The sequence below is a fragment of the Aythya marila genome (genome assembly GCF_965140915.1).
Source record: "Aythya marila genome assembly, chromosome: Z".
In the NCBI taxonomy this organism is placed as follows: Eukaryota; Metazoa; Chordata; class Aves; order Anseriformes; family Anatidae; genus Aythya; species Aythya marila.
The window spans coordinates 52,803,151-52,866,254 of record NC_139080.1 but is presented as its reverse complement, the minus strand read 5'-3'; the positions used below and the strand labels follow the sequence as shown (position 1 = coordinate 52,866,254).

General features: G+C 43.3%; 2 protein-coding genes across 2 annotated transcripts; both read left to right on the top strand.

The window, feature by feature from the left end:
- Positions 1-5,790: 5,790 nt before the first annotated feature.
- Positions 5,791-13,999, top strand: TAL2 (TAL bHLH transcription factor 2; the record flags this gene model as incomplete). Its single annotated transcript, XM_082782465.1, has 2 exons — positions 5,791-5,854; positions 13,633-13,999. The coding sequence occupies exon 2, from the start codon at positions 13,643-13,645 to the stop codon at positions 13,997-13,999; it is 357 nt and encodes a 118-aa protein (XP_082638591.1). The 5' UTR covers positions 5,791-5,854; positions 13,633-13,642.
- Positions 14,000-33,688: 19,689 nt separating this feature from the next.
- TMEM38B (transmembrane protein 38B) lies at positions 33,689-49,661 on the top strand. Its single transcript, XM_082784276.1, has 6 exons — positions 33,689-33,838; positions 39,510-39,666; positions 42,772-42,956; positions 44,024-44,111; positions 46,075-46,192; positions 47,196-49,661. Exons 1-6 carry the CDS (start codon positions 33,733-33,735, stop codon positions 47,403-47,405), a joined length of 864 nt encoding a protein of 287 aa, XP_082640402.1. The 5' UTR covers positions 33,689-33,732; the 3' UTR covers positions 47,406-49,661.
- The last annotated feature ends 13,443 nt before the right edge of the window (positions 49,662-63,104 follow it).

Below are 63,104 nucleotides of genomic sequence, written 5' to 3'. Positions count from 1 at the left end.
GAAACACGGAGGACTCAAAGAAGCTGGCCGTTTTCGTTGGTGATGGCTTGTCCTGGTAATGCCAACTGGCTCAGCTTTCCTTTTAGCTTCCTCAGGGCCAATGCAGACAGATCAATTAGGGACTGTCCAGCAAAAGCTGCAGCTCCTCAACCCTCCCCCAAACAATAATAAAAATATGCCCTCGCTTTTCTCCTTCCTTGAAGACCCCAGGAGAGAATTAGCTGGTGCTGCAGGTGCAGTCGTCCTGCAGGGTGGTGAGAGCAATGAATAGTAAGGTTTTTAGCTCAAGCACACTAAGGCTGTTCAGCAGCCATTGGATAATCCCCTGTTAATCAGATTATGTAAATTCCTACTTCAGCATCCCTATCCCATCTCTATCCCTGCTCTCCAAGCTGGAAATAAAAGGCACTCTAAAAAGGAACATTTAAACCGCAAAAAGGCCGTGCTGCTGAAAGGGGTGGGCAGAGGTTGCTGAGACAAGGAGCAGCGCAGCAGGGCTTTGTTTCTGAGCAGGCGGGCGTTCCTGCTCGGCAAAGCACTGGAGACACCAACAAAACGGAGGTCAGGAGTGGGTGCTGCCCGTGTGTCAGCCCTGCCTCAGGTCCTGGAGACCTGAGGGCTTCTCCTGGGGTGTTGCTTGTGGTGCACTGCAAGAGCTTCAGTGACCTCCTCGGACGAAAGTGGCTTTCTTCCCTTTCTCCTGCATTCACGATGTGTTACAAGGTCACTCCCTCGTGCTGCAAAGCCCGGCACTCCAAATCACATTTTGTCGAGATGTGCTGCAAGCAGTCCTGGCTTAGTCACTGAACACAGGGACCAAAGAGGACTGAGGGACAGGGTACAAAAACAGCCACTGAAGCTGTGCTCACAAAGCCTAGGCATGCAGGTGCTGCATCCCCTGAGCCTGCGTTAGTGCGCAGTGCATGCAAGATAACCACATCCTCTGGCTCTGGGCTCCTGAAACACTTGTCAGGAGCCTGGGCAATCACAACAGCATCTTACACAAGTTACAGTGAGCACTAGCACTGAAAATCTGGCTTACAGTCCTTGCTTGGTCTCTGAGGCTGTCACATTTTCACTAGGTAGGAGCGCTTTTTTTCTTACAACGTGGAGTAGAAGGCTGAGGAAGGCAATAGAAGTCAGTAACAAGTAGCAGAGAGGAGCTTAGAGCTTATTTATTCTTTTTGTGGCCACTGAAAACCACCCAGAACACGGAGCTGACCTACATTTGCTGTATAATACTCCCGGCTGAAATCAGCTCCTTTTGTTTGTGATAAAGGTGGAGGCTGCCTCTCCCACAGCAGACGCAATACCCTGGAAATAAGCTTTTCAAGCCCAAACAGGGCTTTCCACTAGGCTTTCAGTATTCGTAGAAGATCAGGAGAATTTGTTCCCCAGTCCTCCTCCCCCTGCTGCTGAACTCACACCGATACCGATGTCTTGTTCACGGTGGGTAGCAAACCTGTCTGAACGGCTGTGAAAAATATTGCACATACTGCACAGGGACATCACGGATTTGATGGGCCAGGCTAGCTACAGGACATGCTGGGTTTCAGGGCACAAGGTGGCTTAGTGGGGGTGACAGCAACAAAATCTGCACACAAAGGGCTTTTCTGGTGTTACTGGAGCTGCTTCCCCGCGCTGTGAGATGAGAAACCAGGGTGCAGGGATGATGCTGATGGTGGGGAATGGCCCTCTTGGTCCAAACTTCTAGGAGCTTCTGGCCGGCCTTACAAAATTGTTTGGAAAATACAGCTGGTTGTATATGCAGATTTTATGTTTCTTACTTACCCTGAGGAATTTTGTCAAAAATCTGTTTCCCCCCTAGAAAGTAGAGAGAGGTACAACATAACCATATTACAAATCAATCAGCAGAACTGAAAGAGTAAGGGGTGATTTCTGTGTGCTGTGGACTGCTGCTGTTCTGCAGCAGCCGGTGAAGTACAACAGTGTCCACAAGCTGAGCCCCTTGGAGACAGAGATGTATTTAGCAACATTTGAAACAAAGCAATTGAAAATGAAATTTGAAACAAATTGTCCTATTTCTCCTTCATCAAGGTAGGAATGAGGGTATGCATTCATAACTGACAAAAAAAAAAAAAAAAAAAAAAAAAAAAAAAAGGATGTAAAATCTTTAAAGTAAAAAAATACATTTATGACACAATAGTCAGCACGTCTGCTTTTTCTATGTGAAATGGACTGCAAGACAATAATGCACTCCTGAGAGGCAGTTTTTTTGCACTTACCCTTTGCAAACACATGCACCCCTAGTCTGGCAGTAAGCAATCTCAAGCACCAATTATCAGTCCTCTCCTTGGAGAATTTCAACCTCATCCATTTTCAAGCAGCAACCTTCAATAAGAAGAGATATTAGGGAGATTCAGGGCAAAATCTCTTCATGCTTGCAAGAGCTTTCCTCAAAGAGGAAACATGGTTTCAAAGCCTTGGAGGAGAACTTGCTAGATGGTGCAAAAGGCTGGGGACTCACAGCACTTCAAATACCTGCATTGAGTATTTGGCTTGAAATTGATGAAAATTAAACAACTTTTGTCATTGGTTAAAAGACTGTTGCGGAAGGCACAACCACTTCTGTGGCAGAGACCCTTCAGGGCTTAAAATGTGGCCAGGAAGCTTTACCCATACTCTGCTCCTTGCTCCTTTGAATCCTTCTTTCGAGTGATTCTTAGGTGGTGGCTTCATTGCTGCACACAGCCTGGGCAAGCTCACTGTTCTGTGGCAGAGGAAATGGGACCTCTGGGGTGAATGTCTTGTTTTTCCTCATTTCTAGGTGATTTCCAGAAAATCTGTATTGTCTAGGTACTTCTGTGTTACTGGGAAAATGAGCTGCTTGCCTCTCCCCTTCTGCTGCCAGTGCCTGGTTCAGAGAAACATTAGGTCTCTTTCTTCCGTGGCTAAGCATTTTCTTCAAGGCTATAAGCGAGTTTCAGCATTAAAAAGGAAAAGATTTTTGGCTTCTGGAATTAAGCTGAAAAGTGTGGCCAGAATTTAAATCACCCCCCGATGTGAGTGTTTTGTTAACACTAATAAGAGATTCAAAAGGTTACAGAAAGCTTTGGATGATGGAAATTTAATATTTCAGCAGTCTGCATGCAGCTGCTGTTTTGAACCCCGAGCAGCCTCCTCCAGCTTGCTATATTCAAAATCTATTGATCTAAATTTCAATTTTGAAGGGCAGAAGCCCAGATGTGCATAATTGCTTCTTATTGTTCCCATCTGTAAAATGTGGCTCTGAAGGCTCGGTGGTAATGTTGCTGTCTGTTTGCAGCCTCGTGCTGTCCTTTTTCCACCCATCACTTTCTGTCTGCTGCTTTCACCAGCCTGAAAGTGTCCCCTTACAAGGGGGGGGGGGGGTCGGGGAGGGAATAATTTGAACCCAGGCCCATCTCCTGAAATCCCTGCTCATATTAATGTAGAATTCTCTTTGATTTCCTGCCCATCTGCAGCAAGAGTTTTGCCGAGGAAGGGCACTGTTTTGAGGTGTCTCCCAGCAGTTTCTGCACCTGCAGAGTGCTGCAGCTGGTTGTTCCCAGCTCCTCCAGCTGCACACGCTGCAGTGCTCCCACCCTGCTCCCATCAGTACCACGGGGGTACTGGGGCTCTACTCTGAGAAATGTTCAAGGAGGGAAAGAGTGCAAGTTACAAAAAGTCCCCTGTTTCCACTTGACTTTTCATGAACTGGTTACAGGTGGCTGCTAAAAAGCTGGACCCACTGCAGCTGAGAGTTGCCCCAGACTCCAAGGAAGATTTCAGAATGGGTCCCTGCAGAAATCTTTGTGAGGAAGAGCATGCCCAGGGCACAATATTGCTTTCACTGCTCTTGTTCCCTTCTCCCTGCCTGTCAGCTGTTCTGGCACCCTGGTCCTGGCTGAGGGCAGACCTCGGTGCCCCCAGAGTGCTGTGGACACTGTGGATGCTCTGCAGAGGCAGCAGGGCCTTGCCTGCACCTTGGGGCTTGCAGAAGAGGAAGGCTGGTCTGTGACAGCCCTTGGAGGGTTGAACCTGGCTCTGGAGAGGGCACCTCTTGCATTGACATGTGAATGAGAACGAATAGCAACCCATCCAGCCCCTCTCCCAGCAAGGACAGATGCTCTCATGTCTGCATGTTTTCTGCTGCTTCATCTTGCTGGGTTTTGAAGGTCCTGGGCAGATGAGTGTCCAAGCACTTAGGGATGAGCGGTTTCATTTCCCTCCCCTTCCTGGGCTGGCCCCATGAGCGCTGGGGTACCTCAGGCAGGCAGTGGGTAAATGAGGGGCTGGGGGAAGCAACACAAGGGGAGGAGCACTCTGCAGCTTTCCAATGTAAATGGCATAGAAATCAGGCTTCTGTGAGGCCAAAGGCCCCTCTGGAATAGGCCTACAGTTAACACAACACTCGTGCTAAATGAGGCGGTTGACACAGCTTTCAGGCTGTAGTGCTGCTGTTAATTTACTGTGTGAAAGGGCTGAACCCCCTGGTCAGGGGATGAATTGCCCCACCGAGGACCGAGGCTTTTCTCCCCATGGAGGAACTGCATCCTTCCACCCCGGGATGTCAATATTTATGGGGGGCAATCCTCCTAGCTGAGAAACGTGCAGCGCTTTTACAAACCCAGTGTGGGAGAAAGCATGAGCCCTATCCAGGATGTGCACCATGGAGATGGTCACAGTGATGTTTGGAGGTCTGAGGTGGCCTCCAAATATCTCCAGACCCTCTGAACCTCTCCTTGGAGCTCTGTGCCTGACTGGAAAGGGAGCCTGGGTTTTGTCAGGCCCCCACAGCAGCTCCTCTGCCGGGTTCCTAAGCTGAGGGACCCCTTTCATGCAGGGGCAGTCTGTCCTTTTGTTTTTAGCAGGCAGATGTGAGATGGCTTGGCTGCTGTCCCTGAGCTGAGAGGACATTTGGGGCCTACCCCAGCAAAGCAGAACGAAGTCTGCACTTGGCAGACCCTGTGTCTCAGCTGCAAGGGTACAGAGCGGGGTTGCCCTTGCTTTTAAATGCAGAAATTAAACCCAGCCTTCATGCACTGCGTGGGCCCCACAGTGAAGGGAAAGCTGGCTGATGTGTGAGTGCATGCCTGCAGCTTCTTCTTGTACTCGGACCCAGGCAGGCACCGGAGCAGCAGCTCAGGCTGTGCTGCAGGCTGCAGGAGGTGCAACCAGGGGCTCCACGTGGAAGCCAGCTTTTCTCCAAAATGTAGTGGCAGGGTCGATTTGCCTGCACATAGCCGTCTCCACAGCATCACAGCATTGTCAGAGCAGAGGGCATGTCCTGCTCAGGGACACGGTAAACACGTCAGCCTGTGTCTGAACCCGGCGTCGTGTTAAAGCCAGCTTTTGAATAAACATTGGATCTCATTTACAGGCTCAGAGCTGACAAAACAAAACAAAACAAAACACACACACCAAAAAGAGAGAGAGAAAAAAAAAAAAAAAGAAAAAAAGAAAAAAAGAAAAAAAGATTTTATTTCCATCTTTTCCTGCAAAGTACGTCAAACCCAGCCAAAGTTGTGCCCTGACTAGTAAGCACGGTCAGAGTTCCTGCCCCAGCCCTCCAGAAAGGGGCAGAGAGCGGTGGTGAGGAGAGAAAAGGCAGGACAGAGAGAATCTCCCGGGAGATGCAAAACGAGCTCCTGGATTGCTAGGACTAGTGGTGACACGCGCCAGACAAAGGACCTGCTATTCTATAAATGAGGCGGCCAGGACCAGCACCAGGCGGACTCCATCCAGCGAGAGCAAGCTCTGTGGCCAGGCACGGCGAGAGCTGCCAGGGAAGGAAAAGAGGAGACGTCCGATTTTGCCGTCCCTTCACCAGCTGACCAGGTTTGGCGAGCTGCAAGCACCTGTGACCAGAAATGTAAGTGACGACTTACTCATCTCCCTGCAGAATTGCTGCCCCTCTCCTGGGCTTACCTTGCAACTTCCTCGGGCATGCTGACGTTTCCTTCCCGAGACACATGGCAGGGACTTTCACTTATTGTCATGGCATCTTGGGATCTTGTCATCAAAAGGCTAAGAGTAAGGCACCTTATCTGGCAGACGTAATGGTTACGGAAACAGCCACTTCTGGGTGACTGCCTTTAATTGAAATAATTCTGTTGCCCTGTTCCTGTACTTGGGCTTTTCCAATTCTTAGAACCCACCCAGTGAATAAAACCTTACACCAGGTGAAATATTGTTTTGTTTGTTTTTATATTTTGGACAGAAATGTTGATGCATAGATGTGGAGCGAAAAAAAAAAAAAAAAAAAAAAAAAAAAAAAGTGATTCTTAGAGTCACTGTTCCTAGTATTCCTAGATTTTCTTACATTATAACTTCGTAATTACCCACTAGGTGAACTCATTTATACCTCAGCAAAGTGATGTGAATGAGTTATTGCACTGGTGTAAAATGATTACACAGAGCACCATAGGAACCCTGAGTTGAGAAATAGAGCTTAAACGAATTCTCCAGTGTTTGATATTTGAAACAAAATATTTGCAAAAGCATACAGAACAAAATATGTGCCAGACCTTTTTGTATGATTATGCACTAGCCTGTGTGGAAATCCTATGAATGTGTCAACAAATAAGGATGTTAAAAGGAGCTTTAAATTTCAAACCTCACATATTTAAAAATATCCCCACTACTTTACAGGACACTGCCTTAGAACAGATGTGCCTGTAAAATGCACAAGTATCTGAATTTTGCCTAGTTCAATAGTTCACTTAGTAGGAAAAGCTTAATGATTTTATTCATTTAAGTTCAGCGGGTAAATGTTGACAATTCTCAAAGTTAAGAAACAAACAAACAAACAAAAAAACTTTTGAAACCTCCCAATCTAGAACAGGTTCATATTTCCAGGGCTAATCTACTACATAAAGTTGTGTCTATCTGAAAAAGCAAATAATAAAAGTAGCATTTTTTTTTTTCTGAAGTAGCTGTATCTGTTTGTGTGTGAGAGTATAGGACAATATATGGGTTTTGGGACCTTACTCCACCATACATTTCACAAAAAAATAGCTGAAATAAATGCAGTTTGCTTTTATTACCTGTTTACACGGGATATTAGAGTAGCCATGGTGTGAGTAGCTAATCCAAGAAATGAGGAGCTCACAGAGCCACCAAGCAAGGTGGGCAGCTTGGTGACAAAACGCAGGTGCCCAGGAGCATGGCTGTGGCTGTGATGATCTTCATGCTGGCCTTTCCACCAGGTGTAGTCTTGTGGAGGTTAGCAGCATGACACCTATGGAAAACCAGCAGCACAGTCCTTGCCTCATGGTGGTTGGTATCACAGCTTTGCAGGTCACGTTTTGCCCTGGTGGGTATGTTTCTCAGTGCTTTTGTTGACCTCTGATCTTACATGCAGCAGACCCCAATAATTCCTGGGGTGATGCCATGGTGCCCTGCAGACTGGTTTTAAGTCATGTTTGGTAGGAAACGAGGACACTGTACACAGATAGTGGGATGGCATCAAAATTTTGGTCCTGCTGAAGTCACAGAGAGATTTTTCTGTCAGCCTCAGAGCAGACCTCAGAGCAGACCTGGACGGGATGTGTAGTGAGTATTGTCATAGGGTCATACCCTAAAACAACAGCAGATAGACCTTCCCAGAGGCACATGTCCCTAAGGACTCCTGCAGCAGCTGTGAGCTGCCACAGGCCCGTCCCTGCCAAGCTGAGAGATGGGCAGCATCTGATCCCCCTCCTTTAAGCTGAGAAGGGCAGGGACTTTGTAATATGTAATATTTGGGAAGTGAATTCAACAGAGGCTGTTTTTAATGGAAACCCGGTGGAACTGCAGTTGAACCTTTGACTCAAGAGGGCTGTACAGGAGATGGGACTAGGAGGACAGAAAAGCTTTATTACAAAATGTTTCCTGGATCTTTCTGAATAGACAGTGCTAGTGCAAGTTAAAAAAAAAAAGGGTTAAAGCTCTTGGCTGAACGTCTCTTTCTCAGCTGCTGTACAACATAGCAAGCTGTTGTGTCCATGCCAATACACTAGACTTTAATTTAGCAAGAACTGTTGCAAAGCAAGAGGGCTTTGTTGTTGTTGTTTTTTCTTTGCACAGAGCTGTGGTATAAATTGATTTTACTGTAAAAAAGCATTGGCAAGTGGGGATACATGGGAAAAAAAAAAATCCTGTGTGCACAGGGAGTTAATTTTTGCAAATCTCTTTGTCATTTGTGATAAGGTTTCAACCACGTATTTTGTTCTCTGCCAAACACCTGTTGGGTGGCAGTCCATCGCTTTCCAGATCTACCTTTCCAAAGACAGTCTTAGGAACAGCATTTGAAGGTGTTCAAATTAAAAGTGTCTGCGGGGAATACTTATTTTGCCAAAATTTCACTGATTTGCTGACAGCAGTGAGCTCACACCCCTGCAAGAAATATGCACCCTCTGGGTGGGCCACCAGACTGCAAGGCTGCACCACTGCGGGGCAAGGCTGGCTGCTGTGAAAATTACCTTCTGAAACTGTAATCAGACGTAGTTTGGATGAGTATCCTCAAATGTGGAGGCTGACTTAAGCCTGTGACTTTTACACCACTCTTTTGCACTCCGGTGGTCTCCTTTTCCTGGAGGTTCAAAGAGAGGACGGCATAGCTGGGAGCGTCCTGTAAATGCTGCCCTTAGACAGGAGAGCTCCCAGAAGCGGAGATTTCACTGCGTGCGCTTTGTCTCAGATTTACAGACCTTAAAAAAGGTAAATCACTCTGTCAGCGCTCGCTGTTTTTTATGGCGCTTTAGCTGCTGTGCTGTGCTTTGTACCGCAGCACGATTGCCAGATAACCCTCCCGACAGAGGCGTGAGGCAGTGAAACGAGACGTAGTTTACTGTTGGAGTCCCTCCTCGTCCCACGCCTGACTTAAAACAAAATGAATTTCGCTTACAGGTGTTTGGAGGCGCTCCACCAGAGTGGGGAGCGATGGCTCTGCTTCACCTCATGGGCCCAGCACTCGTCACTGCCGGGTGAGGCTGGGCCACCCTGAGCAGGCCACTGTGCTCACACAGAGATGATTTCCTTTCCAAAAAACCTGCAGCTGAGATGGGCTAATTGCAGGCAGGAGGGACACGGAGGCACAGGAAGGAGAAGAGATTTGCCTGAGGCGAAAGGGGAGTGGAAATGAGGACAGAAGTGCAGCTCCCTGGTGGCCTGCACAGCCTTTTGCTCACTGCGCTGTGCTCTCCCACCAGCACACCAGTGGGATTTCGGGTGGGGGGCACTCGGGGAGGGGTATGGAAATGCTAAGGAAAGCTGAGAGGGATGATCCCGAGCCTGGAGGTGTGCTCCCCCTTCTGCAGCCTGCTGAGCTTCCCAAGGGATGGCCTCCAGGCCTGAGCAGACAGAGCATGGTTCAGCTGCAGAGCGTCAAGACTATTTCTCCTATGGGGAGGAGAAAAAGAAAAGAAAAGGAAAAAAAAAAAGTCGCATGTGTTACTGATAGGCAGTGTAATGTTTTGTGACATCCGTACTCAATCTTCTCCTCTGCACAGTACTGAGCCCTGTGCTCCACAGCTGGCATGGAGCTGAAGAGGCAAACAATGAGCTTCCTCCTCCTCCTTCTCCTCCTCTTCACCACGTCGCACTGAGGCAAAGCGAACAAAGCGTGGCCACGGGGAGCTCTGCTGGGGTGATCTCTGCTCCCCATGGTGGATCAGGCTCCCAAGCACCTGCCTGCTGCAGGGCCCGGGCACCACCTGCTGCTGGGCTGCCATTGACGCCAGGGCTGAGGGGACTTCACAAAATCAATGTGTTAAATAACCCATTCTAGCAGGCACCGGGTTTTTCCCCTGTGGAGCAGCAGCGTGGCATCGCAGGTTGACTAGAAGCACTCCAATTCTTGCTGGCAGCAGGCATCTGCTGTCTGATTAAGATTTGCAGGAGTAGGTCTCCAGTGGCTGGTTTCAGCATGGATTTAACTTCAGTGAGGTCAAAGGTATAACTTGAGGGAGGAACTTTCTCATCCACAATCTTTATTTAATAGCAGCCTGCTAATTATGACTGAGTGCTGGGCTGCCGGTGAGTCCCCTGCCGGCCCTCAGGCATTAACCGCTGGCTTGGGGGCCATTTGCTGGGGAATGTCCTCGCAGGGACGGCACTTTGTGCCTCAGCTGCTGCTGCTGCTGCTGCTGGAAGCGCCTGAGCTCTCGCATGGAGAGGCTGCGAGAGCTGCTGCCACCGAGAGAGAGGTCTTCATCTCCTCTATTGTTTGGTCTTTTGTCTGGTGACACTTGCGGCTGCATTAGCCGCAGCCAGAATTTCCCCCCCCCTCCTATTTTTGCTCATTTCAAAAGAGCAGGCAGGGGGTGGGAAGAGCTTCATCTCTCCGTTCGGTGGGTGGCGGTGTTTTGTTTTCCTCTGTCTGGCTGTCAGGGCAGATTCACTGCTGAGCTGGGGCTATGGCTTCGCACAATTCTCTTTACACGCTGCAGATGTGGATCGCAGCTCACAAAGCTGCACTAACCCGCTGCTTCTGGATATCTCCTCCTGATCCCGGTTAAATCTTGTCCTCGGTGGCTCCGCTTTACCCCTCAGAGTTATTCTTCCAGCGGAAATGCTGTAACCCTCCGGGTCTACATTCCTGAGAGCAGAATTAATCCCCTTGAATTTAGCCTGCTGCTGTCCTGGTGCCTTTCTTATCAGCTGCATGTGGGGCTGTTAAGCTGTGGCTGGCGGAGGTGACTGTAAAGCACAGGGTAATCCAGGTGTGCAGCTTCATGCTGTTTGTCCATGATGTGTGTAAGCAAAGTGGTGATCTCTGCATGGGTTTAAAATGGACTGAGGGGGTATGGGCTGTGTGCAGCCCCTGGGCAACACCACACCAGAGAAAGCTAAGGGACGTGCAACATTAGCAGAGACCTGAAGCTGCAAGTAATTTCATACTGAAAGCCACCCTTGGTGGGGAGGAGGGCTGGAGAGAAGGAGGGAAGAGGAGGAAAGGGATGAGACAAAATGAATGGAAATCAGATCCCTTGTCAGCAAACACGCTGCCTTTTGGCCGGAAGGTGCCGTGATTAGAGGGAATTGGAGGGATGGGCAGGTCGTGATGTGAGGAAAGAAGCTCTGTTGAAACATTACACTCGGGCAGCACGGGACCAGGCTCATGAAGCTCCTCTCCTGCTTCCAGCAGAAGCGCTGAGCGCCACGACAGGAAATACCAAGACAGCAGTGGGAGAAAGGGAGAGGGATTTAAGGTGGAGAGGTGCATGGAGGTGGGTCACACCTGCAGGGCATCTCCCCATGGGGTGTCAGCACAGAGGGGAGCACTGGGGTGGGAGGAAGCTGTTGTTCGGGGATCCTGAACAAATATCAGAAGTACAAACACGCGTTTTTGAAGTGTAAAGCAGGCGCCGGTCCCACAAAGGCATCTATTTGCTGACAAGGCTTGTGACCACAGAGGTAGTGTCCTTTCCAAGTGAAAGAGGAGAGAGACAAAGGCAGTGTAGTGTGCAGGAGCAGGCTGGGGTTATTTTCCCACCAATAATGCTGCTAAAAGGACAAATTCACAGCGCCAAGGCTGTGTGCTGACCTGCTCTCCTGGAGCGCTGCACTGGGCACTGCCTGCAGCAGAAGAAAGAGCAGGAGCTGACCCTCAATCAGCATTTGTAGCCCAGATGTACACCCAGAGCCATGCACCAGAACCACAGCCCAGAGACTGAGCAGCCTGGCAAAATGCTGTCCTCCTGGCCCATTAGAAGGAGCAAGGAATCCCAAATAACTTCTCCTACCTCATGAAAAATGACTGACCTTGTACAAGAATAAAGTTATCCTAAAACAGATAAACAAAAAAAGTGGGGGGAAGGGAAGCAGGTGGCACTCTGAAAGTCACAGGGATCCAAGCAGCTGCTTGGAAAAATAAAACTGTAACGGTGAAAGTTTTGCCCTGGGAATGAATGTGCCGCAGTGGACAAGAGCAGAGGAGGACAGCGTCTGAAATCTGTATTGCTGTTTCAGCAGTGTTCTTGCCAAAAAGGTAGCTAGCTCTTCCGGGTGGGTGCAAAGTACAAAGTAGATTTGTTCACATAGCACAAACCAAAAGTGACGCGCAGAGTAGGAAAACAATTTTAAAAGAGAGGTGTGGTCCCCATTTGAATCAAGCAGTGGGTCTCCATGCAAATCTACAAGAAATATGAAAATCTCTCAGCCATTTGCAATATGAGGGCTTGCTTCTTTTTCAAATGAGCCACTCATGAAGCAAGGACATTCTGACGGGACAAATTTCTTGTTCCTGAAGGTGGAGTAGACAACCGGGCTGCCAGCAATTTCCAGCTTCTACCAGAATAGCAATGCGGCAGCTCTGTGAGGGCTACAGCTGAGAGGCGACAGGGAGGTAGGGGCAGCGTGAGCGTAGCCATATAAAGCCTACACAGGCACATCTCTGACCATGGCTCCAACATGATTTATGACCCTGTAGCTGTGTCTGTCTGGTGATTTGCAATCCGTGCCAGGCTGGGACTTCTCGGCCTGCCTTGCATGTCTTGTCTCCCTGCCAGGGGAGCCCCTCCAACCTCTGCATCACCGCAGAGTTTCCCCCTTCTGGGGGTGAGGGGTGCTTCTCCCCAGCCCCTGTGGGACTGCTGTGTGGGTGAGTTTGCCATATTAAGAGCCTGGGTTTACACATGCAGAAGAAGGTTGGTGGAAATATGTGCCCTTTATTCCCTTGGATGTTTTCCGTTCCCTTGGATTGTTTTCCCTGCTCCAACTGTCTGTGTGCCATTGGCATAAAAAAGCAGCTTCAGAAATGGAAAAGTGGATGTCTGCCACAGGGCTGTGTGAGAGCAGGGAAGGCTCTTTGGAGGGAACTACATCCATCAGATGTTTATGAGCAAGGACCAGAGGGCTGTTGGGGACCAAAACAGCCTTCCTGGGAAAAGGGAATGGGCAAGAAAAGCTGTGTGGTCTGGCGTGTTACAGATGGGCATATATGCCTTCATCCATCTCAGCTGGTCTCTGGGATTCCTTTTGATGGCAATACAAGCAAGGCTGGGTCAACCCCACAATCCCTTGATCACCTCTCTGCCAAATTGCATTTAGAGTCACCCCTCAGAGCTTGCAGAGCAGTCTCCTGCTGCCAGATCTGCGCTGGGCCGTGGGTTTCCTTAGCTGCTCAGCTCCCCGAGGCGGGGCGGCCAAGTAATCTCTATGGGGACATTTTGGCTGGAATGCCTGCACGCTTTGTAGGAGTCATGCTTAACCTCTGCAGCCTGCAAAGCCCTGCCTGGGAGCACTCGTGGCATTTGTGGCTTAGCCTTGGCAGCTCTCAGAGGCTAAAATAGAAGTCCAAATGGATCCAACTGGAGAGTGCCTGCCGCCAGCAGCGAGCAGTCAGTGTGGGCTGGGCAGGGTACCAGAACATAGCCTCCCTGGAGAAGTCTCCCGAAATAACCATAATCACACGTACTCATTAATATCAGCTGTCTGACCGCTGCAGGCCCCAACACAAGGTCCACCCAAGCCTGGCTGAGCTCCTGCTGTGAGCCACGAGGCCTGGGCCGGGTGGGAGCAGCCCCCAGGGAGGTGTGAATGGGGTTTGGGAAGCACGGGGGTGTTCTTGGCCTCGTCCTGCCTGCCTGCCCTCCCTCCAAAGAAGTGCCCTGTGGGTCAGCAGTCAGGGGTATCTGGCATGGACTCACCATCTCCTCTGCTTTGCAGCGCTGTGGGAATGACAAGGAAGATCTTCACCAACACCAGGGAGCGATGGAGGCAGCAGAACGTCAACAGCGCCTTTGCCAAGCTGAGGAAACTCATTCCCACCCACCCGCCTGACAAAAAGCTCAGCAAGAACGAGACGCTGCGGCTCGCCATGAGGTACATCAACTTCCTCGTCAAGGTGCTGGGAGAGCCCGGCCTGCAGCAGACGGCAGCGGCAGCACGAGGCAGCCTCCTGGGCTTCTTCCAGCAAGCCCCACGCCTGCAGAGCATGGAGGAGCTGGCTCTGGTTGAGAGCTATGGTGCCTCCTCTCCTGGTGGGAGCAGCAATATTGCAGAGTGCTGCTGGCCAGAGACTTTGTCTCCTTAGCAGACAATGAGAGATTGGTGTTAGTCTGATACATGTATTTCCCCCCCACTTTTTTTTTTTTTTTTTTTTTTTTTGTGGGTTGCTTCTGTATGTACATTGATTATTTATTTATATTTATTACTTTTTTTTTTTTTTTTTTTTTTTTAATAAGTTTTTATTTAACAGGAAAGGAATTATTTGGTCAGCCAGCAACCTGAAAGACCAGAGAGAGAACTCTCAGACCCTGGGAGCCTGGAAGGACTCACCGCTGCCACAGCAGGGTCCGAGCCAGAAGGGCATTCTGCCCTGATCTCTGTTAGAAAGAAATTCATCCAGTGATTCTGGCAAGGAAAGAGATTGTTCTCCCACGCTATTTTGAGGAAAAGCTACTGAGCTCAAGTAATCCTGACCGTACCACAAAATTTTTCCAAGAAAGACATCTGACCTCAGTTGCGAACAATTTTTGAGGGACATTTGCTCCAGTCATTCACCTGTGCTTCCAGTAGCTACTGTCTCTCACTGTTAAACCTGCAAATCTTATTTCCAGCTTGATTTTTTTTTTTTTTTTTTTTGAAACTACAAGTCCTAGCCCTTGAACCTGGCCACACCTTTCCCTGTATTGGAGGAATCCATCATATTAGAGAAATATGCTATTAAACAAAACTAAACATTAGTTTAAAGAGGTCCCAGGACAAAGGCCTCAGTGATGCGCTGAGGAAACCTTCTTGGAAGTGCAAGTGAGAGGTGCCCCTTCCCACTCAGAGGTGCAGAAGCAGTGGGTGCAGTCTGGGTCTGGCAGAAGCTGCTGGACATACAGGACCAGCACACTCTGGTCCCTGTTGGCACAGGGAACAACCACCTTGCTCTGGGCATTTAGGTGACAAGCAGGCTGAGAGAGGTCTCACGAGGGGTGACCATTGTGGGTTGTTGCACACAAATCAATTCAATTTCCTGAATTATGGATTCAGATTTTTCCTGATCTATGTCAGCAAAGATCTGGTCTGCCTCTGAAGAGTATAAACCTTTTCTAGAGGAACAGAAAAAACGACACCAGGTGTAAGCAGATCCTGTTCCGATCCTGTTCCCACTGACACAAGTCTTTTCTCTTTCCATGTGGACCCAGGTACACTTCAATACTTAGAAAAAAATATATATATATTCATGACAAGTGAATAAATGGAGCTCACATGTGCCAAGGCATCTCCCTGGGCTGTTTCCAGTTATTCATGAGGGCAGCTCAGGGCTGGTGCTGTAGGATGCAGGAGTCAGTGGAAAACTGATCCAAAAAATAAAAAACAAAAAATCTGAAAGGGTTGATGACTGTACCATTTTATTTCTGAATACTGTGAGTCTTTGGTTTGCTTATCTCTGCATTTCTGAGCTATCAGGGCTGAGGACTGTGCTGGAGAGCAGCTAAGTGAAAACACACTGAGAGACTCTTGGATGGCCTGTGCAATTAGCACTGCCAACTCTGCCTGCTCTAATGTCACCGAATGGAATCGCAGCCTCTTCTGCATGGAGCCTCAGAGGTAATGAGCCAAGTCCTAGCTCTCTGTTTACTTGCTGGGAGTTACAGCAAGACAAATTAGTCCAAGTCAATCAAGGTACTTATTGGTGAGGTGTGGTGGTGCTCTTCGGTCCATCACCCACTTGATATCCTAGGAAACACACATCACCAAGTCAGAACATCTTGTAAGAAGAGTTATTGATGAGGGAAGGTGAAAGACAACCTGTCTATTTTGTAACACAACATGCTTATGTATTTTTTATCCTAAAAAGTTCCCTTCTTGTTATTGCTTTGGTTCATATCAACACTTTCTTTGTTCTCCTTTCCATTTAGGAGCTTCTTACTCTCATGTTCCACTTGTGTTTGACTAGTTCTGTCTACCAAAGATTTTTTTTTTTTTGTCATATCTTTTTTCTTTGTGTTTTGCAGATTTCTTATCTGTATGATCATGAATAAATGTGGTGCACCACCTGATGATATTTTGTGCTATATGTTTAACATCTAATATATTCCAAATAAATTATTTAAGAAACAAATCTATCTTTGTCTTTATAGCCTCTAAAATTCAATTTTACATTTTTTGTGATATTTGGTAGAGGATATCAGAAACATCACAGTATAATTTCCAGTAGAGAATCATTCTACTACTCAGCACTTATGCAAGATTCTTGTTCTTAAGGAACAACTTGGAAATACTAACAGATGATGAAAAATGACTGAATTTCTTTGTTTATTATAATTTACACTTTTTGGTGGAAATCTATTTAAGTCTACGTATGAGGAAGATTTTGACCAGCTCTTGAAAAATACTGATAAGTAAAATTTAATTGTGAAATACTGTTCTGTCTTCCAAATATTTACAACTCAGAAAATTTTAGCCAACTCCATTTTAAAAAGCAGAAGTAATCCTGAAGAGTTAACATGAACTCTGATTTGAGTCTATTGTTATCCAGAAATGTTTAAATAGGTACAATCTCTGGATTCAGACTGGAGCACAAGTTCAGATATAAAAACTCTTCCAAAGTTCAGAGGAGCTTGGGATGTAAAGCTGCTCTGGCTAGCACCCGCTGGGAACAACCTAATCCCCAGCTGAATACAGGGCTGGGAGAGGGAGAGGGAGTACTCAGGTGACAAATGAAAAAGCTGTGAGGAAAAGACAGAAAATCACTGGGACACAGGGACAATTTCAGCTGCTTTCTCAACTGGATGTCCCATACTGCTCTTTGGAGGGGAACTCCTTATCTAGGAGTGTAGTGATAGGACAAAGAGTAATGTCTTTAAGCTAAAAAAGGGTAGGTTTAGATTAGATATAAGGAAGACATTCTTTACTCTGCGGGTGGTGAGGCACTGGAACGAGTTACCCAGAGAAGCTGTGGATGCCCCATCCCTGGAGGTGTTCAAGGCCGGGTTGGATGGGGCTTTGGGCAACCTGGTCTGGTGGGAGGGGTTGGAATGAGATGGTCTTTAAGGTCCCTTCCAACCCAGACCATGCTATGATTCTCATTCTATGAAACACCAAGACAGATATTTCTGTATAATATGTGCCTGAGAAAGATGTTGACCCGAGAGATTCTATTTAAAAATAATGAAATCAGCAAATGTGACCTTTAAAATATGTGTTTGCACCATGCATGGCAACATCAACTTAAGAGAGTGTCCTCTGCAGAGAGCAAGTAATGCTGAACCAGTCGGCATACTCAGCATCATGTGCCCACTCTTCCTCTGGGGGTGGGCATGGTAAAATCATGGTGCTGTGCTGTGAGATAATGGTACCTGTGGCATGGAGGTCTACCACATCACGTGAAGCTGGCTGAAAATGTCTCTTGTTGCAGCAGTGGCAAAATCTCAGTGCAAATGACAAAAGTGTCCCTAGCCATAAGGCCCCTCCTGAGTCTCCTAGTGGTAAGTAGCAGCCCTAAAATGGGTTGTGTGAACTGCTGAACAGCACTACCCCCGTCCCGTGAAGTTCTTTGTACGCCTTTGTATGCCTTCTCCTTTATTTTGAATTTCCGTCAAGATCAACAGAAGAATATACCTCTGCATTTCAGGTGGAAGGAGGACTAGTTTCTTTAGAGGCTGGCTGCTGGCAGAGAAGTGCCACTCCCCTGCTGACACGGAACCCGGGGGGACTGATGCCACAGGAACTGAGTACATTCTCAGTACCTCCTTTGTGGCTATGGATTGTAAATGAAGCACTCATTGGATATTTGGGTTGAGCAAAGCTAGAGAAGCACTGCAACATCTTGCTCTGAGCAAGAAATGGGCACTGCAGCACCAACATGCTTCAGAAACACATGATTCGGGAACCACCTAGTAATTTATATTCCCATATCTAACTGTCTCCCACAAATTTCTTTGCTGGTAGGGAATGATATGCAGTGACCACGGCTAAAGTAGTGTGAGCAAGGCAGATCTGACTTTTGTTCTTTGAAGGCTGGGTGATGAAAGGAGGTGGAGAGAATGGGAGACTTAACTACTGACCTGTGGGGCAGGGGTCACTTGGGAGCCAGTCTTAAAATCTAAAGGCCATAGACAAAGTGACAGAGCCTAAATCCATCAGTTTCCAGGGATGTAATTGTGTTTTTAAGACAGCAGGTGCTGAGAGAATCAAAGGAGAGAAGGTGGGTGGAAGAAGCAGCTCAAACAAGTATAGGGGTTACAGAAGGTAGAGATTACCCCTGTCTGGTCAATGGATGTATCTGGCTGGATTTATTCATTATTGTTCTGCCAGTAAGCCACGGGGAGTGTTTTCATTGCACTCTGGGTTGGTCCAGGTCTTTTATTTGAGAAACACAGGTAGCCTCATCCCATTGTATCCTCCCCCAGCCACCTTCCTGTGTGTGCACACCCCATCTCTCCATGGCTTGTTTTGCTGCCACAGACTGCAAACCCTACAGTGCACAACTGAGTCTCCTGTAGTACGTCCCTGTTCTGGAGCATCTTTTGGAAAAGGAACCTCCCAGGAAAAAAGGCAAATGAAAAGCCACCATCCTTTCTGTGGCTACATCTCCCCTGCTGAGTGTCAATGCCACAAAACAGCATGGAGGTGGCTCAGGATGAAGAGCAGAAGTCAGTGAGACTTGTGAATCTCAACATGGACTGCACTGGGCCCCAGGTGGGACTTCTAATTCTCATGTTGGCAATGCAGAGAGGCATTCACAAGGACAGGGATGGAGAAGTCTCTGTGCACCCACCTTTCTGTCCCATTACACCTGGCTGGGGGTACTGCGAGCAACACTGAATACCTCAGACCTGGGGAAGATCCTTCCCAACACCCAAGGTTAGCCATGAAATACCTCTGCACGATGCCCAAGAAACCTGCCTGAGCTTAAGAGAAGTGAACTGAGGATGCAGATCACAGTTTACAATGGGGTTGGTTTATAGCATCAATTTTTCTCTTGGTGACTGTATTTGGCAAACCCTTGAAGACAGCAGTGCTCAGCTCCTGGAGCTGAGGAGGGCTAACAGCAGCTGAGATTACATCTTCCTCAAATCACAGCAGAATTACTGTGTCCTGATATGTAGATGTACAACCACATAAAATAGAATCTACAGAATCCCACAATTCAAGACTATACAGTACTAAATTCGCACTGTACAAGGGTTTACATCTACTGGAAAGACCTGAAGATTACAAAGAGGAAACTTCAATGGCTAAAAGCACTCGGAGTGCAGGCTGTTACACCGAGCCAACCAGGCACAGGAACTCAGGCCAACTGACTGTGACCCAAAGTGCTTTACTGCCTGTGGGGTAAAAAGTGTTTCAGAAGGACATATCTGGCCCTGCTATGAGATGAGTAACAGCTTTCTGCAGTGATCTCTGTGGGTCTGAACGGGAAAAGCTCACTGCCAGTTGCAAGGATGGCTGCTGGCTCACCGCAGCAAGTGAGCCTGACAGGCTGGCTTTGCCAAAAACACTCAGCTCTGGCACAAGCTGCTTGGGTGGGAAAAGCTCCCACTGCTTGAAAGGCGACAGAAACAGCGTGGTGCAGAAGGGAGCTACCGGTTCTGCCTCCTCTTCCTGAGCTATGTGGAGGAAACCCTTCTCCAACATTTTTACAGGCACAGAAAGTGGCTAGCTGCTGTCTGGCGAACGCGCCCAGCCAACGTGTTTGGCAGAGGATGGTCCTGCCTCCCAGGCCACATTTCTGCATGTTCACTCAGGAGGCCAGTGGGTGTTCCCTAGCACCAAGACGGGGAGAGAAACTCGTGGTAGGCAGCTTCTGCAGGCAGACTTCACCCATCAATTTTTAATTGCAGAGCTGAGCAGATTAGAAAGCGTATGTGTTTGTGTTCCCCTCACCACCTCCTTGAAGGCTGTTAAAGTTCATGTAAGGTCACGTGCAAATGGCAGGACACAAATTTTTCCTTTGAAATCTTTCAGATTAAGGGAAAAGGAAAATGACAAGAATGAAAAGAAGAGAAAATGTCAGTGAAAGTGAGAGAAAGCGTCCAGGATGATCCTTGCATTTCTGGCACATCTGAATGGACACTACTCTTGTTGTGGGTGCATAGACTTCCTCTGTGTTACAGCTCTGTATATCATCTACAGAAAAAAGAAAAAAAAAGAAAAAAAAAAACACGTTGTTTCTGCTATATCAACAGATAAGTGAAATTGTCAGGTAATTCTGAAATCCCTGATGTAAAATCTCCCATTAATTTCAAACATTGCCCGAATGGTTCCCATCAGCAGAGGCTACTGAACTAATGCAGACAAATACTGATTATACTTCTGAATATCTAAATACATTTTGTATTTCAGTTAGCAATATATTTGTTAAATTAATTGCTTATTAAAAAAAAAATAAAGTGTTGGTAAAATAATAAAAATATAAAAGTTTGTTTTTTTACCACTTTATCTTTTAAATACTTCAAGCAGTCTCGGCCATGTGCTGTTGAGGTAAATGGAACCAAAGACAGTATTTCTTCTTGAAAACTGCAGGTTCGAGTCAGCCAGGGGCTTGTCATAAATACTGCCTGAAAGCTTGACTTACCCTGACATTTATGTTTGCTTTTATCCTGACTCCGAAGCACTGAAAAAATCTAGGGCTGAGATCGTCAATAAGACTGTTGATCTTGAGGGCTCAACTTAAAACACTGTAGTGTTGTCTTGACTGCTTTCCGGGGTGCTTTCTGGATAGGGAGCTTTTTCTGGAAGGTATCTGAAGACTCTTATTAAGTCAGGCACCTTCAAGTCATTTCATCTTTGTTCCTGAATATATAAGGATATAAGGCCCCAAGCCCTTGGCTGCGTTTAAAACCTGTGGCTATGGATTTGTGTCTTGAGTCCTCTGGGAAGGGTCTTCTCCCAGCAAAGGCAGAATGGAGATAATTAGGGCAGGCACTAAGGCAATCAAATAGATTGTTTACTACTCTTAGCAATGCAAGCCTAACACAGAAAATGCCCAGAAAAAGAAAAGAGAAGAAAAGAGAAGAGAAGAGAAGAGAAGAGAAGAGAAGAGAAGAAAAGAAAAGAAAAGAAAAGAAAAGAAAAGAAAAGAAAAGAAAAGAAAAGAAAAGAAAAAAGAAAAGAAAAGAAAAGAAAAGAAAAGAAAAGAAAAGAAAAGAAAAGAAAAGAAAAGAAAAGAAAAGAAAAGAAAAGAAAAGAAAAGAAAAGAAAAGAAAAGAAAAGAAAAGAAAAGAAAAGAAAAGAAAAGAAAAACAACAGCAACAAAAAGAAAACTCCACCCCCAGTCAGGAGGCTTTTTTCCTACTATGTCTCTTATCAGTCTCCTGCAGAAATTCTAAAACTCTTATCTTGATAGGCCAGATTACCAAGCTGATCTCCTCTCCATGATGAATAGGAATCAAACAATGTTTTCTACTGTCAGCAAACCATACATCCCCAGTCCAGACAATTCAATTAATCTCTCCTCCCCTCCCCTCCCCTCCCCTCCCCTCCCCTCCCCTCCCCTCCCCTCCCCTCCCCTCCCCTCCCCTCCCCTCCCCTCCCCTCCCCTCCCCTCCCCTCCCCTCCCCTCCCCTCCCCTCCCCTCTCCTCTCCTCTCCTCTCCTCTCCTCTCCTCTCCTCTCCTCTCCTCTCCTCTCCTCTCCTCTCCTCTCCTCTCCTCTCCTCTGCGCCCCCTTCTCCTCCCCTCAATGGATTCCCATGCGTTAATACCATCTAAGAGTCCTCAGTGAGAAGAGGATCCGCTTGCGATGCAGGTGCAAGTTTTCAGCACCACAGCACAACAGCAATATCACCCCCTTCTGCCCTCCTCAGGGCTTCTCTTTGTGAACCACTTTTTCTTTTTCTTCCCTTTCAGCTCTACAACCCCATGCAGCTAATCTGATTATGTTAATTTGTACTTCATGAACCCAAACAGTGCAAGGGATCTGTGGAGGGTGAGCTGGGCTGGGGATGAGGGTGCTGAGGACAGAGGAGAGGGGGTGGGAGAGGGGAGCACGGACAATGGGTTCAAGTCAGTTAACAAAAAAAGCCGTCTGTATTGTCAGACAAAGCACACTCGGGGTAACCCCTTGCTGCTCTTGACAATTTAGAGTGTCCCAAACTGGCCTGCGCTACAGAGCAGAAAAGGGAGCACGGAGAATATACAATGAAGGGGCACAATGGAAAGCCTGTTTCCTGTTGAACGTTGCTTTTCTTTCTCCTTAGCTAATCCTTCCCAGTACCTCGTAGCTGAAGTACGGTCTGCAAATTGTTGGTCAGGTGGTAGCTATGGCACTAGACAGCTTCTGACACACGCAAATCTGTCCAACCAGGCTGGGGCTGCACTTGAAATTTATTGGAAGCTGGGCAGTGGGTTTGCAGATAGGCACACACAACTGGAAATGTGGGACCCCTCCTGCTGGAGATGACGGGTGCCCCCAGCCTTATTTTACCAGCTTTTTGCTTTGCTGCAGCTGGAATTGTTCAGGGAACAGCCCTGAGAGGAAACGCAGAAAGGTTATGGAAAAATTGCATAAGATTAAAGCAACCTTATTGTAGAGTTTAGGCGATCACAGAATGGTTAAGTTTGGTGGGGACCTCCTGGGATCATCTGGTCTAACAGCCCTGCTCAAGCCACATTACCCAGATCAGGATGCCCAGCCAGACTTTGAATATCTCCACAGACTGAGAGTCTGAAACCTGTTCCCATGTTTGGCTGCCTTCACAGTATTTTTTTTTCTTGCGTTCAGATGGACTTTCAAGTTTTTAATTTGTACCCCTTGCCTCTTATCCTCTCAATGGGTGCTTCTGAGGAGAGTCTAGTTCCTTCTACATCGTTTCCCAACGTACACTTGTACTCATTGATGCTTCCCTTTAAACATCTCTTCACCAGGCTGAACAGTCCCATCTCTCAGCCTCTCCTAGATAAGATGCTCCAGTTCCTTAATCACCTCTGTGTACCTCCAGCTGGCTCTCTCCAGTAGCCCCATCTCTCCCTGGGAAGCCCACAGCTGGACACAACACTCCAGCTGTGGCTGAACAGGGTAAGGATCACCTCCCTCAGCCCTGATTGTTGCTTGGGATACTGACATTGCTGCAGCACTGGTGTGAGCTCAGGTTCTCTGAATGGTGTGAGCATGCACAGCTCTACCATTGCCTCTGCTAACTGTACTTGTCACAGACAGACCTGAAGTATATTTTGTCTTCCAACCTGGTAACTGCTGGAAGGAGGCATCTCATTTCCACACATCACTAAAGTGCTGCGTTTATGTGCAAACCTGCAGAGATGACAAGAGAGAGAAAGGGACATTGCAACTCTTCCAGCGAGTGATGGGCCTGAACCTGCTGTCCCTAAAAATCTGGTGAATATTGCTTTTTACTACCCAAAAGAGTATGGTGGGAATATTAAGCATTTCCTTAATGGCTTTTTTTTTTTTTTTTGTTCTGCACCCCTTTCAGGCAAAAATTCAGAATGGTGGTTTCTGAGAAACAGCTCCTGCCTCTGGTGACAACAAATTATTTGCTATTGGGAGGAAAAGGGAAAAATGGAAGAAAGACATTTGCTCTGTACTCCACCTTAAATAGCATAGCTCCCCCTTCTCATGCAGAGCAGACTATTCGCTCAGTCCTGCAGCCCTAAGCAGAATATCTCAGGACACCATTTTATGAAAGCAAATGGAGGAGGAAAAATGACTGTCTTAAAGCTGTCATCTCAGGTTCAGTCTTGAACTCAGCTGCATTTGCATTACATTTCAGAGAGGAGATTACATTGAGGTTATTTGATAGGGTAGAAATTAGTATCTTGCTAGCATTGCTCCTCTATATGTGAGATCTCATTCGCTGAACATGTAGTAGTGCATTATAATATACATATATATCAGTATTTAACAAAACCAGCTCTAAATAAAACTGTGAGTGGAATTACTAAACGAAGAAGCAGAGAAAAAATCAGGAAGGCAATATTAACAGATTAAGTGTGAATGTATAAAATATGCTTTTTGAAATTACCACATGCTGATTGGAGCCTCTGTTCATAATACACATGGAAATATCCCCTGTTGTTCTTTTCCCTGGGAAACACAGAAGCTTATCAGATATGAGCCAAACCAAAGGGTATTTTTATATATTGTACATGAATACATCTGATTAAACAAAGAGCTTGATAACAGACAAACCATAATTCCAGACCCTGTGCTACCTTCAGGCCAGATATTTGAAGGTACCAAAACATCTAAAATCTGCTGTTATCTAATGAACTTTAAAGACCTGTGCTTATGCCCTATTAGTGGATCTAGCACACACAGGACAGTGCATCCAGCAGGACTTCTTGCAAGGGGAATAGAATCATAGAGGTATTTAGGTTGGATGGTGATCTGAACTGTACAAGGTCTTACTGTATCCCTTTCTTCCCTTGTTCAGCAGGTATTAGGCAAGATCAGGCTGCTGTGGATTTGACAAAAGAGCTAAACATGGTAAGTAGTGTAATCCAGAGAATGTGTTGCTCTCGTACCTCGGTTTTCTCCTAACCTGGGGGATGACCTTGCTGAGACCACTGCTTCTCCTGACTTTTTGTTTATAGAGAGTAAGTATAGAGAAAGCAAGCATATTTCTCTTGTTGTATACTGATACTGTGTTTAATTCAGCGGGCTTTAGCCCCATTTGAAACTCCTAATTAATATAACAATACATTATACTAATGCAATAACAGTTAAAGTAACAGAAATATTTATGGAATGTATTGACAACCATTACTGGCAATCACCTTGAAACTAGCTAGCAGTGACTACTAGTAACATGGAATTTTTCTGGAAAATTCCCAGGAAGTTAGCTGAAGTAGGTCTTCAGTAGTAGGCCTAATTTCATCAGGCTCTCAGGTCCAGAAGTAGGCTTCCAGGTCCAGAACAGACTATCACCTTCTGGAGAACAAAGTCAGACTGGTCAATTAACTATAACGACAGAGATAAAAATACGGAAGGTGAAGATTTTTTATTGAGCACACACTCTGGGGAATCATATATGTAATTAGAGAAGAGAGAAGGTGCTGTTGCCATCCTTGTTGGAGCTGAACCACAAGTCATTATAACGACCAACACTGCAGCCATGTAGCACTGTAGGAATAGAGCAGCACCGCAGCACTCCGATGTGCTGCTGCCTGCCGATAGTGAAGGGAAAGCCATCTCTGAACCTTGACTGGAACAAGAGAAGGTGACAAAAGGACAACTAAAGAAAACGTGGACCCCCTGCTGAATGAAACAGGAAACCTGACTGAACAGGACAGTGTAAATACTGAGGTACTGAATGCCTTCTTTGCCTCAGTCTTTGCTAGTAGACTTCCCTGGACCAGGGGGAAAGACTGCAGCAGGAAGATGTGTCCTTAGAGAAAGAGGATCAGGTCGGGCAATACTTAATCAAACTGGCCATGAGGGGATCCACCCACAAGTGCTGAGGGAGCTGGCAGATATCATCGTGAGACCACACAATAATTATTTTTAGTCAAGCATGGTGAATGAGATAAGACACTAAAGACTGTCACTCCTACCTTCAAGAAGGACAAGAAGGAGGACCAGAGAAACTACAGGCTGGTCAGCCTCACCTCAGTTCGTCATTACCTGCTAAGGTGATGGAGCAGCGAATCCTGGAAACCATTTCCAGGTACATGAAGGAGAAGAAAATCACCAGTAGTCATCAGCAATTCACCAAAACAAAGTCCTGCTTGGCCAGCCTGACAGGCTTTTATAATGAAATGAACAGCCTGATCAATGAGGGTAGAGTAGTGAGTATTGTCTTCCTGGTCTTCAGTCAGGCCTTTGACACTGTGTCCCATAAAATCCTTACAGAGAAGCTATGATGTGTGGGCTGGGTGTGCAGACAGTGAGGCGGGTTGAACACTGTCTGAGTGGCCAGGCCCAGGGGGCAGTGGTCAGTGGTACAAAGTCCAGTTGGAGGCTGGTAATGAGCAGAGTATCCCAGGGGTCCAGCCTGGGTCCAGTCCTTTTTAACATCTTCATTGATGATCTGTATGATGGGGTAGAGCACACACGCAGTAAATTTGCAGATGACACAAAACTGGGGATAGTGTTGGATTCACCTGAGGGTCATGCTCCTAACAAGGGCAACTCGACTGGCTGGAGAAGTGGGCTGACAGGAGTATCATGAAGTTCAACACGGAGAATTGCAAAGTCCTGTATTTGGGGAGGAATAATGCCAGGCACCAGGACATGCTGGGGGCCACCCAGCTGGAAAATAGCTTGGCAGAAAAGGACCTGGGTGTCCTGGTGGACTCCAAGTTGAAAAAGGGCAAGCAATGTGCCACAAAGGTGGCCAACAGGATCCGTGGCTGCATTATGCAATCACAAGCAGATCAAAGGAGGTGATCCCATCTACTCAAGAGTTGCATACGAACTAAAACGTAATAGGTTTCATCTAAACATCAGCACTTTTGTACTGTGCAGGTGACTGAGCACTGGCACAGGTTGCCCGGAGAGGCTGTGAAGTCTCCTCCTTGGGGATCTTCAAAAGGCATCTGGAGATGGTCCTGTGCAACCTGCTCTACGTGTCCCTGCTTGAGCAGGAGGGGTTGGACCAGATGGTCTCCAGGGGTCCCTATGAACATTAACAATTCGATCCTGTGAGCAGAGTGCTGGAACCTAAGTCCTGTGAACAAGGCATAGAGTGATACATCTAATGATGCAGCTGTGAGGTAAAGAAAAATAAGATTTCAGGCCCACTCTAGAAATCATCCCTGTTTAATAAGCTGTCCTGCACCTGGGGAGGAACAGCCCCAGGCATCAGGACATGATGGGGACAGCCCAGCTGGAAAGCAGCTCTGCAGAAAAGAACCTGGCGGTCCTGGTGGACACCAAGTTGAACATGAGTCAGCAGCGTGACACAAAGGTGGCCAACAGGATCCTGGGCTGCATTAAGCTGCTAAAGCACATGATGTGCTATGCAAAGGCTGAAATCTAAACAGGGATGAAAAAATGGAGCACTCAGGAGTCAAGTGACCAAATCTTCTAGATATAGTGGATGACCACAAATCACAGGCAAGGTCAGATTACAGCAGACAATGGGAAGGTCCATTTCTGCGTGCAGCAAAGACTGCTGTTTTAACCTGACTTCATTTTGATGCATAGACTTGAGTTTGAGAAATTGTCTAAAAAAGGCAATTTAAATCTAGCAACCCATAGAGTAGGAATAGTTCAAATTCCCTTGTTTTAGGAAATAGAGTACAGGTGTATGAGTTTTGAGGCACGCTGATCATTAAGTAATAATAAGTAATAAGTAATGCCTGCCCGTTTTTACCTAAGGCTCCACCTTTACATTCCAAGTCAAGGCCTGTAGAATCACAGTAATTGAGAAATAAACATATCCCACATTTCCCATTAACTTCATCAGCGGGAAACCAGGCCATGTTTCTGTGCTAGGTACACATACCTTCTCTTCAAAAATTAAATTGGCGTAATTGCCATATAAAATGAATTCATCAAGTGAATCAGGTATGACAGCTCCAGCTCAGGTTATCCACAGTTTTTATAAGATCTAGGGAGTAAAAGGTTACTGATGTCATGCTCTGTGGAAATAAGGATTTGAATGTGCACTCACTTTAAGACCAACTTTCTTCATTACTTCTCTCTGTTATTGCCTAATGCTCTGTGGTGGATTCAGCTTTGACTGGAATTGACTAAGAACAACTGTACATCCAAGATCAATTATGACATGCTTGAAGGCAGCCATCAAGAACAGCAGACAAACATGCTAAGATCTCAAACTTTCACAGCTGTTTCAGAATTAAAAATGTGGCAACTTCATTAATAGCTGGAATGTTTTCTGAAGAAAATTCAGAAAATATTTGTATTAATTTATGAGTATCATGTTGGAAAGGACAATTAATCCTGCCAAAATATACTCTGGCACATCTGGAAGCTGGGAAGCTAACCAGCAAGTGTCTAGAGTGATATTTTTTGAGGTAATGCTAACATTCCTTGGGCAACAGAATCAGGTCAGGCTTCTGCTTTGTGTCAATATTGAGCTTTACACTCAAACAACACAGCCGAATTCTAATCAGTCCATCTTTACATTTCTTATATGCACAGCATGCTCAGTTTTTTGTTTTTATTTATTTAATTAGCCTACCAACAAGAAATCATGGAGTCATAGAATCACAGCATGTTTTGGGATGGAAGAGACTTCAAAGGCCATCTAATTCCAGCCCCCCTGCCATGTGCAGGGACCTCTCCTCCCAGACCAGGTTGCCCAAAGCCCCATCCAGCCTGGCCTTGAACACCTCCAGGGATGGGGCATCCACAGCTTCTCTGGGCAGCCTGTGCCAGGGCCTCACCACCCTCTGAGTGAAGAATTTCTTCCTTATATCTAATCCAAATCTACCCTCTTTTAGGTTCAAACCATTACCCCTTATCCTCCCCTTGTGCTATCAGTACACCCCCTGACAAAGCGTCCCTCCCCAGCTTTCCCATAGGCCCATTTTAGGTACTGGAAGGCCGCTGTAAGGTCTGCCCGAAGCCTTCTCTTTTCCAGACTGAACAACCCCAACTCCCTCAGCCTGTCTTCATACAAGAGCTGCTCCAGACCCTTCATCATCTCTGTGGCCTCCTCTGGACTCGTTCTAACAGGTCCATGTCCTTCTTGTGCTGGGGGCCCCAGAGCTGAACGCAGCGCTCCAGGTGGGGTCTCAGGAGAGCAGAGCAGAGGGGGACAATCACCTCCCCAGCCCTGCTGGCCACGCTGCTTTTGGTGCAGCCAGGATACGGTTGGCTTTCTGGGCTGCAAGCACACAGTGCTGGCTTGTGTTGAGGTTCTCGTCAACCAGCACCCCCAGGTCCTTCTCCTCTGGGCTGCTCCCAATCCATTCTCTGCCCAGTCTCTATTCGTACTTGGGATTGTCCTGACTGCGATGCAGGACCTTGCACTTAGTCTTAGTCTCATGAGGTTTGCTCAGCCCCACCTCTCATGCCTGTCCAGGTCATCAGCAAATGTGCTGAGGGTGCACTCAATCCCACTGTCCATGACATCTACAAAGATGTTAAACAGCACCAGTCCCAATACTGACCCCTGAGGAACACGACTTGTTTCTGGTCTCCACCTGGACGTTGAACCGTTGGCCACAACTCCTTGAGTGTGACCAGCCAGCCAATTCCTTACCCACCGAATGGTCCATCCATCAAATCCACTTCTCTCCAATTTAGAGACAAGGACATCATGGGGGACAATGACAAATGCTTTGCACACATCCAGGTAGATATCAGTTGCTCTTCCCCTATCCACCAATGCTGTAACCCCATCACAGAAAGCCACCAGGTTTGTCAGGCATGACCTGCCCTTAGTAAAGCCATGCTGGCTCTCAACAGTCACCTCCTTATTTTCCATGTGCTTTAGTGTAGTTTCCAAGAGGATCTGCTCCATGATCTTGCCAGGAACAGAGGTGAGACTGACTCACCTGTAGTTTCCTGGGTCTTGCTTTTCTCCCCTTTTCAAAATGAGGGAAGACAGATCTGTCCTTCCAGTTTAAAATCAGAAAAAAACACAGAACAAATGTATAACTAGGTAACACACACAATCACACACCAAATATAACTAGCTTGCAAACTAATACCATTCTCTCACACTGCTAGAGTTCTCTCAGCATCAGCATATTTGATCCAAGGATGAACAGGATTATTTCAGAGGTGCTTATCCTCTGTTATCTTTAAATTATTTCTGAAACATCTGGGACAGCTGGAAAATCAATGACCAATTTTAAGTTTTCTTATTTCTTACTCTACTTTTATTACACAGACCATGTTCCTTGATCTGATTTCTCTTTGGTTGGTGCCTCTGTCCTACACACTGGTGAGACAGAGAATTGCTACCTTGAATGCATAGGAATCTCAGGAATCTCTCCCTGGTTAGCAGCAAGCTCAGAAATACTTTTTATTTCCTCTTATTTCCTGCTGGTACTGGAGGTAGAAAGTACGCTAGAACTTCTTTCTCGTGTAGCTGTGTCAGTTACCACGTTTCCCACCTAATGGCTGCAAGGGTGTCTTCTGGTGATTCACCTTCACAGTAGCTAACTCTGCCTTGGAAAGAAATGCTTCAGGTGCAGCAAAGAGCTCCCAGAAGAGGATGCAGTATGTATTTGAGGATCTGAGTAAAGATTCAGGTAGCCATTGCCAGATCTACCACATGATAGGACTGGTAGCATTGCTAGCGTTTTAGAAAACTTGGTTTTATTTACATGAGTGGCAGGCACAGCGGTAGACGTTGCTGCAGTGTAGGCACTGCCACATGCTGATGGCCCAAACTAAGATTTTCTTTCATGTCACTTTGTTGTGGTCATTGGTATTTTATTTCCCTCCCTCCCCTTGATCACACAAAAGATACTCTGAATTGTTTTTACTTTCTAGTGATGAACCTGATGCCACTCGGTGGCCATAAAACAGTACTGCAAGGAGTAGAAATGATCAGTACTTCTGAAGCCTGTAGGCAGAATATCGTTTCATCCTATAAAACCCTATCAGAAATTCCTTTATTGCTGCAGCTGCATGGACTCTTGCCACTATTCAGTGAGAGAAAAAATAACACTGAACTGATTTCTGCCACAGGTCAGCGAACATGGCTTACTAATCTGTTACGTTTTACCATCTATTAACTGTGGCAAAGCAATATCCTACTCTAGAAAATAACCTGTGATTTCCATGTCTGCACTTAAACAGAATAGGAAGTAAGAATTATAAATGCTAATAATAAGACTAATAAGATCACTTTGGCTGAATCATGAGCTTTTAATGTAGATAAAATGCAAAATGAAAATGTCCAGAAAGCATAAACTAGGTATAATCATGTGGTATTAGCATTAATGAGAAAATGAGTCACTGGAAAAACAAAGAGGAGGAGGCATTGAGAGTAATGAAAACTTGTTCTGTGTATAAGGTACTCATAAGAACAAAAACAAAGAAATGGCTTACTTTTCACACAGCAGAACAGTCATTCTAGGGATAGTTTAGGTGTTTGCTCTCTCTTCCTGCATAAACATTTCCCTAAAAATGGTCCAACTGTTATTCCAGTTATATGCTGAACTTAGTTCTTAGTAGGGAAAGAACAGGTTTGAGAGCACCAGCTGAACATACGTGTTTTCAGATTGCTTAGCTTGATTAATTTCATACAGTGTGTCAATTTTAGAGCCATTAACTGTTCTCTTTAGCAGCTTGTGGAAATCAAATACAAAGACAAAAACAGTGCCTTCCTGTAGTAGGAAGAACCTTAAAAGAATCATAAGCCGCTAAACTTAAGTTTCATTGCGAGAGGGGAAAAAAAAAAAAAGTTAACTCACTTAAAAAAATGAGAAGGCCGAAAATCCTTGACATAGATCTGTGAAAAACAGTGCCACCTCAATGTAATTGCCTTCTATCACCAGTTAGCCAGTCTGGTGGACAAAGAAGATGCTGTGTATCTTGAAGGCAGTTTTTGAAAACATTTCACTTGGGAAGCTCATGGACAGTTTTTTTGTTGTTGTTTTTATAGTGTAATGCAAAACTGGTTAGAAACCTACTTTTAGAAAATAAAACAGGTAACAACAGGTTTCACTGTCAAAATGGGTTTACGCGTGTATTAAAAGGGTTTCTGCTGAGGTGTGACCGGGATCTGGGATATGTGAATGCTCTTGGTAGTTATTAGGCAGATGATGATAGATGACATCAACCTGAGAAGGAACGCAGGCTGGAGGACGGGATTGTAGTTCTAAGTACTCCTGATGAACTGAAAAACAAATAAAATAAAATAAAAAGGGGGAAAGGCAAGGTGTCACACTTATACCTGTTAAGCACAGTGCCCTGTACCTGTGTGGATCTGTGGTAGGGAATGACCAGTAGCGTAGAAAAGGCTCTGGGGACTAAAACCAACCACAACTTGATCAGGGAGCAGAAATACCACCACGCTGTAAAAAAGGCAAAGGAGAGACTTAATGGAGACGGTGAGCATTCAAGCTGGCAGCACAAGAAGAGGAAGGGAATCAGCTGTTGTAGTGGGTTTACGTGGCAAGGTTTTGGTAGCAGGGAGCCATAGGGGTGGTTTCGGGTGGTTTCTGTGAGAAAGATCTAGAAGCTGCCCCATGTTTGGGGAGGGCCCCATTGTTTTCCAGATCTGAGCCAATAAGCGATGTTTTGCGCCTCTGTGAGAGCATATTTAAGACAGGGAAAAAAGCGCTGCGCCACACAGCAGCCGGGAGAGTCAAGGGAGTGAGAGAACAGCCTTGCAGGTGCCAAGGTCAGTGTAGAGGGAGGGGGAGAGGTGCTCCAGGTGCCGGAGCAGAAGTCCCCTGCGGCTAGGGAGGTGATCGTCCCCCTGTACTCAGCTCTGGTGAGGCCGCACCTCGAGTACTGTGTTCAGTTTTGGGCCCCTCGCTACAAGAAGGACATCGAGGTGCTTGAGCGGGTGCAGAGAAGGGCGACGAAGCTGGTGAGGGGCCTGGAGAACAAGTCCTACGAGGAGTGGCTGAGGGAGCTGGGCTTGTTCAGCCTGGAGAAGAGGAGGCTCAGGGGTGACCTTATCGCTCTCTATAGGTACCTCAAGGGAGGCTGTAGCGAGGTGGGGGTTGGCCTGTTCTCCCACGTGCCTGGTGACAGGACGAGGGGGAATGGGTTTAAGTTGAGCCAGGGGAGTTTTAGGCTAGATGTTAGGAAGAACTTCTTCACTGAAAGGGTTGTGAGGCATTGGAACAGGCTGCCCAGGGAAGTGGTGGAGTCACCATCCTTGGAAGTCTTCAAAAGACGTTTAGATGTAGAGCTTAGGGATATGGTTTAGTGGAGGGCTGTTAGAGTTAGGTTGGAGGTTGGACTCGATGACCTTGAGGTCTCTTCCAACCTAGAAAATTCTGTGATTCTGTGATTCTGTGGTGAGGACCATGGTGAAGCAGGATGTCCCCCTGCAGCCCATGGAGTACCACGGTGGAGCAGGGTTCCACGCTGCAGCCCGTGGAGGAGACCACGGTGGAGCAGGTGGCCCTGCACCGACGGAGGCTGCCACCTGTGGAAGACCCCTGCCGGAGCAGATTCCGGGCCGGACCTGTAGCCCGTGGAGAGGAGCCCACGCAGGAGCAGGTGACCTGGCAGGAGCTGCTGCCCGTAGGGGAGCCAGGTTGGAGCAGTTTTCTCCTGAGGGATGGACCCCGTGGTACGGACCCATATCTGGAGCAGTTCTGGAAGAGCTGCTGCCTGTGGGAAGCCCACGCCGGATCAGTTCATCAAGGACTGCATCCCGTGGGTGGGACCCCACAGCACAGGGGACGAGAGTGACCGAGAAGGAGCGGCAGAGAAGAAGCGCTGTAGACTGACCATAACCCCCATTCCCCCGTTCCCCTTCGCCGCTCGGGGGGAGGAGGTGGAAGAGGGTGGATGGGGAGGAAGGTGCTTTTTTTTTTTCCTTTGTTTCTCACTTCTCTAGCTTGTTAGTAACGAGAAATAAATCTTACTATCTCTTATGCTGAGTCTGTTTTGCCCGTTACAATAATTATTGCGTGATTTTCTCGTCCTTATCTCAACCCTTGAGCCCCTTTTCACATATTTTCTCCCCATTCCTCTTTGAGGAGGGGGAGTGAGAGAGCGGCTGTGGTGGAGCTCGCCTGCCCACTCGAGCGGAACCACGACAGCTGTATACCACACTGAAGGCTGACAGGACTTTAATATGCGATGAATGAGCGGGTTTTGGGGAAACATCTTCCAGCAGAAAGCGCTAAAAAAGAGCACCCGGCCAGCGGGGAGGGGACAGCGGGGGCAGCCCGGCACGGGGGCGGGCAGCTCGCCGGGCACCGCCGCTCCTCCCCTGCCGCACGGCGCCGGCCGAGGCCCAGGCTGTGCCGCGGGCGACATGGAGCTGGGGCAGGTGCCGCTGGCCTTCTCCCACCTGCCCATGTTCCCCTTCTTCGACATGGCGCACTACGTGGCCTCCGTCATGGCGCTGAAGGAGCAGCGGGGTGAGCGGGGAAGGCTGCCGGGGACAGGCGGGGCCAGGCGAGGCGGAGCCGGAGCCGCTGCGCGAAATGGCGGGGGGTTGTCCGCGGGGAGCGGGGTGGGCTGCGGGGGGACTGAGGCACTCGAGGGCTCTGCCCCCCACCTCCTCCCCCCCCCCCCCCCCCCTTTTTTTTTCTCTCTCATTTTTTTTTTCTTCTTTCAGCGTGGAAATACGGCCTGCGGTGCTGGTGAAGCCGCATGTCTGTAAACGCTGGCTGCCTCCAGCCGAGCTCCTCCTGCCTCCTCCTCACTAGGGGCACAAGGGAAGCCAGCCCAGGCGGCTGCTGGAGATCTTATCACAGTTAGAAGGCTTAAAACGTCCCAGAAATAAAAGGGCAGAAATCTCTGAAATCGGGTTTCTGCGTGGAGGGAAGGAGTGCGGCTGGCAGGCTGGCACCTCGCTGCCAGGCACTGTTACGGGGGGTGCAAGGAGCTGCTCTGCTCGCCCCCTAATATCCCTCTGGTGTCCTGGTTAAGCAGAAAGGTGCTCAGGCAATTCTCTCTGGTAGGAGACCTGCCACAGGATTGTCATGGGCTGGGTGTGTTCTAGTTAATGACTTCACACTGTACTCATATCTCATACAGTTAAGCTGGGAAAGCTTTTCACTGACAATGTTTTGGGAGCGGTATGAGTGCACACAGTGACACTTCTCTGCTTCAATCTCTCCTTGCTCTGCCCCAGAAAATCTTTTCCACTGTCATTGTTAGCCCCAAACCTAGTTCTAGTTGTCATAAGCACGGAGACGTGCCTCATTTTGGTGTTTAGAGTAGCTACTTGTGAAGTGACTTCGGACAGTTGTGGTAACCTTGCATCCCAGCTGGTGACGGTGTAGTAAACTGAGCTGGCTTTTGAGATTATAGAGCAGATTTGGGAGTTACTGCTTGCTTCAAATTTTTAAGGCTCAGCACTCTGTTTGGTGAGAGCTTTGGTCACTTCCTAAATGTGCCAAGGTGAATTTTTACTTCCTGCTGAGTAAGTGCACTTGGCAAATTGTAAAGGCTGATATAAAATGTTTATGTATGCTGGCATCTTCAACAGATCTTGTTACTACTACTAAAATTGCTTCTGGGTGCTGACATGAGACATTGTGTAATACAACTCTTCCATTTGAGAAGAGACTTTCTGTCCAAAGGAATTTGACATTATAATGCACCATCTTTAAACTTTCTTCTGAAGTGGATGCAGATTTGGGGACTGGGGTGGGAGGAATTGATCTACTTTGCTGACGTGTAACATAGCAGTTTTAGTGAGACAGCACTTTGGGACAGTGAAAGTGAAACATTTTTCCTTCTCATCTTAACAGCTGGAAAGTTCAGAACTTTGGAGTATTCTCTAATACTCACTGTTAATAACTTAATTCAGGTGACTGCGTGCTCTTCTGTTTCTTGCTCGCAAGCGGTTTGAACTGAACATTAAATCATAATTGAACTAGCAGCCATTATGAAATAGGATGGCTAATATTATCATTGATCTTTTATTTCTTAGGTATTACCATGTATTCTTGGAAATTTGAAGTGTAGCTTTCTTTCACAAATGGATACTTGGGTAATTGTCTGAGCATGTAGGAAGCCTGTGGTCAAGCCAGAGCCACATTTGTTTTATCCCAGAGTACTATCTCATTAAAATGCCAACCCTTAAACTCAGAGTCAGTGTGGGCATTTGTATCATGGATGAGCACCTACCAACTGGGATTTTTCCCAGTTCTTTCAATTAAATTTTTTTGCTGTCTTGTGGGTGCTGACAACTACCGTGGTGACAACCAACATGTTGCTTTTCACATGTTAAACTGGAAGTTCTTCATTAGTACATTTAAGCTTGCTTAAGAATTACTCATTTGTAGCTCCAGTTGGAGTTTTCTTTTGGGTCAATTTTCTTTTTGGGGACAGAGAGGCATCAAAAGGTGTTGAGGGTTGAGGATCAGCATTGTTTGGAAGGAATGTGCTGGTTTTGGTCTTGGAAGTTTTCTGTGATGTGATCCAAGTTATCTGAAGAGAGCTACTGCTTTTTGGCGTAGTTTTGCTGAGTTAAATCTGACTGTGAAAGCTTTAGCTTAATTCATGGTATGTACAGTTGAATAGGGGTGCTGGAAAAACTTCTACAAGTCCTTTAGGTTTGCTCTTTAGATGTATATGTGGTATGTACGATCATTTGCATGTTCAGAACACATTGGGAAGCATAAATTAGATCTTACCCTACTTACAGAAAGAGCTAGCCACCAAGGCTTTTATTACAATTATCTAGAAATAGTATTTAAAACTGCATTCAACAGTAGTCCTTGTATTTTGGAACTGTATCTGTGCTTTCTAATGTATGCACCAGGACTAGAGGCCTTTTGGCAGATGATATCCTCTGTGGTTGCATGATGCCTCATTATTTCTTTGTGATGCATCAGAGGACAAATATAAGTGACCTCTTGTTTAAAAATGTGACCTATTGAAAATTAAATTTGTTTTCAGAAAGGCTACATCTCATTTATAATTTAGGTAGCAGCGCAAAAAAGATGTGCTTTAAATTAGTATCAGCATTTTTTGACCCTTTGCTTTCTATGTTGGCTATATTCCTTGTTAGAAAGCAGCTATGGAATTAAAAAATTATGGTGCATGAGCCAAGACAATTCTGTTGACCAACAAAAAAAATCGTGAGGTCCTTTAATAGCTTACTGAAGAAATTTACAAGCTTTTGTCTAGAGGGCAATCTGGTAATAATAATAGTCATTAGTGTGCGTGGCCTAAAAACTGGAAATTGCTGTTAGTCATGGGGCAAAGCAAGAGTGGAGAAGCAGTGGTTGCTGAAAGAGAGAGGAATAAAACTGAAAAGAGAACAGTCAGCTAACTGATTTTAAAACAGCTCTAATAGTTAATTGAATTGATTTTATAAAAAAGAAGTGACCAAATCAATAATCTGACCAAATGCCTGGTGAAGTGAATTAAACTTTCTGTTAGCTAGCTCTTGGCCATGCTGCATTTGTGGGGAGGGAGGAGGGTAATGCAGTCTTCTCATGGAGGCCACCAGTAAGATGTTAAGATGATTACTTCTCTGCTAATGCAAGGTGAGAAGCTTCATACTAAAGAAAGAGGCTGGTACAGACCCACCTGCTGATGGATGTCAGAAGTGTAAGATTTAAGTGCGGTCTGGACGCTGACAATTCTTGCATGTGGAACCTCCTGTCATAATATGGTTACCAGTCTTGGTCCAAAATCAGATTACCATACGGACTACTTCCTGTACTACATCAGGCTAAGAGTTAAAGATTGTGTATAATGCAGCTGCTGATGTATTAGCAATATTCGCCTCTTGTAGCAGCACATGATCTCTTGTGATCTGTGATCTGTAGTGGCTGCGGCCATTACCTGTTTTTTTTGTTACCCCATAAAGTTTGGGATGTTTCTCCTCTAAATGGCCACTTTGTGCTGTAGTACTGTAGCAACACTAAACTAGAACAATCTTGTCAATACTTCTATATAAAGTGAATTATAGTGAGAGTGCTGTATTCTCTTTGAAATATTTGAGCATCTGATCTTTGGTAAGAACCTTATTTTCCCACTAAAGTTCTTGAAAATCCAAAAGCTTATCTTCTGAATTGTTAATCAAACACCACATTTCTTTTTGGTGCAGACCATAGGTTTCATCCTTGATTTGGTAACCTTCATCCTTTAGACTATGAAAAAAGTAACTATTTCATGCAAACGGAGCTCTGCATCTTTGTAAAGGGGAAGCTGTGGCAGTGATGGACTCCTGAAGTGGAAGGAAATAAAGTTGTCAAAACAACTATTTCAAGATATTTCTGTTTTGATAAAGAGTTGTTTCCCCTTAAAGCACGTTAAGGTTTCCCTTTCCTCCAGCATAATCTTCTGATACTGAGAATTCTTCTGGCATACGTGAATTGCAATTTTAAAAGGATGATTAATTTTAAAGATTCTAAAGATAACAAAATAAATGAAACTTTTAACAAGCTTTTAGTGGAATAATAGAATCATTTAGGTTGGAAAAGGCCTCTAAGATCATCAAGTCCAACCGTTAACTGAGCGCTGCCAAGTCTACTACCAAACCATGTCCCTAAGCACCACATCTACATGCCTTTTGAATACCCCCAGGGACAGTGACTTAACCACCTCCCTGGGCAGCCTGTTCCAATGCTTCGCAAACCTTTCAGTGAAGGAATTTTTCCTAATACCCAACTGAAACCTCCACTGACAACTCCATTTCCTCGTGTCCTACTGCTTGTTGCTTGGGAGAACAGACCAACCCCTGCCTCGCTACAGCCACCTCTGCGGTAGCTGTGGAGAGCAGTGAGGTCTCCCCTGAGCCTCCTCTTCTCCAGACTAAACAACCCCAGTTCCCTCAGCCGCTCCTCACAGGCCTTGTTCTCCAGGCCCCTCACCAGCTTCATAGCCCTGCTCTGGACATGCTCCAGGGCCTCCATGTCCTTCTGGTAGTGAGGGGCCCAAAGCTGAACACAGCACTCGAGGTGTGGCCTCACCCGGGCCAAGTACAGAGGGACTGTCACTTCAGTAGTCCTGCCAGCCACATTACTTCCAATATAAGCTGGGATGCTTGTTGGTGCTTTTAATAATGAGCATCACAGAATGGGCAGGGTTGGAAGGGACCTCTGAAGATTTTCTAGTCCAAACCCCCTGCTGAACAGAATCACCTAGAGCACGTTGCACAGGATGGCATCCAGGCAGGTCTTGAATATCTCCAGAGAAGGAGACTCCACAACCTCTCTGGGCATCCTGTCCCAGTGCTCTGTCACCCTGACAGTAAAGAAGTGCCCTCTCATGTTCAGCAAGAACCTCCCACGCTTCAGTTTGTGCCTGTTGCCTCTTGTCCTGTCACTGGGCACAACTGAAAAAAGACAAGATCTATACTTGACACCCTTGCCTCAGATATTTATTCACATTGACAAGCTTTCCCCTCAGTCTTCTCTTTTCCAGGCTAAACAGGCCCAGCACTCTCAGCCTGTCCTCATATGGCAAGTGCTCCAGTCCTCTAATCATGTTCGTAGCCCATATTATAAGACTTTGAGTAACCTTTTTTATTTGCTCAGAACTGCGGGTGAAACAACATTTGCCTAATTGCATTGGGTAGTTGCCCAGACAACACTGTTAGGAGGGTGTTGGGAAAAAAAAAAAAAAAACAAACACAAAAAACAGTGACCTTGTATTCATAAAGATTCAAAAGCAGAATTGGAAGCTGTAGCGTAACCTTCAAAAAGTATCTGTTGTAATACCTGTCCTTTTTAGGACAGCAAGGCCAATTGTATGTACTTAGTGCAAATTAAAAAGCAACTTTGTACCTGCAACAAATTTTTAGCAATGAACCGTCTCAGCTGTGCTCTGAAAGTTTTTGCTTCCTGGTAGGCAGGTAGCTACACTGAACCAACCCACAAAAGATACTGAGAGAACACAGGGTCAGTCTTTCTCTTTTATTTAGGTAATACATACTGAAGTCAGTGTCATCTGAAACTTTTATTTTAGGAGGCCTTTTCTTGTGAAGGCCTACAGATTTCTGCAGGATTTTTCATGATCTAAAGAAACGATGTAAGATTGCATGACTTGAAAAATGATGACTTAAGACTTGACATGATTCTCCAATGTTTGTTTCTGTTTATGCCTCTTTTCTGTTTGTTTTAGGAGCTGTGGATGTTTCAGTCCGAAGTCCGTTTGCCTGCTGGTTTAGTGCTATGCTTTGTTGCTTTGGTGGTTCTGTTTTGTCTTCCTTGATGCTTGGAGAACCTCCAGTAGCATTTTTGGCAAAAGGCACGAATATTCTACTGGCATCTTCAGTCTGGTAAGCCGCCACGATTGAGTTAGACGAGTATTATTGGTTAGAGGAAACTGTACTTTGACTGTAAATAGTAAGACTATACCAGCAAGTTTCCATGTAAATCAGAAGCTCAACTTAAAAATGTCATGGATTTAGAAGCTGTCACTCCGTCAGAGAAGTCATTGCAGCAAAAAAATGGTATGAACCCTTTCTGTAGGAGTGAAATGTGCTCTTTTCATAAGAGCAACTTTTATGAGCTGTTGATAATGAAATACTCAGTCACTAGACTTTTCTTAGATTTTTATAGTATTCCTGGTCAAGCAGATGAAAATGTGTTCTGGAATAAAATGGACTCGAGTTATTGCTTTTCTGAATATAAAGAATTCATAAGTGCCATCTAGTTTTGCCAGTGACAGCTTTTGAACCTGGCTGAAGTAAAATTCCTACACTTTTCTGTGATTGGTAAACTAAGACATGGATCTTTCTATCTTCTGGTCTCTGCTCTCTGACATCTTTTTTTTTTTTTTTTTTAATCTTTTGCCCTTTCCCAAACTGTTTTCCCAAATGGATGGGGTGGTAGTGAAAGCCAGTAGAGAGCTGAATGGGAAGTCAGGTATGTGTGTGGCAGCAATTTGGCCTGTTTTGGAGTTCATAAATAATACTTTCATAAATAATATTTTCATACAAAGGTTGCCTTGCAGTGGAGTTCATTTATTCCAGAGAGCGATCATAGAGAAAAACCCTCTACTTTAACAAAATTTGGGATCAGCTGTGGATTTTTTGAATTTAAAAATCTAAATTCCTATATTGGAAGAATATTAGCTGCTTGAAATCCTTCAGTATCTATTCCTTGTTGCCACTTAAGATTTATAATTGTGAATTCATTAAAATGAAAGTAAATATTTATATGTGTGTATCTGTTTTAGCGTTCTGGTCTTCATGTTGCAATGGAAGATGGCAGACAAATTTAATTGAAGCAAATCAGTGAAATGAGTAATATACAGTTAAATATGCAGAACAACAAAGTTTATGGAATCTGCTTCTGGTTCATAGTAGTCTGGTGTGGGCAACATGACTGCTTATTTTAACAAATGATACTTGAGTTAGGAGTACAGGTGAATAGAACATGCTTTCATTTGAACTTAATACGGGCAAATCTGACCTGCTATGCTCAAATAAAATGAGGTTTTAAGAAGAACCTGTGAATGCTGTGAAACCCTTCAAGCTCTTAGTTTTACAAAGTTCTCTCTTCATTAGTATAATGGCTTTAATTCTTGGTCTCAAATCACATGAAACAAAATTCCCCAAGTTACACATAAAACTGGAAAATAAAAGGGGTTGTGCTGTGCTGGAGAGATGCTCCTAAATAGTCTGTAGGACAGCGACATCTACTGTTAGCAAGTGTTGCCAGCAGAAATTATAGACAAAAACGGTATGGTAGCATAGCCGTGCTATTCCAGACAAATCCAGCTATGTGCGCTTCAGTGTCCTAAACCCACATTTTACAATTGTAAGTTGATTCTGGTTAGTGTTCTCTGAGTACATAGCTTAAATGGCTATTAGCAGTAGCCATTAAAGTACATGCTCTGTATACATGCTTGAATTAATACCAGCCGAAGCTTCATTGCTACAAAGGCAGTTGGATTTACAATAGGAAAAAAGGGAAGGAATGTAAGCTATTCAAAAGTGATACTAAAACTGACTGTCGAAGCAGTACATAGCTATTAATGTAAATTCCAATAACTTCCTTGTATGTGAGAAGTAGGCTATTGCATGCTTCAGTGTGGGAGGTCTTGAAGAAAAAAAAAGCTTTATAAGTTTGCCATGACAAGAAACTGTATACACTGCAGCAAAAGCAAATATACAATTAGGATAGGACTTCAGTTAAATTTTGCCTTCCTGTGGAGGAAGCATCCCGACATTCTGCTGTTAAGGATAAGCATTTTTTTCTGAGGAAAACAACAAAACTACAAACCAAACAAAAACATACCAACCAAGCAAACAACAAAACACCCAAGTGCTCTCATGCTTTTTAATCTCTAACCAAGAAGCATGAGTCTTCCTGGTTATGGTGTCTGCCACTAGTTTTAATAAGGTAAACTAGATAAAGGGGTGCATCTATGCCTTGCTGCCTGAGGAAAAAGATACAGCCCTAGAAGTTTTTGGTAGATAGGATTGAGCTCAGAAGCCTAAACCAAGAGGCAAGTATTTTTTTTAGAAAAGACATTACCATCTTTTAGAGGCTTTTTCTGCCTTCACCACTTACTTATTGCTGTCTTATTCCTGTGCTAATACAGATGGTTTTTTTGGATGTTTTTTGTCTGTTTAAGAACTGAAATTTGAGACTGAGGAGATAAAATAAAGCACTGCATAATCTATTCACTTAAGATTTACTGTCAGCTTAGGACCTCATTGTTAGCCATCTTTACTTTGTTTTGAGAACAAGTTGGAAAAAGATATTAAATATTGAGTACACCTTTGGGTTGCTTTTAACGCTTTGAAAAAATAAATGTGCTTGTAATTGGCAAGCTGGAAAAGCTAGAATCTGTGGTTACTAAGATGTGAAATGGGTTTGAAAATAGCTGTGCATTTCATCTGACGTGATTCTAACAAGTGGAGGCATTCTTGCTGAACTTATATAATTCCATGTACCTATCAGTAGGAAAGGATAGTGTCTGCAAGTAATTTAACCAATGTGATTTAATCCTGTAAAAAAAAGGTGTGACAATAATTCAGTAATTTTTATTATGTAAATATGATATATAAACTATACAACAATAAAAGGAATTACAGGAGTTGGACTTGATGATCCTTGTGGGTTCTTTCTAACCTGGGATATTGTGTGAAAATGTAAATCTTTCTGATGTACTTTAATAAATTCTTAGCTGGGACAGCGTTGCAGCAAGTACACTGTTAAATATCATTTCATGATTTTGGTGCAACAGCTCAAACATACTCAAAAGCATTTCATTTATTTTCTCTATGTGCAGTATAAGGCATTGAGCTATCAGTAATATATTAAATATTGCTAGTCGTATTCCAGAAATATCTTTAAATGTGTTAGAAAGTGAATTCCTTAGGAAAAGCTTTTGAAAGCTCATAACACTTTTTTTTCGTTGTGATTTTCAGGTATCTTGTCTTTTACTGCCCAGAAGACATATTCTGCCGGTGCTTTGCATTTCTCCCTCTTCGGCTTCTAGTTGCAGGAATGAAAGAAGTGACTAGGACTTGGAAAATAGTGGCTGGCGTTGCACATGCAGACAGTCACTTCGAAGACGCCTGGCTTGTCATGATAGCTGTGGGCTGGGCCAGAGGTAACATATATAACAACTTCTTCTGATGAATTATGAAGTTTTGGAGTGGTATTTAAATGTTTAGCCTTTCAGCATATCTGTAGCACCATTCCTTGCTGTGGTGGGTATGATCCTAAGGTCCTAATACAGTCCATTATCCCCTCAAGGGAGAAGTCAGTTTTTCTGCCTGGATTAAGGGTGACATTGCATGACTCCAAGGGAAGTTCGTCTTGTCTCTTTGGAAGGTCTTCTGAGGACTTTTAGAATGGGCGACTGATGGCAATAAAGAAGTAAATCTCCCATGTAGCTCCAGTGCTGTCACTAAACTTTCCATCGTATCTCTTCAGAACTGTTTTCCTTGCATGTGGCTGAAGAAGAGAGCTTGTATTTTTAGCTTTTGGGATTGCTAACAGGAGCTGATTTTAAACACAGGAATGACCCTTCTTGCCTGCCTGCTGTTTGGAATATGTCTCTGCAAGCTCCCTCCCTAGCAGCTGTGTTTACAGTCACGAAACCAGAACCATTTCAGGACGTAGTAAAGCAGCTCCTGATTCTATCTGCTTGATGCTGTTGTGCTTTGGGAAACAACATGTTAACGTGAAGATATATTGCATTAGTTTTACAGGTTATGATGCAGATCAATCTTGTTGGCCAGAGTGTCTAACACTTGCTTATGTCTTGCCTTTTTTTAACTTAAAAACATATCCACCCTTTTCCTGTGGAGAATCCTCCTACTTTATAGTGACACTCTCTGTACTTAGATGCTTACAAGAATAATGGAATGATACAAGCCTCTCTGGAGATTTTCTCTGTCAATTCAAACATTTGTTTGCAGTGATCAGTGTGTCATTTCAGATATTATCACAAAAAGGTGAACCTTATGTTCTTTCTAAGTAGCTAAACCTCTGAGGTTTCTTACTGGTCACTCAAGTCATGCACATATGAAAGATTCAATTAATCTCTTTAAGTGTGAGCTTTGGGTGCCACATTTGGCAGCTGGTGTAATGAGTTTTGCTGGGAGCAGTAGTAGGCTGTGCAGCAGTGGTAGCATGCCAGCAGAGGCTTACTGTTAATCTCTGGATTTTCAGGAGCTGGTGGTGGCCTAATCTCCAACTTCGAGCAGTTGGTGAGAGGAGTGTGGAAACCTGAAACTAATGAACTACTGAAGATGTCCTAGTAAGTTTTTTATAATGAAGTTCAATCTGTTAACAGCTGTTTTACTAATTCCTTATGTTGACACTCACATGTAATGGCTCAGATTTAAAGATTGAAAGTATTAATAAAAATTCAATTGTTTGTAATAGATGCTTGATATTTGTCGTATGAAAGATTGGTTGTTGATATTTGATAATTTTAGCAAATGTTTTGGTCATTTTAGGTTTGCAGCACAAGAATATCAAGTTGGAAGAAGTCAATAAAAATTATGGCTAGAAAATTGTTGGAATTTATTGGTAAACATTATTGAGTCAGTTTCTCTTGTAGGGACATGGTTTTCTATCCAAAATGAAAGGCCAGTGGTACTACAAGTATATGAGTAAGGACTGTGTTTTTAGTGCATGTTCTGAACATCATCAATATGGCTTCCTTTGAGTATTGTCACTCTTGCTTCCTCTGCAAGCACTGTTTTCCTCCAAAGATATTGATTATTTGAGAAGGTACAAACTGCTTGTTCAATATAGCAAAAAAAAGTAGCAACACATCTTTTCTATACTGCAAAACAAGAAAAGTGCCTTCTCTTGCAGAAGCAAAGAATGGAAAATTACATGGCTTCTAGATTAGACAGTAAAATGAATATTGAGGCAGGCTAGAAAGCCACAAGCTATTGTAAGTTAAGATAAGCTCATTTTAGTAATTTCCCAAAATGGCTTTGATCTTTCCCATGTAACTCTCAAGTCTTTAGAAACAATAATTAAAAAAAAAAAATCTTTTCTGCAGCTACTCTTAGGAATAGAGAATAACGGAAGAGAAAGTTGTAAGGGAATTACTTGTCCTCAGTCAGTGCCTAGGTGTCTGCAGTCTTTTTACCAGACTTCCAGAAGAAAGTAGTCACTGTTAGTAATAGCACTGTGTTTACAGGTGCAGCATTAGAACATTGATTACTGATTAGCATATATCCTGCTTTTCTGTGGTGGATGTGAGACTCAAAATAGCTCAAAAAGTACTGTTCTTTCTAAATTCTGTTCAATATGTAAAACTTAAATAGAAGTAAGTTATGAAATTTAAAGGATAAAATATTCTGCAATCAGATAAGATAGTTTTACACAGAATTAGTTTTTTGTTTTGTTTTTTGTTAAGCAGGAAGTAAATGCAGAAATCTGTGAGTTACTGAAAAGACTAAAGGATTTGTCTATGAATAGATGCTTTGTGGTAACAGGAATGTTGCCCTTCTATTATAGATACAGCTTAAGTGCAGAATTCTTCTGCCAGTATTTTAGTGCTCTCTCTTCATATTCTTTTGTTTTCTGACTGCATACATGTCAAGTGATATACCACTGTGATGAAAGTACATTGAAACTGTAAATCTTCACATGTTGCAAGTCAACAGAGCTGTTTTGGTGAAACTTGGTAACATAACAAGATTGGTATGTGATACCAATACTTGACCTGGCTCAAGTCAAGCATGAGCAGACCACAACCCTAAAACTGGTGGAGTATCATAGTGGAATCAGACATGGATGGAGTTGTTCTTTGACACCTGCAGCAGCTGCTTGGAATAACTAACACCTAGAGTATAGGAGAATGTATTTTTAAGCACTGCTAGAGTAGCGCAAGCTTTGTAATTTAACTCTTCAGTAAGACACATTGGGAGAAGAGGAAGAGCAAGCTGATATGTAGAGACTGAATAGAGACATCAGAATGCATTTTGATTTGAAGAGGATTTGTCAAATATGAGTTTGCTTGGTGTATAAATCAGTGCTGAACTTAATGCTTGTCCACAATGCTGTAAGCATAATAATACATAAAGTGAAGGTCTTAGTTTAATAATACCTAGGGTTTGGACCTCATAACTGCAAGTATACATGTGTTCTATTCAGAAGTAATTGCTTTGCATGCTAAGAACATTTAGTGTTTGTTAGGTCATGGTATCTTTCACTGTGGAGTAGGGAAGAGAAATTAACGTTGTTTGTTTGATTTCCAGCCCAGTGAAGGTAACTTTGATAGGAGCGGTTCTCTTCACTCTTCAGCATAGCCAATACTTGCCAATAGCAAGACACAACCTCATGTTTTTGTACACCATCTTTCTTGTAGTTTCCAAGGTAAGAATTTGAAAGTGTTGCAAATAACAGAATAACAAAAAAATATGTTTTTTCAGCATTTCAGAGCAAAACGTGTCCTCAAACATAATACTGCAGTTTATAATGCTTGCTTTTGGAAGGGGAGGACAGCTGCTACTGCCTTAAACCTGTGTTTAGTCTTTTACACATAGACAGAACAGACCTATGCTGATAGGTTCAGTGTATGGAGGGGGAAGGAATCAGGAATATTGGCACCCAACAGTTGATATGGTAGGTTTTAATGTCCACAATCTCAGACAGCTCATGTATGTGGAGAAGAACTGTCCTGTTCTCTGCTTGTTGCTAGCTGCTTAATGCCCACCTTGTACCTGTGCAGTCATCTGTGGATTTGCAAAACAAACCAAATAGGTTCTTGTCTATGTATAAGTTATGTATGTTTACATTGCTGTAAAATTAGTGAAGTTAATGTATTAAAGGTAAATAATGGTATTTTCTTACACAGCATCACTTAATTTCTGGCTTTGACCCCTTTAGTCATGTTTGTTTCCAGGATGATGCTTGTCTTGAGATTTATTAGCTAATAAGAAGAGTGTAGTCTCTGAGTTAAAAGAAGGCTAGAATTTTTTAAAACTTCAGAGCTGCTGTTGAGCAGAGTAGAAAATATCTTAAAGTGGTGGTTGCCAGTCTCATTTCTGTGAAGTTGCTCATGAGTTTAATTCTAGAGAATTTTCTTTAGGGAGCCAGGACTTTAAGCTGATGTTTCACCTAAACAAATAAAAGTTTAAAAACAAACTTTAAAAAGTGTTTTACTTTTTTTTTTTTTTTAAGAGTGTAGGTCAGGAAGAGAAGCATTCACTGATGATTTCAACCTAAAATGACCATATTTCCCTTCATTGCATAGACTCTTGTTATAATGTAGCAAGTTTGGAATGCTGTACATTGGTTCAGTATAGAACTTGTGGTCAAACTGTTGTGAAGCCATTAAAAGTTTTAATGAAACTTGACCATTCCTTGTTACTCATAGGTAAAAATGATGTTGACAAGATCTGCAACGTCTCCATTTGCTCCCACTGAGTCTGCATTAGGCTATATATTCTTCGGCTTGCCAAAAACTCCACCCAAAATGAAAAGCGAAGGTGCTACATCTTCCAATGGCTCTTCAGTCTGTGACCAGTCTTCCTCTGAACAGTCCGATGATGGTGTTAAGAAGAGACAGGCAAAGAAAACAGAATAAGTGACTTAAAATCCTTGAAAACCTGCAAAGATATTTCCATGTCAGATTAGGCTGATTGAGAATTTTTTTTTAAAGAATATTTTATGAGGTGAGAGTAGGGCTGTGTAATATGGTGGTGTTACTTGCCTTCAGAATGCGTTTTGTTTGCTTCTGGAATGTGTTCAGATGTTTGAATGAACATGTTGGATTTGTAAGTGTAAAAGTACAATTTTTTTATAGTGGTTGTAAGTTTACTCAATTTTAATTTTATTTATTAGTAATTTTAAATGCTTACATGCTAAAAAGAGTTTCAAAATGTGATAATCAGCTTTGCTATTTTTTCTGGTTTATCACTTGTTTCATTTTTTTTTTTTCTTGATTCTTGTGTTTCATTTGGATAACATGAACTTGAACTGCCAAGTGTTCACAGTAAAATGTCTCAAGTAAGAAAGGCTTTAGTTAATCATCACCTGATTAAGGCTTAATCACATCACACTGTAAAACCATGAAAATGTACCAAACTAATGCCTTTAACTAGAAAAATAATGGAATTACTGTTGTAATTCACTTTGCACTGGTCTAGATTTTCTTCACTTAAGTAAATATTTTTTGCATTTTCCTATTTTTCAAAATAAGAGTGCTTTACTAGTATTTTTAAAAATCTTTACTGTTAGCAGATAGAAAAACCAATATTTTTGTTGTTGGCTCACTTTGACACTTTATTTGCAAGCGTTTGATATTTATATATTTTTATGTTACATATGTGATTTTTATGTGGTTTGTAATATCTTTCAGTTTGACTGGGATGAGACATCTTTGCCTGCACTTCCATCCAAGCATAATTTTTTTTTTCAAAGCCAAACTATCAAACATTTTCAAAAAGAATACTGGACAGCATATTTATCTTGTCTATCATCAGTTCTGCTCTGTTGTACACGCTGATAATAAATACCAATACTAGTTTTTAGCAGTTACCTCTGGTGCTATTGGGGAAGAACAGTTAATACCAGAAGCACTGAAACTGTTTTATTAATGCTGAAATTTGCTGCTTCTCTTTTACATGTGATGTGAAGCAGTTGCAAGTCATACACAGCTCAGAACTGGGAACTTTAACATTTCTGAGATGTTATATTTTATAAGACTCTAATCTTTTCAGAGGAATCTTTTATTTGATGTGCCATTTTTTAGAATGTATTAAACTATTTTTACAGAATTCGATTCTTTGGAAAGTACTACTTTGAAGAGTATTCTTTAGCAAAAGGAGGTTGGTTAATCTTTGCACAGGGATGCCAAGGAGAATGTGAAGGCAAGTGTGATTTGAAAAGGCAATGTTCTAATTCCAGGTACAGATCTAAATTCAGAAAAACTGTCACCAGTACTGTACATAAAAAAAAAAAAAAAAAGCATCCAAGAAATTTCTTTTGTGCCCGTTGAGCCACAGTTCCTTGGTAGTGACCAAATCTCTTGAGTTCAGAGTGGAATTCAGCTGTATAGCAAATGTGTGCTACGTTGAAAATTAAGCCGAGTATTTACTTCAGCACAGAAGAATAACAAAAATGAACCTCCAGCTCTTTAAACAAAGTAGTAATTGTGTTCCTGCCATTTTATATGCAAACTCTGTGTGTGTCCAGTTGTATATAAATGCATGGAGTCACACTTGCAGGGTGTCTCAGGGTTTTGTAGCTTGGATAAGCTTGAAGCTGTCAACTTTCTACTTAATGATCGATTTGTTTATTCAGCAACACCAGCAAAAATTGTATGTTTACTGTTTTTAAATTTTTGGGACGTTTTTTAATCTAATTGGATTGTGGTATGGAATTGTGTTGCACAACTGTGAAATACTGACTGATGACTGACTACTCTTACCCCAAATAAATGTGAAAATACACATTGACTAATTCTTGAACTGGTTTACAGTTTGAAGGTGAATATATGGCTTTCTATTCACTCTGGACTTAAAAACCACAATATTAAAAGAAATAGAAGTGTTTTATTTTCTTCTTGACTGAACATCTCAAAATAAATACAAAGCATATTGAAGTGTGTATTGTTAGGAGATAAAACATATACTATGCTGAAAGCAATCCTGTTGTAAGCATCATGAAAACAAACGGTCACGTTTAAAGACCTCACAGGCTTCTTTAGGATGGCTGTTCAGAAGAACTCCACATTGAGTAGCTATATGCAAGTATTATGTCAACTATTAAGCTTTATTACTTATTTACTTATTCAATACCTCCCGCCCCAAAAAAAAGAAAAAAGAAAAAAAAAAAAAGCCAGTTGCTTATGTTTTAACCTGAATTCCACAGGAGGCTTTAATGCAGCGTACCCAGGATGCCTTCAATAAACACTTCACTGTTTTCTAGCTTTCATGGTGGTAGTTCTTTATCTTACCTGTGAAACTGGTAAGAAATCAGTGTAAATGTTCTGTTTTGGGTAAAGCATGTCAGATTTAGCAGAGCTGCATATGTGAACTAGTTGGCTGTATATAATTTTAGCATTAGCCTGGTAAAAATTGAAACTGCTCATGTAAATGCAAGCTTGAGAGAGTTCTGGGGTTGGAAGGGCCTACACCTGATTAATACAAAGGTTCTTTTTGATCTTCGTTTCTCTTAAATGTGCCCAGTTTCTGTAAGAAGAAACACCAAAAGATCTAGTTCATGAACAGAACCAAAGGTTCTTTAAATTATAAATGTATTCTTCCCTCTTCTGCATCTTTTTCATTTCATTTTAGTGGAAAGAGGTGCAGACAGGAGGGCCTCATACAGATAGTGCCTTCATTCTCACCTTAATTCTTCAGTGTACTATTAGGCAAGGTACAGTTGCTGAAGAATTATGATTCTTAGAAACTTGTGTTTTCTGTAAGTATCAGGATCTGCACAACATAAGGGCTGTGCTACATCTCAACATCTTCCAACAAGCTAGACAGTGAATGCAAGCTTTACGCAAGGAACAATCTTCATTTATAAGGGCTAAGCAGTGTTATAAAGCACAAGAATTGAGAAGCAGCATTTGACATTAAGATGACAATCAAAAATGTTATGTAAATAGCGCTTGACGTTTATTGTGAGAAAACTGCCCCATTAAGCAGTCAAAAGCCTTTTGTGAAATGTATGAAATTGTCCATCAAGGAACAGGTAACATTTGTTAATACTTATGGAGAATATTGCAATATTCTCAGGCAAGAACAGCCTATTGCACTCTGGTCTGCAAATGGGTTTTTATCTTTGAGCGATAAATTAGGTATGATGATGAAAATACTATACCAAAGAAAAAAATGCTTCAACCAAGTCTAAAAGGCTAATAATATATGCTTATGCCCAACAACAACAGCAGCAGAAGAACAAATTAGTTTGTTAATGTTTCTTTGAGTTGGAGCATGCTGTTAAGGTGGTTAAGACAGCCTTGTCTGGAAACCGATAGTGCCAGTGGCCTTTAGTTCTTGTGAATGAACCGTAAAGGATCGAAGCATGCATCTACTATGCATATTATATCCTCTATATACTACGGGTATTGCTCAGTAGAATTTGAGTATGCCTTTAAGGCACCTGAAAAGGAAGTTGTACTAAGCAAGCTGAAGATGTGACTTTTTATGGTTCCTGTATAGTCATGGCAGAATATCAGAAAAATCCAAGGTGGAAAAATGAATTTTGTATTGAATGGAGCACAGTCTCATGGCAACTCCCGTTTTACAGGTGGGACAAGTTCAAGCCTTGTTTGCATTAGAATTTGCTATCTTACCAATCACCCATCATGCACTAAAACTTGGTTCTGACTCTCCCATAGTAAGCTGTTGTTGTGCAAATGATTTTTTTTTTTTTCTTGATGTTTGCATTCTGGCTTATGTGTCTAGAGAGAGGCTTAGAGCTTTACTTGATATTTCAAAGTTGAGTAAAAGAAAAGTATGAAGCCTAGTAAAGATTCCCATCTTTCAGAGCAGCTGCTCTTGTATTAGTTGAGACATGTTCTTTGGCTTCAATCCAATTATCCCATATATTTTTAGGTCCCTTTAATTCAGTATAGCAGCTGAAAATGAAGCGAGGTAACTCCACATGATATGTTTAGCTCATAGCAAACCTCAGCAATGGTGAGTTTAGTCTTCAGAGCCTGGTAATTTAGACTTTGTGTTTCCTAAGATTTGCATTCCAGTAATTAGGGTATCCTCTCCTGTAGCTAGTACACATGTGCTTTATCCTTATACTTCACCTTTTGGATTAAAAAGTTCAGGATCATTTGGATTCATATGGATCCATCTCTTCCAAGTGTAACTGAGATGTCTTGTAGCTGGCTTTAGTTTAGAGGAGTCTTGCCAAAAGAATAATTCCTTATAAATCAAATATATTGGTCACTTTTTCATTCCCTAATCTTCACCTAAAGCTTGTACTTCTTTCAGACTGAACCTTTATGTGATTAAGTTTGGCACGAAGCAGATCGGAACTGAGTTTGGAAGAAGCTGAAAGACAAAGGCTCTTTAAAAAAATGAGACATGTCAATGCTAAAATCTCTTCTTAAGTAAGATGCAGAGGCCAAATGCTAAAGAGTTTACCAAGTGGCAACAAAATAATCTAAATGTTGAAAGCCCACACTTATGAAAAGAAAAGCAGGGAGATTTCAGAAAAGAAAACTGTGCACTGCTGTTGAGAGAAATTGCTGTATATCAACAAAGAAAACAGGTTTCCAAATTGTGTGTTGCTATATATGTGTTTTTGTCCTCAAATGCAAACTGAACTGAGCACAAGGCTAATCAGCTTCAGAACAAACTGGAGCAAACTGAAAGCACACAAGGAGTCAAGAGGAAGAGGAATAACTCCTGGAAATACTAGGCAGCATACTATTACTACAGCATACAGAGGAAACTTAGGCTGCTGTCAAAAGTGAACCAGCAATATGGTTCTTAGCACTAGTACAACTTTGCTGCTGCTGACCTAAGAGGAGATGCTACATTTCCGAGCCGGTAGCTGGTCTATATGGATATCTATGAAATTAGAGCGTCAATGCTGTAAGGAAAAGCAGTGATCAAGAAGGTCAAGCTGGGTAAGACCCCTGGGAATATGTTTGCATCAGGAACTACAAGAACACTATCAAGCATTTCATGTTACTAATGAGATGTGCTGCTATCTTTAAACAGTGCTGATTGATCGATTTATTTATTTATTTATTTATTTATTTTACCCTGTGGTGTAAAGAACCTGGCTGAAATGATGTAGAGGAGAGTGGAATTATGTCTGAGTAGTTCATTAACATCAGACAGACAGAGCGCATTGAACAAGATGCTCTTAATAAAAAGTGCCCTTGCTTCTTGGTATGCAGTCAAGTAGTCATGCCAGGCAGTACAGATTTTAACCACTTCTAGCGTGGGCAATATGGAGCTTCTCTGGGGGAATCATGCTGGTGAGGCTAACAGTTAATTTAATTATTTACTTATTTTTAAGGTGAAAGGAAAGAGTAAGAAAATTTATGAAAACTATGGAATGTCCTTTGCACAGAGAGTGATGCATAAAGCTGTTGGAGAAGAGAGAGAAGAACATGGGCTGTCATAAAAGTCTGTAAGACAGTAATTGAAACAGATGCACATGGAAAGATTTTCTCATAATACAGCAGTGAGACAAATGTAAGTAAAAGGGGTAGGCAATGGACTTGGAGCAAACACAAAAGCTACTACTTTTTTTTTTTTTTCCTTTTTCCTTTTCCCCACAATCTATAATTAAGCTGTTGGTCGCATGGCCAGAGGTATTTGTGCATGCCAAAAATGGAAATCAATTAGGTATCAGTTCTGACTCAGGTAGGACTTATTGTGTATTGTCAGGGAGAGCATTATGGGTAAATTATACAGTGCCTGCCTGACCTATTCTCAGATATTTCTCTTGGCATCTACTCTTGGCAGCCCCTATTAGCCAGGGAAGGGTGCTGACAATTTCCTGCTAGCAAAAATTATGCAGTTGAGGCTCCTCCATTTGGGAAATTACAGGGATCTGGATGTGCTGATCTGGAGCATAAAGGATTAGCTTTGCCCTAGAAAACCCACCTTACACGGTACCTACTTAACTACCCTACCAGGTAAACAAAAGTCTACTGGGCTAGAGAGACCTTTGGGCGGATCCTGTATTGTAGTAGTAATGTTTATGCTTGCTTCTGAAAAGCGGGCCCTTGCCATGTTATTGTTTCCTCTCTTATAAAATAAAAGTCTGTCTTTTGCCCCTGTACAGTCAGTCTGTTATTTGTAGAATGCTTTCAGGAGCCAAGATGAAAGCATATTCTAGACACATGAATTATTACTTTTAGTGTTGGACATCATTGTTCTGTTGAGGTTTTATTTATTTATTTATTTATTTTTTTTTTCCACAGCAGAAAATGGGTTTGACGGAAAGGAAATTTCTTTTTGCAAGCAAGCTATATTGTGGAAATTGTTTTTAACTCTGGGTAGCGTAAAAAGCCAATGAATATTTTTCTTGTAAAAACTGGATTTTGTTTTAGGAAAACTGATTTTTCCCTTTGTTTTAATTAAAGATACTAACATTTTTTTTTTTTTTAATTGGAAAATTGATTTTTTTTAATGGATTTTTTTTTTTTTAATGGAAAATTGTTCATTAAGGAACAGTGGTAAAAACCTTAACCAAAATTACGATTTTCAGGGGGTTAAAAAGTAATTTCCTCAACTTCATTCTATCCATTTGCTTAGGTAATAGCAGAAAATTTTCTTTGAGGCTGTCATTTCTTGAAAACGCACACTTTCAGAATAACTGAAACTTTCAGCAAATATCTGCTCTGTGAATAATATGCATGTGTCTTTTTTTTTTTTTTTTTTTTTTTTCAGCTCATATATGTTTTTGAAAGAATCATCAAATTTCAGCTGGAAATTTGCTGTAATACTGTATTTTGAAATATTAGGTAGTGGGAAGAAAGATTATCACCTGATCAGGTTGTGGTCACTTGGTAGTATTACTTGCCTTTATTGCACAGATAGTTTGGTCAGAATGGATGTTTTGTTATTCCTTGATGAAAGATACATTTAAATATGCATTATTCTCATGTTGGAACACCTCAAAAATCTTTAGACAGAAAAAAAAAAAAAGGCCCAGTCTTATTTACAGTCCCATTCTTTTTCCCATCAAATGTTAAATTGATACTAAGAGTACCTGTTTAATCACAGTGTTATAAACAGAAAGAGGGTATTGATTTTTTTTTTTTAATCTTGTACAAACTCACACAATTTTACTTCTCATTTTACAAGAACAGAGCATCTTCAGCAAGTGGGAAGAGCTTTTCCTCACCTGCCTTTTGCTTGATGGCATGGAAACATAAACACTGCTGAAAGACAAAGCAAAATGGGAGTAGAACATGGATCCTGTTCTAAGCTTCTACCTCAGTAACAAAGCTTCAGTATCCAGAAGAAATGTATATAGTGAAGGAAGGGGAGTCTTCTTATTCTTCAGACCATGGGGCCCCTCTCAAGGGTATTGCCTGAAAGGACAGAGGGTAGTGTGATCTGAATGACTCCAAAACCTGGCAGCTATCTTCCAAAGGAGTCAGAGCTGGGAGCCCTTCTGCCATGTTTGCTAAACATGAAGGTTGGCCTTGATGTGAGCAGTGGAAAGCAGTGGGTCACCCTCCATGGCCTTTGTGCATCTAATTAGAGTACCTGACCCCTTGTTACACTGTTTAGTGAAACTAAACTACAATAGTGCTACAGACCTCTCCTTTACTTATGCTGTTTTGCCTCATATTGCTATGATTGGTTTGTGGATGTGCAGAAGTTTTGCTGCTTAGTGTGCTCTTTTTCACACAAAAGCATGCTCTTTCATACAGCCAATAAATGCAGCATGAAATGGATGGATCAGGTGACTCCAGTGTAACCTGTGAAATAGCCTGAATACTGTTGTTGAATTGTCTGGAGAACTTGACATGAACAGTTTTGCTCTAACAACCAAAGGTCTTTGCCAAAGGAATTAGATAAGCCATGAAAAAGGTTGGGTCAGAATCTCCTATGGTGTGCCTCTCACCAACTGTGATGGCATTCCTGTAGCAAAATAAATAAATAAATAGAATCACATCAAATAAAAAAAGTCCTTGTTTGCCCTCAAAACTTTTAATATGTGTTACAGCTAGTAAGATTAAAAAAAATGCAGATTCTGTTTCCAGTTCTGTGTGATTAGGCATTGGCAGCAAAGTGAAGGCTCTATCTATGCTCATTTATAGATTTAGCCTGAAAACACTTAACAGGGGGTGCTTGGAAAGATGCTGAAAGCATTTATTTTATTCCATCTTGGGAGTGCAAACTCTTGGCCTGGAGATTCTGCACTGTACACACCTAGCGAGGGACTGGGCATCCTTGGTTCGCCATCAGGTGAGAGGGGTGCTGGGTTTTGGGTTTTCATGGGCCTCTGCTTTTAGACCTAGTCTAGGAAAGAGAAAGAAGAAGGACAGTTCTTTGGAGCCTTCATATCCTCTTCTACACATGCATGTTTGGGCACATTTTAAAGCCTTTATTTCCTCAGCCATGAAATCTTCTTTGAGTGGTTGCATTCTGTCTTGTAAGCGCTCTATTTAGGGCTTTTCCAACATGTATTTACAAGCCCATATGGGTATGCTGAGGATCCAGCTGGAGAATAGGCTTTGCTGTGGCAATTTCTGGCTCCGCTTTATTGTGAACATCTTGTTTCTCATAGGGATTTGGAGAGGGAAAGAGCACAGTGGGAAATGACATCCACAATTCCCAGTGGCAGTGACTGAAGCTGAATGCCTAAGTGTCCTTTAAGTCTTCCTCTTCCTATGGAACAGGCATTCTTAAAATTTTCTCTGCTGGTAATTAAGCCATGACACTTCCATCAACACATACATGCTGCTCTCACTTTATGCTCCCTCTCTGTTCTTGCTATCATCACCTAACAGAGCCTTTAACCAAAAATAGATTAAATTAACCTGTTCTGTTTTGTATTAGTGGCTTGCTTAGTTAAATGTGTTTCAACTGATGAACTGTAGCTTGTTAAGCCATGGCAACTCTTTGTTCATACTCTGACTGGTAGATTTTTAATTACCTGCTAAGTGAAACTCTTTTTCCACCTTTCCTTATTTTCCTTGATCCCCTTTGACATTCACAATACAACGTAACAATACGGCAATTATTTTTAAAAATAATGAAATGACTTTCCCTGTGAGACAGTCAGTCCTAGGAGCTCTAGCAACATAGAGCAGTATGTAAGGATTAGTGGCATCCTGCAAAGTATGGGAGAAAGGTTCAGAAAGAAAGTGAAAATAAAGTCATGTAAACACGCAACATGCTTGATTTAAGAAGGGAGAAGTCCTCCTGCTGTCAGCTAAGACAGACGTGAACCTGAAGATCAGCGTGTAGAGCACAATAGGTGTGTATAAATTTTGTGTTTCATGGCTAAGATACTAATAAAAGAAACCAAATAAGTTGATTACCCTGACAGTAAGAACATGGTGTTACACTGGCACAGATACTGCTCTAGGTCTTTATTTAGGACACCACGAACCAGAATGTGGAAAGTGTTATGCATGGAGTGACAGTCCAGCTGCAATGACAAATACTTGCCTTCCACTGCTCAGCCTCCACACCAAGCAGTCCCTCCCTCCTAAAGCTCAAGTTATGGTTGTCACACTACTGGTGCTGCTGAGAGGTGTGCGAGGTGGTGCACATCCCCTTTGAACTGTGTAAGCCCTGTGTAGGAGAGAGCCTGAAGTGCACCATTAAACTGCTCTCTTCATTTTGGGAGGTAATTTCCCTTTTTATCTTTGTGGTTCCACTATTTCCAGTCTGTACCCCCATAAGGGAGGAAGAGACTGCGACTTGGTTAATTGTCTGAGCGGTACATTTTCCCTTGCAAGCTCTGCATCACCATGCTCTCTATGCATACAGCCTTGATTATGTTTTTTAACTTTCATATTTGAAAATAAATTGGGGAAAAAAATAGTTGGATTGTTTCCAGACTCTCATTTTTTCTGCCTTGTTACTGTGTTTCCTGCCACCATCTGGGCTTTTTTTTCTAGAGTGTATCTGAAAATACATGCATTAATGCTGGGGTTTTCAACCTTCCCTGGAAAATGGGCAGTGGTATCAATAAAGCAATGTACTCTGGGCAACACTAAGGTATTCCTGTCAGCCTGAAAGCAGGAGCAGACTGCTCAGTTTGGATTTTTAATTTATACAGCCGGAAGCAGTCCTGGAGGATCTTGCAGACAAGTAGCTATGCATGGAGTAAAGGAACCCTCTTGCGAAACAGCGAGAGGTATTCAATATTTAGTGCAGGGAGTCTGATGCATCGAACTCGGCTTTGCCCTAATACTTCTCATATGGAGCAGTTAGGCTGCTGAGGCGCGCTCATTAAAATTTACATATGTCACATCCTGGAATTGTAACAGGGCTTGTAGCTGTTCAGTTTTCTTTTCTGTCTTGCAACACATGCTTTCAGACTGTGCTTCTGCACAGCCTGAGAGACATCTGCTGGTGGAAGGTATTGTAGCATTTTGCACAAATACAGAATTTGAAACACAGGCAGTCTGGACAGTAATGACAGAGATGGCAGTAATATCACACATGTCAAGTAATTCAGCGAGCAAAAGGTTAAGAGAAGACTGGTAAGTACAGAGATCGTTAACTAGTCAATCTTAACCAGCTGTCTAATTCTGTAAATGCACTTTTTGCCTACACAACTGCTGCCCTGGCTTGAAAGCAGATGGATGCAGGCAGTCTACAGCATGTTTAGGCTCACGCTTATGCAATTAAAAGCTACTTCTTGACCAAACTGAAAGGTCCATAGGATCTATCAAAAAATCATAGAATTTATTGTTTCTTTTTGGTAGTACTACAGACTGATTTTTATTTCTTTTCCAAAAGGGGGAAAACAACAACAACAGCAGTATTTGCTTTAAAGAAGCTGTGCTAGTTCATATGGGCCGATGACCTATTCCAAAAGCTGTCATGCCTCTTCTTTTCTTTTCCAAAACTAGGAAAATCCAATGACCAAACAGTCTGGTAGTCATGCCTGGCAAAACAAAAGCCTTGAGTTCTACCTCCTGCATTTAAGTGGCTTGTTACATCAGTACAAAATACGCAAGGTGAAAACCATCAACAGTAATGTAGGCTTAGTGGCTGATTTGCATGTCTGTGTAACTGTTACTTCCAATGAAGAGGTTTGCATTAGAATTGAGAGTGGCATATAATTGAAATTGCATGTAAATTGCATGTAATCTAAATTGCTTACGTATTATAATTCATCTCTCACATAGCATTCTTGATAGTTAAATATGGTCAACCTATCTCCAACTGTACATGCTTGCAAAAGCTCTGTTTCTTTCACTGAAATTTGATGAAGGCTAGAAAGCTGCACGACCAAAACCTGCTGAACGACAGCCAGGGATCAGAAACGGTTCTCAAGGACAAGTGCCAGGTCTTTGGAATAAACCCCACAAGCACATTTTCAAAGCAAGTCTCCTCCTGACTATGGGTGGGTATCTGGATGTCAAAATGGACTTGTGAAAACCTGTCTCTAGTAGTCCTGGTGTATCCCTGAAGCTGGCACCATACAAGTAACAGTCACCGTCTCTGTGTCTTTCTGTATGCATATAAAATTTGCCACGGTTGGAGTCTGTCTTTTGGGGAGTTCCAGAGGTAATTGTCTAGAGTTGACTTACAGGGCTTCTGTCAAAAGGAATTAGCATTTCAGCAACTCCTTGGCCAATTCCATGACAGTACTAAAATAGCTGACTGTCTTACACATCAGCTGGCCTTACTTAGGAGGAACAACTCAAAGGTTTTTAGAAACAAAATAGTTATCATTCTTCCATTGCTTCCTGCCAGAAAGTTCCTCTGGCCCAAGAGGTTTCAAGGGAATGAGCGTCTTTATTTTTCTCTCCATCTGTCTCTATTTATAGCTTATGAGTATTGGAAAATATGTGACAAGGAACTGGGAGAGGAATGGATTTTTAGACTTCAAGCTCAAATATTTTCTAGGGAAGCCTGAGCTGTTCTTGATGAAAAGGATAGCCTGACGGCAAAGCCTCGAGAGGGAGGCTTGTGCTGTGCTCAAGGTACACATTTGAAAAAGGGAAAGTGATTACTTTCAGGAATAAATCTTCGGTGGAAGCAGAGGGTTCCCCATCACTTTAAGTGTTCATCTGGACTCCAGAAGCCTCCCTTGAAACTCCCTTTTAGCTATAATGAAATTCAGCAGCCTTTGTTTGCGGCCAGATTGAGTGCTCCTTCTCCTGTTGATTAGCACTGTTCATGCCAGTAGTTGCAGCGTGAGAAAATATTACTCAGCATCAGTAAGAAACACTCATTTTAAATAAACACAGTTAAGCTGTGTTCCATCATTTTCTTCATTTTCCCATGATCATTTTGTGCAGTGATGGCTGCATTTGGTTAGTAAGATGGCTGGATCCCCACACAGAGCAGGCTGGCAAAATTCGCCCAAATTCCTTGAAGGCAAGGCAATTTTCATGGACAGAGGATCTTTTTCTAAGGTTATTACTTTGCAGATATCTAGCACTTGTCCTTCAAACTTCGAACCTTATCATGGTGAAGTCAGCAGCAGTGTCTTCACTGACTTCACCAGAAGAGGACCTTGTGTCATTGCTGCTCAACTACGAGCCTTTGGATCTTTTCACCCTCTATGGGAAACAGGGATGCGTCAGATGTAATTATTCCATTGCTTGTTGTTCAGGTTTTCTCTCATTTCCTCTTGCTTTGCTATTGCAGATGATATTTCACCTTCACTGTTTTATATTCCACCAGAATGTAATTTGAAATGCATTGGTCTTATTTACAATTTTTAACACTACCCATTCCTCCTTCTCCTCATATTTTTCGTTTCCACAGTCTGGGCCTCTACATAAAACCATCTGTCTTGAAAGTGTGGATGTACTTCACCTGGGAGCTCATTGGAGGCAATGTCCAGTCACAACATTTCAGTGTAGCTCCAGAGTTGCTCAGACTTTTGCTTTGAAACCATCCTGCCCCTCTGAAAGGAAAAAAAAAAAAAAAAAAAAAAAAAAAAAAGAGTAAATCAAGGTAAACAAACTTAAAATATGTCTGTATCACACAGCACATTTATAATTAAGCTGACAGGCCTGGTTGATACCAGAGAAGGTGGAGAATAGTGAAAATAACTTTCTACTGCTGTCATGTCACTTTGATTTGCATGTGTTCATGAATGCATGCACTGTAGGTACTGGTTATGCCTTCTTGTTAACTTTAATTACAAAAGGCTTTGGTTCTGTGTCATTCTGTTTGTAATAGTATCCTGCAAGAGTCGAGTGTGTATGTGTAATGTATCATACATGTGTATGCAAAGAGTATTTGACTTAAAAATCAAAAAGTGATACCCTGTATTCTTTTCAATACTTACAGTAGAGGACCAAATGCTGTTTTCAGCTGAGATCAGCTGGGTAGATGGTGTCAGTGACAGATAAACTTGGCCTAATGCCTGTATATTGTGATACTTGATATTTTTGGCAAACTACATAAACAAATATTGCGGTATTGTTCTTGGCAAACAACATGAATACCACTCTTCCTTTATTCTCTTTGTCTCCACAAACACTTTATGGCAAGTATTCATCACCAAATAAAATATGATACCATATATACTGCAAAACCCATTAGGTCATGTATTTTGGCACTTTGTTAGGCTTCAAGGTCTGCCACAAACTTGGCTGAGCTGTGCACAATACTGACGGTGTTTCCCATGCAATGTAAATGAGATGCCCTTTTCCCTTCGCACACGTAGGTCTGTATGTGACTTAGTGGGTGGTGGTATTGTGCAAGTACCTAGGACCTGTGTGTAAAATTTACATGCTTAAAATATATATATATATATATATATATATATATATTTCTGCACTGCCTTCCCTCACCAGCTGATGCTTTCTGTTTATCCCAGCAGACCTCTAACACCCAAGTGCCTCCAGAACCTAAGGGCTGGTGCTCCTTGAGTTATGCTAGAAGTTAAGCGTAATAACGCTTCTTCTACCAACCCTCTCTCCTGCCCCACTGCTAATAATGGCTCCAATTAGCTTAAAGTACCATCAGTGCCACGAGTGCAGTCTCTTCTTGGAAGATCTCCCTGGGAAGTCTTAGGCTTTGGCTTCTCCATCAATATTTTATTCTGCAGATGATGGCTCTGGCATACATCCTTCAGTTATCAGGGCAGAAGACAAGTTTTTTTTTTGTGCATGTTGAAGCTCCTTTTCAAGCAATGCCTTGGGGATATGAGTAGGAAGTTGACTGCAGGTCTCTTTTGATCCTGAAACTCCCACTGACTGATTGATAAATAGGAGGCAGTCACCTTAATATCTCTGTGGATGTGACACTTGATTCTCAGAAATTACCATGTACTAGAATTTCAGACGGACTACTTGCACAGCATATCTCAGCCTTCACCTTCTAAGTATCCAGCTTAAGAAACCCCTAATGACCACCGTGACTATTATAGCTGTTACATGTACTTGGTTGTTTTCCAGTGTTTCTCACCAATAATTAGATGCCAAATTTACCTGAATCAGTGAAAGGACTCCATCTAGCAGCATGCACCCTGCATCAGTGGTGAATCCTGTAAGTGATTCCAGGAAGCCTGATGGCCAGATCAATTCTGCAGCAGGTAACACAGCCCTGTGTGTGTGAGCGTGTGCTGACAGACCACAATACTGTTCAGAAGAATAAAAATGTTACTGCCAGAAGTGCTTTGCTATGGCAGCATAAGATGTGTTTACCTGCAGTAATAGGGACTCTGTTTGATAAGTGAGGGGGATTTTTCCAGCCCTATGTTTCAAAGACACCGCCGTGTGGATGCCACGAGTTCAAAAGGTGTGGACCTGCTGCACTACTTGTACGTATTTATAGCATTGCTTTGGAGCAGCAGCAAGCCTCTGACAAACTCCTGTTGTTGTAGTGGGTGCTGGCTGTACTTGGCTACACGTTTTCACCAGAAATCTTGGAGGATGCAGAAGATGGAGTATGGAATTGGAGCGTCTTGCCCATGCTCCTGCCATCCCCAGGTAACCACCTGGAACTGAGCAGCGAGGGAACCCATCTGTTCTGCTGTGCCTGGAGGGGAGTCAGGTACAGGTGGGCTATCAGCGCCTTCGGTGCAGGTGGCAACGTGACAGAATTGTTTACACGAGCGTTTCTGCACCGGGGTGTATTATGACAAAGCACAGTTTTTTATAAAAAAATAAAAAATAAAAATGAAACCAAGTGTTAAAGATCTTGAAAGATGGGTACCTTTGGAAGTTGTCCTAGTATTTCGTGATGTTAAGGCTGTGCTCTAACACGGCAGTCGATTGTCAGCAGATGCGAGTGTTGTCCTGCTTTAAGTGAGATGGGGGAGCGCTCAATTTGCTATTTCTCCAGTGGTACTGGATTACAGCTGAGAAATTAGGTTTGTTTAACCCCCCTGTAACAATTGGCAATGGTGTTGGTGGGAAATAACCTACTTGGCTGAAGCTCCCCATGTTGCTCTCTGGTCTACGTTGGCTTAGTTTTGCAGAATTATTTTGAATGAATTTTGCACGATCTCCTCCCCTCCCCCCCCCCCCAAAAAAAAGAGTCATTTTGGGTGGCAGATGACCGGCCACCGACAGCATAGATGACCTCAGGGCTTGTATTTGTTGTGAAGCTCGGAGCTGCTGCTCCTGGGAGGCAAACAAAGACCAAAAAGTACCCCCGAGGCCAACCCAACGGAGGTGCTGGGAGCACAAGGG

Excerpts from the sequence above, each read along its gene's own strand:
- TMEM38B (XM_082784276.1), top strand. The coding sequence starts at position 33,733 with ATGGAGCTGGGGCAGGTGCCGCTGGCCTTCTCCCACCTGCCCATGTTC. Across the intron at positions 33,839-39,509 it reads GGCGCTGAAGGAGCAGCGGG|GAGCTGTGGATGTTTCAGTC; the intron begins GTGAGCGGGGAA and ends TGTTTGTTTTAG. Across the intron at positions 44,112-46,074 it reads GAACTACTGAAGATGTCCTA|CCCAGTGAAGGTAACTTTGA; the intron begins GTAAGTTTTTTA and ends TTTGATTTCCAG.